The 72089-nt window shown below is 41.9% G+C and overlaps 1 pseudogene; it reads left to right on the forward strand.

Annotated features, from left to right (window-relative positions):
- Positions 1-16162: 16162 nt before the first annotated feature.
- Positions 16163-20107, forward strand: LOC132440340 (small ribosomal subunit protein uS10-like; annotated as a pseudogene).
- The last annotated feature ends 51982 nt before the right edge of the window (positions 20108-72089 follow it).

Below are 72089 nucleotides of genomic sequence, written 5' to 3' on the forward strand. Positions count from 1 at the left end.
TGCATCTAGGACAAGGGACCTAGGAGACCGCCCAGGGCCTATGTACATACATTACTGTACCAAATACGTTCAAAATCATCCCTCTATAGGAAGGCATAAGCTGACTTATCAAATGCCAAGTAGTCAGGTAACTTCCCAAAGGCAGGCCTTTTGCTGCACTAGTTCTCCCTGAGCACAGTTTCCACGAGAGGAGCCAGATGCCACGTGGGTCCCTGTGCTCCACTGCTCACAGCGTGCAGGGCCTTTGGACCTGCATTCAGAGACCCCCCAAAGCACCCTCTGCCAAGAACCTCTCTCCCGTTGCATCAGCGCATCCCATGCGGAGTGGCAGGGAAAGGTGGGCTAAGGAAGGAGTCTCTCTTTTGGAACCCTGTGTGTTCTGAGAATTAACACCAGCAGGAGGAACAGGTCCCTAGGCTGACATGGTTGTTATATAAACTTTCTCCTGGAGTTGGGCTAGAGATCAAATTGATGAGGGGGGCATGCAGGAATTTAGTGAGAAGAAAGAGTAAGGATACTATGAAGAAAGGTTTTAAAGAAAGAGTCTCGAAATACCAAAAAAGATGGTTACAAGTAGGTTGGGACCAGTCTGTGGGACTTGTGAACCTCCCCGAATCTCCTACCTTTTCCATGAAGCCTCTCAGAATTGGCCAGAGAAAAGAATTGTGCTTTCCTGTGCCTTGATGAGTCTAGACTTGGAATTACATTAGTTACTTTCCCCATAAACTCTAAAATATTGGGCATGTCTTATGTGCTGGGCTCTGTTCTAGGTTTTCAGGAATACCAGGGTGAATAAGAAGGACAAGGCTGCTCCTCTTTCTAATGCAAGCAGTTAGAAAATATCAGGTGTTATGAACATGCCTTCAGAGTGATGAGCTAGAGGGGACTGGCAGGCTACTTTTTTTTTTTTTTTTTTTGCGGTACGCGGGCCTCTCACTGCTGCGGCCTCTCCCGTTGCGGAGCACAAGCTCCGGATGCGCAGGCCCAGCGGCCATGGCTCACGGGCCCAGCCGCTCCGCGGCACGCGGGATCCCCCCGGACCGGGGCACGAACCCGCGTCCCCTGCATCGGCAGGCGGACTCCCAACCACTGCGCCACCAGGGAAGCCCAGGCAGGCTACTTTAGATGAAGATAGTCATACAAGGCCTCTCTGAAGTTTAAGCTGAGACCTGAATGAGAAGGAAGAAGTGAACTTTGGGGGCAGAGGGAACGGCAAAGGCAAGCTGTCCTAAGCTGAGAAACATAATGAACAATGTGGTCAGAGGGAAGTGAGCAAGGGGAAGAGGTGGGAAAGAGGTGTAGAAGAGGAGGTTGGAGAGAGAGGCTCCAGCTGGGGTGGGGAGCCTGGATTTTATAGTAAGGGTAATGGGGAGCTATTGAAGGTTCTAGGCAGAGGACATACATGATCCTATTTATGAGTCAAAAGCTCTCTTTGGCTATGATGTGGAGAAGAGATTATACACGGCAGAGAATGGAATCAGAGAAATCAGGAGGTAATTACAGAATAATTCAGGTGATAGGCTTGAACCAAGGTGGAGATAAAGGTGGAAGAGGAGAAATGATGCGATTCTGAATATGTTTTGGAGACAGAGTCAACCCAGCTTCCTGATAAGTTAGGTGCAGGAGATAAGAGAAAGGAATCAGGGATCATTTTGAGGTTTGGAACAGGGCAACTATGAACTCTTCCTTATTTCCTACTGCTAATACATACCTTAAGAAAAAACTTAACATTTTAAATTATAAAAGCAATATACATTTCTGTAGGATATACAAGAAATAAAATTAAGAAATAGAAAAATTCATCAGCCTATAATTCACAGGTAACTACTATTCATCTTTTGGTTCATTTACTTCTAATCTTTCCTCGTTTTTATAAGGAAAACACTTTCCAGGTAATAAAATTATACATATTAATTAGAAACAATACAGAAAAAAGTAAACAGAGAAATTAAAATCACCCAAGTATAACCAGAATTAATATTTTTATGAATGATATACGCATATGTATTCAACTAATTTTGAACATTCTCAACACATGGCTTGTATTTTGCTTTTTTTAAAAACATTTGCCATGGGGACTCCCCTGGCAGTCCAGTGGTTAAGACTTCGCCTTCCAATGCAGGGGGTGCGGGTTCAATCCCTGGTTGGAGAGCTAAGACCCCACATGCCTTGCGGCCAAAAAAACCCAAAACATAAAACAGAAGCAATATGGTAACAAATTCAATAAAGACTTCAAGAAAAATTTGCCATGAACTTTAACTCATTATCATCATAATTGTTTAAAAATATTATTTTATTGGTTTGTAGGCACTTATTCCTGATCTATATGAAACTGTCGCAACAGCTCTGCCTTACTAAAGGCCCCAGGTTGCTACATTTTGGAATTTTGCCTTCACATTAACCTCTGCCCCCCACTGCCCCAATCCCCCAAGTTAGAATCTTATAGTTGCCCAGAAGTCCCTAAGCTGAGGCAGGGTCTTCTCAATGACTTGTCTCAGCCCCCTCGCGCCACCACCTACCATCACTGCCACCAAGAAGCAGCGCCCTTGCTGGTGGCCTGCCTGGCATCATCTTTTGCAACATGAAAGGAAAACATACCTGAATGTATTTCAGGTGAATCACTGCCTGATGCCCCCCGCCCACCGCCGCCCCCCCTCTCCCCGGGGGTAACCTATTTTCCAGGAATGAATTCCAGGTGGCTAGTTTCGAGGCCCACCCTCCCCAAACTCCTGGGACCATCTGCTATGACACAGGCAGAGTCACCAGGTATAGCCACTTGGATCGTCACCCCTCCCTCCAAGAGGACATGTGTGTTTTCTCCCTGGTCTCAAGCCTGGCTCTGAGCTGCTTTCTGAACTGCTCTCACATCTACCCTGCTTCTAAGCCTGCCCTCCCTGTGTGAACTTCCCCACCTTCAATCAGGCAGGAGACGATAAGGCTGGTATCACTTGCTCATTTGGAGGAGGTAGATAAGAAAGCCCAGTGCCACCTGGAGAGAGGTACTCAGAGCCTTCTTCTTGACTGATTGATTGACTGATTGAAAGATACACCCTTTTCATTTACATCACTATAGTTAGTTTCTTACCATAGGCAGAGAGTGCCATAGTTATTATCCCAAAGAGAATTTGGTTTATTTTTAAACCATAGATGAATCTGAGTTTTCTAATCATCAGAGTCTGAGCAACTGCCACAAGTAAACATACTTCAACTGCATAGATCTGAACTAATGCAGAGTGGAAAGCTGAAGGATAGTAATGCTTTGTATTTGTAGCACAGGATGCATGTTTCCACGCTCTCCCCAATTATCACATTGGCTTGTTACGACAACTTGTTGAGACAGGCAGAGATGATATTTGTATTTCCACTTTATAGGCTTAGTTCATCAAACATTTATTGATTCCTTTTTATATACCTGGCCCTATGCTGGGTACCGGTGATACTGAGAGGAAGATAATACCGTTTCTATCCTTAAATTGCTCACAATCTGGCCGGAGACACAGATATAGCAAGTAACTAAAGTACGTGTGGTGAGCATTATGCATTTTGTAGAAACAAAATGTTATAGGGGCAAAGAGGAAAGAGTAAAGCAGGGAGTGGGGAGAAGCAAACATCACTGAGTGCCTATTAAGTGCCAGGTATTGGGCTAGGGCCTTGCTACTCAAAGTGTGGTCCACGGACCACCAGCAGCTACATCCCCTGGGTGCTTGTCCAAAATGCAGAATCTCAGGCCCTACTCCAGACCCACTGATTCAGAATCTGCATTTTAACAAGATGTTCAGGACATCTCTATGCCCGTTAAAGGTTGAAGAGCACTGGGCTAGGTGATTTACAGATTTTATTTAATTCGCAGCCCAGCGAGGTAGTTTTTATTAGCCCTGTATTACATAAGATGGGAGATGGAGTTACAGAATTCTGCCTAAGTCTCACAGCTATGTCATGGAGCTGGAACTTGAACTAGGCCTACCCTGTGATGTTTCTTACTCTCTAGGCGTTTCAGAAAGGCCTCACGGACAAGATGATGTTTGTGCTGGACCTGGAAGGACCTCACTGGGAGGAGGGAGGGCCTTCCAGTCAAAATGCCCCTTGAGTGAATGTTTGGTATGGCAATGGAATAGGGCCTGTCGTGGGGAGTGTGGGAACTAAGGTGAGCAAAGAAGATTGGAATCAAATTATCCGGGGCCTTGAATGCCACCCTAAGGAACTTGAATCTACCCCATGAGTAGGTTTTGCAACCTGCTGTGGAATTGTGATTGTGGAGAGACTGCTTGTGTCAGAAGCCCAGCCTCGCCACTCACTAGTTCTATAACTTCAGGCAGGGTCGCTGGTGGGGTTCTCTGAGATGTACTTGGGAGTGAAAAATGGCTATTAGAAATCAAGGCCTGGGAGGAAGAGGGAAGAAACAGGGTTGGGCAGAGGAGGAAATCGAAGAGTGGCCCAAAAAAGTCTCGGCCAACCTGACAGGGAGCTAAGGAAGATGGCCAATCCAAGTTGTCCTGTATCAGGCCGAAACGGCCAGGGCTTTATCCCTCACCTCGCCCAGGCACCAGATGCCCAGGCAGGGCATGACCTCAGGTGATGGGGATCTCAATGGCTGGGGCAGACCCTGAAGGAGGAAGCTGTCTGCTGACAGCTAGGCAGTATGTCCTCCTCCCTGGAGGGGCTCTGAGCAGGGCACCATCGGGGTCTGCCACAAACAGTATCCTTACTTCTGTGTCTCTGTCCTTTCACTGGCAAAATGGAAATATTAGTAGTCGATCCCCCACAGGGCGTATAATTCCAGGGATGCTAGTTATTATCTGCCTTGACAAGATATTCACTGTCTACTTTCTCCCTCGGAGCACTTGGAGTTTGAAAATCTCTCACTGTGGCCTGAGGAGTAAGAGGATCCTGCCCAATTCCCAGTTTGCCTGGATTTCTGCCCCTTTCTCACAATGTTCCAGGTCTCATCATTTGTCAGGATATCCTGGTTGAGGTAACCTGTGCTAGGCAAAAGGCAAGATTTGAGAAATTTAAAACGGGAATGCCAAGTCAGATCAGTGGTTTGAAAATATCATGTAAGTTGAATCATAAAGGATGGACTACAGGGTGCATTTTGGGGATATAGGCTAAGCTTCTGTACCATAGAGACTCAAAATAAGACCCAAACAGAAGAGTTTCCTTCTTTCTTATGTAACAGTCTAAAAATGAGTGGTCAAGGGCCACAAAAATGGCACTATTCCATGAGGCCACTTGGGGACTGAGATTCCTTTTAATCTTGTTTCTCTACTATCCCCCAAGACAGTGGTTCTTAAAGTGTAGTCCCTGGGCCAGCAGCGTCAGAATCACCTGGGAACTTCATTAGAAATGCATATGGTGGACTTACCTGGTGGCGCAGGGGTTAAGAATCCACCTGCCAATGCAGGGGACACGGGTTCGAGCCCTGGTTCGGGAATATCCCACATGCCTCAGGGCAACTAAGCCCGTGTGCCACAACTACTGAGCCTGCACTCTAGAGCCCACGAGCCACAACTACTGAGCCCGCATGCCACAACTACTGAAGCCCGCGCGCCTAGACCCCGTGCTCCGCAACAAGAGAAGCCACTGCAGTGAGAAGGCCGCGCACCGCAACAAAGAGTAGCCCCGGCTCACGGCAACTAGAGAAAGCCCGCGGGCAGCGACAAAGACCCAACACAGCCAAAAATAAATAAATAAATAAATTAGTTAATTACAAAAAAAAAGGAAATGCATATGGTGGGGCCCGGCAATCTGTGTTTTAGCAAGCCCTCCGGGTGATTCTGAGGCACACCCAAGTTTGAGAAACACTCACCTAAGATTTTTTTCCTCATCTATCAGGTCAAAACTGCGGATGAGCCTGCGGAAAGGTGGAAAAAAAGCAAAAAGAGGGCAAACTATTTCCTTTTCAAAGAAAGTGCCTGGAAGGTGAATGCATAACTTCCTCTGACATCCTATTGGCTGATACCTAGTCATGTGTCCATGTGGCCACCTAACTATGAGGGACCTTGGGAAATGTAGGCTCTAACTGGGCATCTGTGTCCAGCTAAAACTTGCAGTTCTGTACTAAAAGAAACATCAGGGAATGAATACTGGCAGAAAATTAGTAGCCTCCATCACTACTGCAACAGGACAGGCAAAAAGGTGAGGGGAACTACTATTAAAGTAGTGGTTATGTATTGGAGAGGAAGGGATGTATTTGGGAAGTAGGTTCTGTTTTGATCCTATGGTGAGGGAGAGGAAGGAGAAGTGACAACTCCTGTGTTTCTACGTGGGTAGATGGTGATGGTGTTGCCTGGGGTAGAGATTCTAGGGGAAGAGAAAAGAAAGGAGAATATGAAATTTGACATTAGACATAATGAATTTGGGCTGACCGAGGAATGTCCAGGTAGAAATATGCAGATCTGTAGGCAGTTGGAAACACTTGTTCAAGGACCCTGAGAAAGGTTGGTGCTAGAGGTAGAGACTGGCAAACGCCATGGTGATGGGAGCTTGGGCGTGAACTGGATTGCCCAGCGTGTGACACAGGAAGGGGCACTAAGGCGGAGGGACACTGATATTCAAGGTGAGTGCCGGAAGACAGGCTCATGAAGAGTGGTCACTGTGATACTGGGGCCAAGACAAGGGGATTAGAGAACTCCGTGGAGGAAGGAAGGCACCTTAAGGTCAGGGTGGTACCAGTGTCCAATGCTGCAGTGGTGACAAATGGGACAAAGCCTCAGAAGTGGTCTCTGGTGGCAGATCAGAAAAGCTGCGACTCAGACAGCTTAGGAGACATGCCGAAGGTTCCACAGCTAGTAGGCCGCAGAGCCAGCCAGCATGTCTTCTGGCTCTAGCCTTCCCCTTACAAGGTGTGGAGGCAGCCACTGCTGCTCTCCTCCTAACACTGTCTGTGCAGGAGGCCTTAGCGTTCTCCCGACACCGAGCTGGGGTTTAGAAGCTCACTTCTGGTTTGTGGCTCTCTAGCCGTCTGTAGGACTGGTTTCCAAAACTGTCATGGTTCTTTCTGCCTCCCGTTGGCTTGCACTGACCCACCCCGAGTCTAATTGTGACACCAGGCTGGGCTTTATGGGCTTCCCTTTCCTCCTAAGCATTCCACAGTCATGTCGCCGTTGTCCTTGTGTCATGCCTCACCCTGCATCCCAGCTTCAGAGCAATGTGAAACAGTTGTCACACCCTTATCTACCATGCTCTGTCAGCCCGGTGCGAAAGAGGAGCTTGATGGCTAAAAAGGAGGACTCAAGTTCAAATCCACTGCAAGCGGATCCTACCTTCCATGCATTTTCAAGTGCAAACGTCTTGACTTGCTGAAGATGCTGGACACCTCTGTCAAGGACCAACCCCAGCAATGTGACCTTATTCACTGCAGGTTGATCATGAACTTGGCACCGTGCAAGGTTGCTTATCTCCAAAGTGTTCAATGTTTTTATCCTATGTTCCTAAGTGTTTGATAATTGTGTATCAGGGTACTTTCAAGGCAGCTGATTTCTACGGCAGCTTTCAGCATCCTGCTTCTGGTGAATGTTACTGCCTGTTGGAAGGACTTTGCAGCTACAGGCAGACTCCCACCACCCACCGATGGGCTCGTTATCAATCCATAGTTGTGTGCTGACTGCAAAGTGGTCCCAGGTTTTTGCATATATTGTGAGATCACTATGGGAACACAGTCATTATGATACAGCAGTTTCTGTCTTGAGTACTTTAGATAGCTTTCTTTTATGGTTTTCTTTCCTATTGATATGAAAGAGATTCTTGATAACCAAAGATAAATATATCCACAGATTTCAGGTTCCTTGTTTCATATATGAGCATGACTTCGAAATTGAATAAGCCCAGATCTGTGATGCCACTGTGTATTCTCGTAGCAGGTGAGTCACACAGGACTCCATCAACTCTGACATGTTGGATGACCTTGAGAATTCAGTGATTTCCTATGACGTAGAACAAACCAGGTTAGTAGCTGCCAGCAGAAACCAGGCATAAATACTGCTAGTAAATACTACTACTGGTTCTAAAATATATACCTTATCAGTTCATACTTCACTTTTTTCTCTTACCACCAAAGTCCAAGCTATCATGACACAATCACTAACCTGGGCTGTTAACCAGTCTCCCTGCTTTCATTCTGACCCCCTCCATCCATTTTCCACAATGAAGCTGGAGTCATCTTGTATGTAAAATGTATCATGTCACTCGTCTGCTTAAAACTCATCTGTGTTCCATCTCATCTCAGAATAAAGTCCAAGATTAACACCACGGTCTACGAGGCCCTATGTGATCTGACTGCTGCCTGACTCTCCCATCTCATATCATACCACTCTTTTCCCCTTTGTAATAATCTGTCTACATTGTCTCTCCTCCACCTCGTAATGATCTATCCACACTGGCTTTCCTGTTTCTTGCCCATAGGACCACCATGTACAGCCGTGCAGGTTGTGCACTGAATAACTCTGGGAGGGGCATTCGGTAGGCTGCAGGGTGCATGATGGACCCGGAAATGCACAGCATGGTGGTCCAGCTCACACACACCAAGATTTCAGCATTTGCTGGTCATTTTGCCCGGTACATCCATCAGGTTCTTTGAACAGCTGGCCCCTTCTTGCCATCCATTCAACAAATATTCCACAAAGCACTATTCTCTACCAGGCAGAACTGGTTACATAATTTGCAGGGCCCAGTGCAAAATGAAAATCAGGGCCTCTTATTCCAAGATTATTCAGAATTTCAAGATGGTAACAGTAGAGCATTAAACCAAGCAGAGGCCCTTCTGAGTATGGGGCCCTCTGTGACCACACAGGTCTCGCCCCCATGAAGTTGGCACTGGCCTCGGTCTCAGTTTAAATGTCACTTTCCCGGGGGGTCCTTCCCAACCACCCAAGCCAAAGGAGCTTTCTGATACCGTGCAAAGGCGAGCAAAGGCCTCCCTTTCCTTTCCAGGTACAATCACAGCATTTTGAATTACTGATGAAACAAGAATCCCGGGTTCCACTCGCACTGTGTTTTTAGGTTGAACATCCAATCAACCTAAAAGGTTTTGTGTTTCACTTTAATGAAGTCTTGGACAGGTTCTCATTTTTCTATAAATTGGCCCTGAAGGAGCTGACGGGCCTCATAGGCCAAGGAGAACTTTGCTGTACAAAGATCAAAAAGGACCCATTATAACATTAAAAATTTGAAAAGGATACTATGATTGGATTTTTTTTCTAATAGAAAACAACAATGCACATTTTATGGAGCTAATGATTTCATGTGTAGTAATAAACTCAACGGTATTTTAAGGTTTAATAGAAATTGCACAGTTACTAATTGGCTAGCATATATTTCCCCCTGCCTTTGGAAATTAAAGTTTTTGCTTTTGATGAAAGAAAAATTATTTAAGTACAATTTCATCCTCGAAAAGGCAAAGTTTTGTTGTTTTGTAGCATTGTGATACTTCTTATATAACATATGGTTAGTTCAAAATATACATTGCTATCATTCATAAGACATTTATAAATAATGGATTATAAAGTTCCACATATGGTATCTGACTCAGAAAAAAAGGATGCATAGAACAGTTTCTTTATAAGATCTTCCCATCTTGTTATGGTTTCTCTCCTACTCCTGGGAATCTAATACTCTCGGCCTAATAACAGGAGAAGCAAAAAGTTCAAGGCTCTGTGACGGTGAGATAAGGCAAGAACATGTAACTTTCAGAGAGACTGCCATTGCTGCCACCATCCTCTGGCTAGGCAATGCCATCTGGGGGTTTCAGATATGGTTTTCTGTAGTGGATTACCCTTGGGTTACTGCCAGGAGCAAAGCAGTTGTAAAAATGCAACTTCCTAAAAGCACTCACAACCAAGGGAGAAAACAAGTTTCTGCCCCAGTTTTTGCTAATTTTGTAAGCAACCATGAAAAAAAAAAAAAAGAGAGAGAGAGAGAGAAAAAACCTAAGAACGATATGCGTTTACACTTGTGTAAGACAAAGAATGAAAGTAAAAGTAACCATGCATAAGGTACCTCACTCAAGAAGTCCAGTCCTAGACTGAATTATGAAGGAAAGAAACCCTGACTTCCTGCCTTCTTGCCCCATTTGCTCTCAGAAAAGTAGCTGATAAACTAATTTATACTAAGGTGTAAATGACTAATACATGTTAATGGATTATCTTTCGCAGGAGTATTTGCTTTAGAGCAGGGAAAAAAGAGTCTTTGCCCAAGAGCTGAAAGTTTTAGTGGTAGAATTTCAGCAGAGCCCAAAACTCATCCACAAATTGTTCCATCTTAAGAGAAGAGAGAGTTGTCTGTACTTACTAGTTCCTTTTTATCTTCTCTCATTTCTCTCTCTCTCTCTCTCAACTTTTTGTTTTTGTTTTGGAATAATTTCAGGTTTACAGAAAAGTGGCAAAGATAATACAGAGAGTTCCCATGTATCTCTCATCCAGTTACTCCCAATGTTAACATTTTATATTACTATGGTATGTTCGTCAAAATAAAGAAACTAACATTAGAACATTCTTATTCACTGCACTCCAGACTTTGTTAGGGTTTCATCAGTTTTTCCACTAACGTACTTTTTCTGTTTGCTCCAGTCCAGGACACCACACTGCATTTAGCCCATTCTTTTTTATTCCCAATCTAATCTTTTATCCCCAGAATTCCACATGTAAGTCTGATTACATTACTTCTTTATTCAAACACCCTGATGGCTTCCTTCTCACTCAAAGCAGAATCCAAAGCCATTACCAAGACTACAAGGCGCTACATGATCTGCTCCCTCCTCCAACTCTCTGTCTTAACTGCCCACCAGCTCTCTCCCATTTATCCCATTCCAGCCACCCTTGCCTCCTCTTCCTTCGACCTACCAAGCGTGTTTTGCCTCAGCGGCTTGTACTCGCTATGGCCTCTACTTGGAATGTTTTGCCCCTGGGTATCTGACTGGCTTGTCAGGAAGGGATGTAAGGTTGAATGAGCAGGGTGGGGTGACCAACTCCTCCAGGTTTGCCAGGGACTATCCTGATTTTAAAACTGAAAAGCCGGGCTTCCCCGGTGGTTCAGTGGTTAAGAATCCGCCTACCAATGCAGGGGACACTGGTTCGAGCCCTGGTCCGGTTAGATCCCACGTGCCGCGGAGCAACTAAGCCTGTGTGCCACAATTACTGAAGCCCGTGTCCCTAGAGCCCGTGCTCCGCAACGAGAGAAGCCACCGCAATGAGAAGCCTGCGCACCCCAATGATGAGTATACCCCGCTCTCGGCAACTAGAGAAAGCCCGCGTGCCGCAACGAAGACCCAATGCAGGGTAGGGTCAAAGCTATTTGTGAAGACAAATAGCTTTTTTTTGTAAGGTGTACAAAAAATTTTTTTAAAAACCCTGAAAAGCCATGTACCCTGGGAACCCTCTCGGTTCCTGGCAAACTAGGACAGCTGGTCACCTAGCAGGGGTAGGTTTGTGTAGGGGATTTGCTAACATTTAATATGGAGGCTAGAGAAGACGTCATGGACAAGGAGACATTTGGGCGAAGGCTTGATGGAGGCGAGGGACTGAGTTTGCCATTCCTTATTGTTGTATGGTTCCTGGGGGTCTGTCTACAGACCCCACTGAGCAGAGATAAAGAACACCCCAACGGTTGTCAAAAAATACATTAAAACTTTTTTTCTTAAATGATACAAATGAACTTATTTTATTACAAAATTTATTACTTATTTACAAAAATTTGTGGCTACCAAAGGAGAAGGTGAGAGGGGGGAGGGATAAATTAGGAGTTTGGGATTAACAGATATAAACACCACTATATACAAAATAGATAAACAACAAGAACCTACTGTATAGCATAGGGAACTATCTTCAATATCTTGTAATAACCTATAATAGAAAAGAATCTGAAAAAGAATATATATCACATGTATATCATATATATATATATAACTGAATCACTTTGCCATACACCAGAAACTAACACAATATTGTAAATCAACTATGCTTCCATTTAAAAACAAAAAGAAAAAAATGTTTTTCCTTCCATTTTTCTTGAGATATAATTGACAAATGGCACCGTATAGTGTAAGGTGTACAGCATATGATTTGACTTACATACATCATGAAATGATGGTACAAAATTCCAGGTGTAAGATAATTACTAGGGATGTAATGTACAACACGATTAATATAATGAACACCGCTGTATCTTATATATGAAATTCGTTAACAGAATAAATCCTAAGAGTTCTCATCACAAGGAAAAATATTCTTTTTCTTTTATTTTGTATCTATAGGAATGATGGATGTTCATTGAACTTATTGTGGTAATCATTTAAAATGTTGTTTTTAATAATCGCGCTCTCAGATTTTATAAGATCTTCAATGAGTAGCCGAGGAGGCTTTGGAGCCCAGCAAATATGGAGTCTCGGCTCTGCTATGTGACGTTGAACAAGTTATTTCATTTCTCACAGCCTGATTTTTCTCACTTGTGAAGTGAGGGTTATAAAAACCTGAAGGGTTATTGTAAAGATTAAAAGAGTTAATATGTATAAGGTGCTTTGAACCATTCTGGCAGATAAACACTCAATTACAATCCATTATTGTTGTTCTTTTCTCCCCATGTTTTCGGTGGGGCATCGATACTCAATGTAAGTGCTGTTGTGTGCAGGACACAGGGATATAATCAAGGGCGATGGAAAAGGAGTTTGGGAGAAAGAAGGCCGTAAAGAAGGGGATCACAAAAGATGAGTTAATTCAGGTACTTATTTTTAAATGATTTTTGAGATAATTGCAAAAATTTACATGCAGGTATAAGGAATAATTTAGAGACATCGGATATACCCTTCACTCAGCTTCCCTCAGCAGTAACATCTCACATTACTATAGCACAATATCACAACCAGGAAATGCACAGTAGGTACTTCTCATTCTGTTACTGAAACTAAGACCGTCATCTTCATGGAACTGAACAACCAGTGCTTCCTCCTTGAGGGTGGAGAGCCAGGGGCCGAGGAGTGTAGGCCCATGGTCCTTATCACGTCAATGATGGCCCACTGCAGTGGGCGCATCACCTTGCTCTCTGCTCCAATCCACTGTAGACCACGGCCTGTGCTTCTGATAGGATCACTTCTTAGCAGTGTTCTCTCTGGCCTTAAGCATAGTCAAACTTACGGCTTACTGACTGTTTATTATGGCCGCAGGCTCTGTGCTAAATATTTTTCATGCGTTACCTCCATCTTCACAACAGCCCTAGGTGATAATATTGTCCCCATTTCATAGATGATGAAACTGAGGTCTTGTATGGTTAAGCAGCTTGCCCAGGTCATGTATCTAGGAAGTAGGAGAGTTGGGATTAAGATGCAGACCACCTGATTCCAAAGCTATTCTCACCAACCCACACGCTCCTCACACTCATGGCAGAGTACAGAGGAAAGGGACAGGGTTGACGGGTGTTTTCTTGCCTTCCTCAGTGAATTCACGATTGAGTTGGGGTGGGGCAGAATATAAAAACATAAATGATAGTACAAGGCAGTATATGTAAAGCACTAATCCAGGGTGATCTAGGCACCCAGGGGCAGGGCAGCTGGGAAAGGTCTTCTGAAGGAAGCGAGGGGAAATGGGCTGGGCCTTGTGAAGAGGCCTTGTCCGGCAGAGCTCACACTGTTATGACAGTCATGTCTGGTTTCACCACACCTTCCCCTGTCTCCCTCCTGACCTTAACCAAAGGGATCTGTGGTAGACTTACTTCAGAATACATAATCATCCTAATAGCTGGCGTGTACAGTGTGCCCGCATTGGGCTAGTCACTGTTTTAAGTGCCTTATGTATCGTAACTCATTTAATCTTCACACGAACCTAGAGCATAGGTACTATTATTAGCCCCATTTTACAGATGAGGCTATTGAGGCACAGAGAGGTCAAGTAACTTGCCCAAGGTCACCCAGTTAGTAAGTGAAAGCCAGGATCTGAACCCAGGCGGTTTGGGTCTAGACTCCCCACTTTGGAGTCTACTCCCGCCCTCTACTTTGCAAGTCCTTTGTACACATCTCTATAAAATCTCACCCAGTCAAAACTCAAGTGAAATAGCACAACACCCATCACCCAAAGGGGAGCAAGCACTTTCTGAGCAACAAACTTCTGTGATTGGCCCTGGGCCCAGTGATTCACATTTCATTTTCACTACAGTCCTGCAAGGTTTGTATACGTGAGGAAATTAAGCTTCAGAGATATTAAGTAATGTGCTCAAAGGCTGAGATTCCCACCCGAAACCTATGTCCTCCTCTGTATGTAGCTCATGTTTCAAATCCCTCTTTCTCTGAGGCCTTCCTCTCCCCATCACCCAGCAGCCACGCATCAGGCCCTGCTCCGCGCTGGCCACACGCACTGTACCTATTTAGAAATTTGCACACATGGCCTTAATGGTTTTCTCAGCAATACTCCTCCCCAGGCAGGAGTGGCCCAAGTGTCAGGAGACATGGGGCCTGCTTTGTAGGGCTTATAACATCCTCAGATTCCAGATCTGGAAAGTACCCAGAGATAATCAGACCCACTACTCACCCCAGGGAGGGTCTCCTTCTACAGTGATCCCTGATCATTTATTCATTCAGCGATAAATTCATTCAGCCTACTACGTGCCAAGCGTGTCCTGAGTGATGGGGATATGGCAACAAACAGGACAGGCAAATCCCTCATCTCCAGGAAGTTCCATTCCGGTTGGGGGAGACTGCCAAGAAACATGATTAAAAAGTAGAATCTATAGGATGTTGCTATATGGTACGGAGAAAAAAATTTAAAATAAAAATTAAAGTATGGAAGGGGAAGGTAAAGAATGGGGTGAGTGTGTGTGTGTGTGTGTGTGTGTGTGTGTGTGTGTGTGTGTGTGTGACAGACAGACAGAGAGGCAGAGAGAAAGAAAGAGAAAGAGTGAGCTTGGGTTGGCCAGTGGTAACCTCTCTGAGGATTTCTCCCTCAAAGTCCGTCAGCCACTATTTGCTTGAATACGTCAGCTACAGAAAAGTCATTCCCTAAAAGGCACTCGTTCCGCTTTAAGCAAGCTCTGCTTGTTCTGCAGTTTATCATATCTTCTCCCAGTGACTTCTGTTCTTCATCCTGAGTTCTGCCTTCAGTAGCTGTACCCAGCAAGCCTAACACCCTCTCCCAGGGCAGACCACCCTCCACCTGTTGGAGGACATCAGTTTCCTTTCAGTAGTTCCCCATAACCCTAACGGCCTCAGTTCTTTCAGCTGGTTCCTGAATGACATGGTTTCAATACCTATCACCCTGGTGGCTGCCCTCCTTTGAATGCCCTTTATCTCAAGAACAGAACATTTCCCTCTATGGTGAGTTGATCAGTGCAGAATATTCTAGGCTACTGCTCCCTGGATATAGACCCAGTACTACACAAAAACAAAATGAAACATGTTTTTAAGCTTTATGCTAATCAGAGCTCAGTCTCCACTGGGGGAAGCCAGTCTAGACTCGTCAGAACCTGGAAGCTAGGAGGCCAGTAGAGGGGAAGCCTCATTCAGAGTTAACTCTTATTTTATACACAATTCAAAGAAACCTCATTGTCTGATGTTCTAGCCCATAAACACTTAGAAGGAATAACTTGAAGGAAAACATGCATTTTGAAAGGCAAGCTCATTGTAAGAGCCAGGAAGGGCATCTGATAACTTCACAGGTGAAGAGTAGACAAGACTATAAAAAGCTGTCCAAAAAGGTCAAGAAGAGGAACATGGAGGCATTTGCCCAACATTCTACAAAAGACTGTGGGAGGTTCATTGCACCATTCACAGCTTAGTGAACAAATGTCTCCACTCTTGGTGTTGATCCTGTGGCAGCATCAAACCAGTGAAGTTGTTCCTAAAGGCAGAGAGGGATGCGATGTCTTTAATACATTTTCTATATTTTTAAGGAATTAAAATTTTAAATTACTTTTATGGTAAAATTTTTCTGATTTGGAGAATCTCACTCACTAGCAGGTTCTGAAAAATAAGGATTTCTGTATTAATAGCCTCTTGAAATCCAAGTTCCCTCTGAGAGTGACTCCAGCAACTTCAGAGCTTATAAATACCCTACATGTACCCTTCAGTCCTTTAGCCTTCAATCTAGGAGTTGAAAGAAGGGATAGTTTTCTCAGTATCACTGAGCTCTAAAATAGGAACCTAAGAGAGAACAACTATAGTGGCCACGTTTGAGAGAAAGAGGCAGAGATGGCGAGGGTCTGGCTCTACTTCGGAGCAGCCCCAGTTTGGGCCGGTTATACAGGTACACAAAAAAGAAGTTTCTCAGTGCAAAATGGAACTGTCAAGATTGTTAAGTGACAGCTAATAATCAGGGTTCAAAAGTTGCATGGGGAAGGGGAGATGAAGGAGAGGGAGGAAAGAAAATATTCCCCAGCCAGTCCTGCTTTTGTTTATCTCCCTTTCAGCCCAAATGATGCTGCCTTTGCCTCCTGATGTATGTTAGGAGACACAGCTCTCAACTTACACATTGATTTTGGATCTCACCGAAACGCGGGCCCAGTTTCTGTGGTATAGGAGAATCATTACTTGAAAGGTTTCAGACTTTGCTGATCCCATGAAATGAGATGCTGAGTTTTAGTATCATTCTCATTATTGTATCGTTAATATCATTCTAGAGTCTCAAAAGCTGGAAAACCCAGACACCTGCTTATTGCAAGATGCCGGCTACTCTATAACCAATGTAAATTCCCTGTGTTTTCCCCTTAGTATTTATCATACCAACTTGACTTTCCAAGTACTTAATTTGTATTTGTAAGCTATTTTCTTTTTTTATTTCATGAATGGAGTTAACAACTGGACTGTAGTAGGAGAAAAGGACCTCTGTTTTGTTTAGAATTGGCAAGTAGGTGTCATTTTGCAAGTCAGTTCTGGTAGATTTGATGGAAAAGCCATGTTCTGAAGAATATTGAAACTGCTTCCAAGTTCAGGAGGGAAGCGTTCAGAGATCCATTAGCAATGTCTGCCCCAGCACAGGACTGGGAGTATAGCATGCCTGTCGAATATTTGTTATCGGTGGCTTAGTTCAACAAATACTGAACGTCAAGTAGTGTGCAAAGTGCAGGATTTTGTTTGGTTTATATTATTTTTGTTTTAAATAAGGAAGACATTGTTCCTTTATTTAATGTAATAAATGGTGGACACGTGACCAAACAACGGAACTCCAGTGTGCAATACGCAGTGATGAAAGCATATCGAGGTCCAAAGGGTCAGAGAGGAAGAAGTGGGATGACGTATCAGGGAAGTGGTCTAGAAGAAGGCCTGACATCAGCAATTTCAGAAGGCCGGACGGCCTCAGCTTTGGTCTGAATTCATCCCTTCTCACCTCAACCACTAACAAATGGCAGGGCACCAGTACATGACCAGTTTCTGGGCAGATTTCCCGTAGGCATTTTAATAAATAGCTCATATAGCTCTTCTCTCTGTCATCCACAGCCTCATCTCATTCTCAGGAAATCCTGGCTGGATGCCCCAAGTGTAGAGCGTACCGCCCTGTGGACATCTGAAGGGGCCGAGGCAGGACTGCATAGAGAGCACTCTAATGGGCTCAGGCTTTCAAAGCACACATGCTAACAATGACAGAAATGGCCCAGAACCAAGGACAATATTTTTTTAAATGCATAAGCTTTATGAGTCATGTCAGGAGGGTCAAAAATCCAGAATAATCCAAGGTTTATGAAAAATGCTAAACAAAAGGGCTATTTCTAAGTTTGTTTGGACCAAAGCCACCAAGTAAGACTAATTTTGGAGGAGAGGTGGATAATGCTAACATATACAAGAACATGATAAGAAAAAAATCATAATTACAAAATTATTTTCCATCATTTTCCTCTGTATCAGGTGTTTCGCACAGGTGGTGCGTCAAACTCACCTAGAGTGTTGGTAAAAATGTATATTCCCAGGCCCCATTTCAGACCTACTAAGCCGAAATCTCTGGAAGCAGGTTGGAGATGTGCATTTCTAACAGCTCTCCCTCCTCCAAGTGATTCACATGTACTCGAAAGGTTTAAAGCCACTACCCTTAAGGACAGAATGACAAGGGCTATAAGGCAGTGAAATCCAAGATAAATGAGAAGGTGGTGAGAGACCCGGCTGCTTCAAATGTGTTTAATTCTGCAACTCCTATGAAATACATCCAGGATAAAAAAAAATAACCCGCAGATGCGACTCTACAAACATCAACATCAGTCTTTAAGAAATCTTGGGAATGGCATGATCCCTAGAAGGTGGAGACAGGCAAACATTGGTTGCCATTACATGGTAAAAGGGGAAATTCAATAAAATACAGAACTGTCAGCTGTATAATGGATTCCCAGTGTTCCTAAACACTTAAAAGTAGAGTGTTGATCATTAACAGTCAGCCTGGAGTCATCACAAATAAATCCATACATGTCTTTTATTTTAAGCTGAAACAAACCCTTGTTGAAAATAGTCATTATAAATTATAAATAAAAACTGTGTACTAAACGGATCTCATTTTTTTGATAAGTCTGTTAGAACAGCAGAATGATGAAGTTAGTTTATGCTGAGTTTTTCTTATGCATTTGACAAAGTGTCTCGTGGTATGTATTGAACAAGATGGAGAAATCTGAGAAAATTGATAGGACTAACCATTAATATTTACTGAGAGCCTACTTTATGTCAGGAACTCTACGAAGTGTTTTGTGAGTACTAATTAACTTAAACATCTACCCATTCCTATAAAGTAAAAAGAGTTGTCCCATTTTACAGATGAGGAAACTAAGCAGAGATTCATCAGGTAACTTGCCCAGGGTCATATAGCAAGGATATGGTGGGGCTAGGGTTGAGAGGTCAACTCTGAGATCAAAGCTTGGGTGCCTACCAACTGCACTATATCTCAGATGCATGGAGTTGCAGCTGGGTAAAATGCTATGTCCAGAAAGTCAATCTGTGGTTCATGCCAACCTGAGGGAATCACTAATGGCTGCCATGGCTCTACAAAATTGTCCCAGGACTGTTCAATATTTTTATTAGTGACTTGGATAAAAATATAGAGGTTCGGCTTATCAAATTTACACATGGCGTAAAGCTAGAGGGAGGGACAGCTAAAAGTGTAAATAAGAGAATAATGATCCAGAATGATCTTGGCAGGTGAGAACAACAGACCAGAGCCAAAAAGACAAAATTTTTAAAGGACCACGGTAAAATCCTATACTCTGATTACAAAAGAAAGTATGATCTGGAACACCCAGCTTAAGTGCGTAAGACAAAACCTAGGAAATTAATTACATCTATTGATACAGTCAGTCTCCTATAGATTCATTCAAAGGGATAAATATGCAACGACAACAAAATGACCTCATGTACTTCTTTGTCTAACTGGCTCCCTGACCCACACCCCTCCCAAGCTGAAACTACCGTATTTCATCTAATTTGAGAGGCCATTGATTGCAAGATTCCCCAGTGGCTTCGTACCACTGAGAAAGGAGGAGGGAATGCTATCAATTAAACTAGGACACAATGCTTTCATATTACTTAGCATTTTATTTTATAATGGTTGAAGGAACTTTTTAAACTTTACTAGCTCTTTGAGGAAGATGCAGTGGCTGTGGCACCTCCTGACCTTCAGCTGTTAGCTCGTGTGCAGGAACAGTGAGTGAGGAAGTTTTTAAGGATACTGGAAAGACACGCTCGGAGCCAAAGAGAGGGATTCATAGAATCAGAGTCGCATTAACCAGCTGCAATGGAAACGAAACCCCTGCGGAAGGTGTGAGCATCTTTATTAGAGGCACAAAGGAAAAGAACGTCAAAGTGAAAGGCCTTGGTGTCCCACTAAGACCCTGAGAATTACTACAAGAAAAATTCCTTGTGCTGAAGGTCCTAGGACTTGGGATTGCTTTCAGAAGAGAGTCCAGGGAATTCCTGGGCGGTCCAGTTGTTAGGACTCTATGCTTTCACTGCTGAGGGCCCGGGTTCAATCCCTAGTAGGGGAACTAAGATCCCGCAAGCCACTCAGTCAAAAACAAGCAAACAAACAAAAGATGAGAGTCCAGAGTGATCACTGATTTGCACAGCTCTTCTGAGATTGTTCAACAGATTACTTCAATCAATACAGAGCCAGGAGTATAGGTTGAAGTCACCATTGCTGGTGTTGAAATTAGCTATTTTAATTAATTGCTAAAAGAAGTTTAATAGACATAGATTTTATCACATCAATTGTGCACAATATGAAAGGAACACATAAGAGAAATAAATAGGTTAAAGTATTCCCCAGACTTCTCATTCAGAGTCCAGTCTTCGAAATGCATTTCACTTCAGAGTTGGGTATATATGTCCTGTTTTTCCAAACATAATCATCCTCTGTACCAGCAGGGGTGTCAGTTATGCAGGATTTCTTTAAACAGTTCTTTGGGGCCTTCCCTGGTGGCACAGTGGTTAAGAATAGCCTGCCAATGCAGGGGACATGGGTTCGATTTCTGATCCAGGAAGATCCCACATCCCGTGGAGCAACTAAGTCCATGTGCCACAACTACTGAGCCCACATGCCACAACTACTGAAGCCTGTGCGCCTACAGCCTGTGCTCCACAACAAGAGAAGCCACAGCAATGAGAAGCCTGCGCACCGCAACGAAGACCCCCGCTCTCCGCGACTAGAGAAAGCCTGCGAACATAAACGAAGAGCCAACGCAGCCCAAAATAAATAAAATTTTTTTTAAAAAAAAGGTCTTTTGAGGATGTTGTTTTTCCAAGTCAATGACTCCAGCACCTACCCCCAAGTTTTAATACAGCTGCTTTCTTGATTCTTTTCAGAAGGTGTCAACAGAAGAGTCCAGAAAACAACCAAGATTATATTCCTTCCTGAAATGGTCCTTAAATGGTTTGTTGAATGAAAAGTTGATGAGTTGCTGTTGTCCATTTGTACCATTAGAAATATAAAGCAGGTTGGCACAAATGCAGGTGGCCACTGCTACATATTGTCTGTCGCCTGGCCAACAACAATTATAAGACACCACTGATGAGAAGAGGCATCCTAATCTCAGAGATGTTAAATGTGAAAAGATGTGTATCTAAGAATCAATCACATCCAATAATTATGTTCTACTTGCAGGCTGAACCCAATCCAAACTTTGGAATCTATACTGTTCCATGACAAAGGAGGTTCAAGAGACTCTTACATTCAAAGATTTAATAGTCACAGTTCTGTTTACTCTGTGTAATGTAATCGAATCATCCATAATTTTGCTGGGAGAAGTATTTGAATCCTCAGCTTCCAGTTTGGGGCAGGAGTCAGTTGCCCAGCTGGAGAACGACTTCGGCTAATTGACATCTAGTAGCCCCACCTCAATGCATCTTCCTGGTTCTTTAAGTCTCATGGAATGGTTAGTTGTCATCACATACTCATCAACTATTTTTCCTAAAATAGCAGTCATGAAGTTGGGGATTTTCAAACAACATAGAATGCTAATTTTATAAATATTATACAGAAGAGCATAAAAATTGAACTCAGGCTAACTTGAGTTCGATTATGACACTCACTAGATGTAAGATCTTGGCTGAGTTTGTGTTTCTAAGCTTCAATGTCCTTATTAGTAAAATAGAGGTTGCCATAATTCTGATTATTAAATAAGATAATGTATGTAAAATGCTGAATACCATGTCTGGCACACACAGTAAATGAACAATAAATGGTGCACCAGAACAAAGTGCAGATGGATCAAAAATTTAAATGTAGGGCTTCCCTGGTGGCGCAGTGGTTGAGAGTCCGCCTGCCGATGCAGGGGACATGGGTTCGTGCCCCAGTCCGGGAAGATCCCACATGCTGCGGAGCGGCTGGGGCCGTGAGCCATGGCCGCTGAGCCTGCGCGTCCGGAGCCTGTGCTCCGCAACGGGAGAGGCCACAACAGTGAGAGGCCCACGTACCGCCAAAAAAAAAAAAAAAAATTTAAATGTAAAAAGTGAAATAATAAAAATAGTTGAACATGACATGGGAGATTATTTTTATAATAACAGAACGGAGGGTCTTCCCTGGTGGCACGGTGGTTGAGACTCCGCCTGCCGATGCAGGGGACACGGGTTCGTGCCCCGGTCCTGGAGGATCCCACATGCCGCGGAGCAGCTAGGCCCGTGAGCCATGGCCGCTGAGCCTGCATGTCCGGAGCCTGTGCTCCACAACAGTGAGAGGACTGCATACCGCAAAAACAAAAAAAACCAAAACAACAAAAAAAATGTGCTGAGACTAGATATCAATTGCAGGAAGAAAACTGTAAAAAATACAAACACATGGAGGCTAAACAATACGCTACTAAATAATCAAGAGATTGCTGAGGAAATCAAAAAATACTGAGAAACAAATGACAATGAAAACACGATGACCCAAAACCTATGGGATGCAGCAAAACCAGTTCTAAGAGGGAAGCTTATAGTAATACAATCTTAGCTCAAGAAACAAGAAAAGGGCTTCCCTGGTGGCACAGTGGTTGGGAATCCGCCTGCCAATGCAGGGGACACAGGTTTGAGCCCTGCTCCAGGATGATCCCACATGGCATGGAGCAACTAAGCCCATGCACCACAACTACTGAGCCTGTGCTCTAGAGCCCATGAGCCAAACTAATGAAGCCTGTGTGCTTAGAGGCTGGGCTCTGCAACAAGAGAAGCCACTGCAATGAGAAGCCCGCGCACCGCAATGAAGAGTAGCCGCCGCTCACCGCAGCTAGAGAAACCCTGCACACAGCAACAAAGACCCAATGCGGCAAAAAAAAAAAAAAAATCAATTAATTAATTAATTAATTAAATTTAAAAAATCAAAAAGAAACAAAAAAAGTCTCAAATAAACAACCTAACCTTACACCTAAAGCAACTAGAGAAAGAAGAACAAAAAGAACCCAAAGTTAGCAGAAGGAAAGAAATCATAAAGACCAGATCAGAAATAAATGAAAAAGAAATGAAGGAAACAATAGCAAAGATCAATAAAACTAAAAGCTGGTTCTTTGAGAAGATAAACAAAATTGATAAACCATTAGCCAGACTCATCAAGAAAAAAAAGGGAGAAGACACAGATTAACAGAACTAGAAATGAAAAAGGAAGAGTAATAACTGACAATGCAGAAATAAAAAGGATCATGAGAGATTACTACAAGCAACTATATGCCAATAAAATGGACAACCTGGAAGAAATGGAAAAATTCTTAGAAAAGCACAACCTTCCGAGACTGAACCAGGAAGAAATAGAAAACATAAACAGACCAATCACAAGCACTGAAATTGAAACTGTGATTAAAAATCTTCCAACAAACAAACGCCCAGGACCAGATGGCTTTACAGGCAAATTCTATCAAACATTTAGAGAAGAGCTAACACCAATCCTTCTCAAACTCTTCAAAAATATAGCAGAGAGAGGAACACTCCAAAACTCATTCTACAAGACCATCATCACCCTGATACCAAAACCAGACAAAGATGTTACAAAAAAAGAAAACCACAGGCCAGTATCACTGATGAACATAGATGCAAAAATCCTCAACAAAATGCTAGCAAACAGAATCCAACAGCACATTAAAAGGATCATACACCATGATCAAGTGGGGTTTATCCCAAGAACACAAGGATTCTTCAATATATGTAAATCAATCAGTGTGATACACCATATTAATAAATTGAAGGATAAAAACCATATGATAATCTCAATAGGTGCAGAAAAAGCTTTTGACAAAATTCAACACCCATTTATGATAAAAACTTTCCAGAAAGTAGGCATAGAGGGAATGTACCTCAACATAATAAAGGCCATATATGATAAATACACAGCCAACATCGTTCTCAATGGTGAAAAACTGAAACCATTTCCTCTAAGATCAGGAACAAGACAAGGTTGCTCATTCTCATCACTATTATTTAACATAGTTTTGGAAGTTTTAGCCACAGCAATCAGAGAAGAAAAAGAAATAAAAGGAATCCAAATCGGAAAGCAAGAAGTAAAACTGTCACTGTTTGCAGGTGACATGATACTATACATCAAGAATCCTAAAGATGCTACCAGAAAACTACTAGAGCTAATCAATGAATTTGGTAGAGTGGCAGGACACAAAATTAATGCACAGAAATCTCTTGCATTCCCATACACTAATGATGAAAAATCTGAAAGAGAAATTAAGGAAACACTCCCACGTACCACTGCAACAAAAAGAATAAAATACTTAGGAATAAACCTACCTAAGGAGACAAAAGACCTGTATGCAGAAAATGATAAGACACTGATGAAAGAAGTTAAAGATGATACAAACAGATGGGAGATATACCATGTTCTTGGATTGGAAGAATAAACATTCTGAAAAAGACTCTACTACCCAAAGCAATCTACACATTCAATGCAATCCCTATCAAACTACCAATGGCATTTTTCACAGAACTAGAAAAAAAAAATTGTACAATTTGTATGGAAACACAAAAGACCCCGAATAGCCAAAGCAATCTTGAGAAAGAAAAATGGAGCTGGAGGAATCAGGCTCCCTGACTTCAGACTGTACTACACAGCTACAGTAATCAAGACAGTATGGTACTGGCACAAAAACAGAAATATAGATCAGTGGAACAGCATGGAAAGCCCAGAGATTAACCCATGCACCTTTGGTCACCTTATCTTTGATAAATGAGGCAAGAATATACAATGGAGAAGACAGTCTCTTCAATAATTGGTGCTGGGAAAACTGGACAGCTACATGTAAAAGAATGAAATTAGAACATTCCCTAACACCATACACAAAAATAAACTCAAAATGGATTAAAGACCTAAATGTAAGGCCAGACACTATAAAAAATATTGAGGAAAACATAGGCAGAACACTCTGACATAAATCACAGCAAGATCCTTTTGACCCACCTCCTAGAGAAATGGATGTAAAAACAAAAATAAACAGATGGGACCTAATGAAACTTAAAAGCTTTTGTACAGCAAAGGAAACCATAAGCAAAATGAAAAGAGCCCTCAGGATGGGAGAAAATATTTGCAAATGAGCAACTGACAAAGGATTAATATCCAAAATATACAAGGAGCTCATGCAGCTCAATATCAAAAAAACAAACAACCCAATCCAAAAATGGGCAGAAGACCTAAATAGACATTTCTCCAAAGAAGACATACAGATTGCCAACAAACACATGAAAGAATGCTCAGTGTCACTAATCATTAGAGAAATGCAAATCAAAACTACAATGAGGTAACACTTCACACTGGTCAGGATGGCCATCATGAAAAAATCTACAAACAATAAATGCTGGAGAGGGTGTGGAGAAAAGGGAACCCTCTTGCACTGTCGGTGGGAATGGAAATTGATACAGCCACTATGGAGAACAGTGTGGAGGTTCCTTAAACAACTAAAAATAGGACTACCATATGACCCAGCAATCCCACTACTGGGCATATACCCTGAGAAAACCATAATTCAAAAAGAGTCATGTACCACAATGTTCATTGCAGCACCATTTACAATAGCCAGGACAGGGAAGCAACCTAAGTGCCCATCGACAGATGAATGGATAAAGAAGATGTGGCACATATTTACAAGGGAATATTACTCAGCCATAAAAAGGAATGATATTGGGTCATTTGTAGAGGTGTGGATGGACCTAGAGACTGTCATACAGAATGAAGTAAGTCAGAAAGAGAAAAACAAATACCGTAGGCTAACATACATATATGGAATCTAAAAAGAACCTAGTGGCAGGACAGGAATAGAGATACAGACGTAGAGAATGGACTTGAGTACACGGGGAGGGGGAAGGGTAAGCTGAGACGGGAGGGAGAGAGTGGCACTGACATACTTACACTACCAAATGTATAATAGATAGCTAGTGGGAAGCAGCCACATAGCACAGGGAGATCAGCTCGGTGCTTTTGTCCACCTAGAGGGGTGGGATAGGGAGGGTGGAAGGGAGATGCAAGAGGGAGGGGATATGGGGATATATGTATATGTATAGCTGATTCACTTTGTTATACAGGAGCAACTAACACAACAATGTAAAGCAATTATACTGCAACAAAGATGTTTAAAAAAAAAGAATAAAATATGTGCTTACTTTTTCATATGTTAACTTGCTTACAGTAGATCATGTTGGTTTCTAGTTTCTAAGTGTGCAGGTCAGCCAAGCCTAGGAAGGTGAGCAAAGGACTTCCATTTCCAGGAATAAGGCAAGATGGGGATCAGACCAACCTCCTACTAGAAACCACAAAAAACACTGAATAAAAAAAATTTTTTTATAACTTCTTAAAAGCATCAAAGCTCTGGCAAGATATTAAGAAGTTAAAGCCCCAAATCAAAGGCATACAAGGTCTCTGAAAGTGAAGTGGCAGTCTGAAGCTGTTTTTGAACTAAGAACATTTGCCATTTGGGGCAAACTTGAACTTTGGTTCTGTGGGCTTCTCAGGACAAGGACAAAGCCAAAGCCCAGCGTCTGCTCGTGCCCTCACTAATAAGGGTAAACCCCCAGGGCAAGGGTGAAACAGAAGTATAGGATCCTCCTCCCTCAGGTCCTTATGATGAGCAGAGCAAGACAGGTAGTAAATGCAGGGAACTGCTCTGAGAAGTTATAACTGCAAGTTAGTACTTCCACAGCTTCCAAACCCATATCAATTTGATGATGACAAAAATAAATAAATGAACAAAAACAAAGAGAAAAAGAAACCATAATTCCGTAAAACCCTCTTACAATGTGACTTTACTTTAAAGTGTCCCTGTGTGCCTAGCAGATGCAAATGAAAGTTCTTTCTGGAGAAAATTAGTGTCAACCTAGTCTTCAAAGAACCCCTCCAAATAAAATTTCAAGGACAACAAACAGTGTACAGTCAAAAATAACTAAGCCTACAAGGACATAAGCCATCAGGAATGAGAACTAAAAGAAAGAGATCTTCAAAGACTTCAGATTTTGAAATCACTAGACAATCTATAAAAGCAACTATGCTTACTCAATTCAAAGAAAAAGTAGAAAACATATGTACAGAAAAGGAAATGATAAAAAGTGATTTAGCAGATTTAAAAAGAACCAAATAGAATGTCTCAAAATAAAAAATACAATAACCCAAATTAAAAACTCAACAGTCATGTTTAAGCAGCTTAGATATAACTGAAGATAAAATTAGAGAAGTGAAATATAGATCAGGAGAAATTATTCAGAGTACAGTGTAGAGAAACAATCATATGGCAAATGTAAAAGAGAGGTTAAGAGGCAAGAAAACAGAGTGAAAAGTGTAGCATTCATTTAATCAGACTTTCAGAAGGAGAAGAGAGAAGTGTTTGGATAAAGATAATATTTGAAGAGATAATGGCTAAGAATTTTTCTAAACTGATCAAAGATATCAATCCATAGATACAAGAATAATAAGTAGAAAAAATAAAAACAAATTTATACCCAGACTCATCATGGTGAAACTTTAACAAACCAAAGACAAATAAGATGCTAAAATTAACCAGAGGAAAGGATGATCTTCAAAGGAGTGGCAACTAAACAATAGCTGAATTCTCAATAGTAACAAAGGAAGTAACAAAGGAAGTCAAAAGCCAGTGGAATGAAACCATCAATGGTTTATATACTTATGTACTTATATAAACCTGTGGTTTATAAACTTAAATAATCGGCAACCTAGAATTCTACACCCAGAAAAAGTCTTTCAAGAATGAGGTCATAATAAAGTTATTTTTAGACAGATCAAAGCTGAGAGAGTTTGCCACCATCACACTCTGATTTAAGACCTTTCCTTTAGGTAAAATAAAAGTGATCTCACAAGGAAGACCTGAGATAGAAGACAAAAGAAAGCAAAGAAAATGATAAATATATGGATACATCTAAGTGAATATTAACTGTATAAAACAACAGTTATAAAGTTTTTAAGGGCAAAACTTACAACAATAATAACAAGATAGAGCTAAAATATTTGAGAACAAAACATGTCAGGAAGTGTAAATGGAATTAAAATATTTTAAGGTCTTTGAATTATGTGGGAGAAAGTAAAGGCATTGATTAATTTCAGACTTTAAGTTTAGGATGCATATTAAGTTCTAGAATAATCCCTAAAAAATAGAGAGTATATAATTTTCATACCAGTAGAAGAAAAAGAATGGGGTCATTAAAATATTTCTTTGAACAACCCCAGAAGGCAAGAAAGGAAAGAAAAGGCAATACAGAATACATGGGACAAATATAAATGAGATGGTAGTTTTAAACTCTAATATAAAAATAATTACATTAAATGTAAATGGATTATATGAGCAAAAGAATATATACCATATGATTCCATATAAATGAAGTTCAAGAATTGACATTACTAAAGGAAATTATTTAGAGGTTGTGATAAACTGGTAAATGTCCCCCAAAGATGTCCACATCCTAATCCCTGGAACCTGTAAATATGTTACCTTATAAGGTAAAAAGAACTTTGCAAATGTTATTAAGAATCTTGAGAAAGAATGCTCAACATCATTAATCATTAGAGAAATGCAAATCAAAACTACAATGAGATATCATCTCACACCAGTCAGAATGGCCATCATCAAAAAATCTAGAAACAATAAATGCTGGAGAGGGTGTGGAGAAAAGGGAACACTCTTGCACTGCTGGTGGGAATGTGAATTGGTTCAGCCACTATGGAGAACAGTATGGAGGTTCCTTAAAAAACTACAAATAGAACTACCATATGACCCAGCAATCCCACTACTGGGCATATACCCTGAGAAAACCAAAATTCAAAAAGAGTCATGTACCAAAATGTTCATTGCAGCTCTATTTACAATAGCCCGGAGATGGAAACAACCTAAGTGCCCATCATCGGATGAATGGATAAAGAAGATGTGGCACATATATACAATGGAATATTACTCAGCCATAAAAAGAAACGAAATTGAGCTATTTGTAATGAGGTAGATAGACCTAGAGTCTGTCATACAGAGTGAAGTAAGTCGGAAAGAAAAAGACAAATACCGTATGCTAACACATATATATGGAATTAAAAAATAAAATGTCATGAAGAACCTGGGGTAAAGCAGGAATAAAGACGCAGACCTCCTAGAGAACGGACTTGAGGTTATGGGGAGGGGGAAGGGTGAGCTGTGACAGGGCGAGAGAGAGTCATGGGCATATACACACTAACAAACGTAGTAAGGTAGATAGCTAGTGGGAAGCAGCCGCATGGCACAGGGATATTGGCTCGGTGCTTTGTGACAGCCTGGAGGGGTGGGATAGGGAGGGTGGGAGGGAGGGAGACGCAAGAGGGAAGACATATGGGAACATATGTTTATGTATGACTGATTCACTTTGTTATAAAGCAGAAACTAACACACCATTGTAAAGCAATTATACCCCAATAAAGATGTTTAAAAAAAAAAAAAAAGAATCTTGAGATAGGGAGATTATTCTGGATTATCCAGTTGAGCCCAATGCAAACACAAGGCTACCTTTTGAGAGGGAGGTAGGAGAGTCAGAGTCACAGAGACAAGAGAACAAAAGCAAAGGGAAGAGAGGACAGAAGATGCCATGCTGCTGGCTTTGAAGATGCAGGAAAGGGGCAGCCTCTAGAACTGAACAAGGCAAGATAACAGATTCCATCCCAGCCTCTAGAAGGAACACAGCCCTGCACAGCCATTTTAGACTTCTGATCTCTAGAACGGTAAGATAATTTTAAGCCACGAAGTTTGTGGTATTTTGTTATAGCAGCAATGGGAAACTCGAAATATGTATTTATATGTCTCTATCTATATCTATCTATGTGGCAAAGCAACAAATAAAAGCAAGGAAATGATTATCGCAGAAGTCAGGATGGTGATTTCTCCAGTGCTCAGGGAGAGAGAGAAGGCAGGCAGGGTTCTGAGGCCCTGACAATTCTATTTCTTGACATATGTGGAGATTAAACGTGTAATAATTACTCTTAAACCATGCACATATTGTATGTACTTTTCTGTAATAGCAAATATTTTATAATAATAAAAACTATAAAATGTAAAAATAAAGATCAGGAATCCTGGAATTTAAGTGGGATTCAGAGAATATTTAATTAATGAGTAATGAGTTTCTAATAATTGAGAAACAGATTATCCAATCTGTAGAATCTCCCTGCTCTTATAGTGTTCCTGCTGACATTTGACCTCTCCTCTGCTCACCAATACCCTCGCATAGTTGAGCAAGGAAAGAATCTGGAGGAACAAAAGCCATCTGTGGACTCTATCATTTATTAATATGTGGACTTAGGCAAGTTACTTAACCTCTCTGTTTCTTAATCTATAAAAATGGCAGTAGTAGTAGTATCTTCCTCTATAAAGTTGTCATAGGAAATAAATGAGATAAAGCACTTAGCACGATACCTATCTAAAAATTCCACCTCTTTTTTATTTCATTTATCCACCCCCAACCCCGCAAATAATGTTTATGGAGCACTTGTCTTGTCCCAAGCCCCTTGCTAGGTCCTAGGGAGGCAAAGCCAAATAATCCATGGCCCCATCTTCAAAGAGTTCTTAGTTTAGTAGAGGAAACAGGTGAAAAATATGTAATTGTAATGCAAAGGGTTAGCAGTACAGTGAGAGTATAAACAACGTGCTGAGGTGTTGCATGAGGGGTCACTAAGTGGGCATGTGGTAGAGTAAGGAAGGGGACTAAGCAGAGAAGCCTGCCCACAGGTGACCCTTAAATGAGGTCTTGAAGGATGAGTAGGAATTCACCAGCTGGAGATAAAGGAGGGATACTTCTGTAAAGGGATGAGTATAGGCAAGCCTGGAAGGAGATAATGGACAGGCGAAATGGCAAGTTGTGGGGTATTGAGGAGGGAGATGAAGTTGGGAGTAATCAGCTGTGGTCATACATCGAAAGGTCACATTTCTCATGTAAAAGGGTTTAGCCCTTCTTCTCTAAGCAGTGGATAGCTATGGTGAGGAGGGGTGAGGATGATCTGAGCCACATTTTAGAAATATCACTCTGTGTCTGTGCAGGTGGGTGGGAAAGATTCTGAAGACTACTACCTACCTAGTTCAGCTGAGAGGGCTTGAACTAAGGCAGTGTTCTTGGAATGGACAGAGATTCAAGAGACATTTAGGAGGCAGAACTAAGTGGACTTGGTAACCTGTTGATTCAGAGTGTTGATTCAGAGCTAGTTATCAGATTTCTAGCTTGTGCTAATTATGATGGTGGATAATAATACCATTAATCAAGTTTGAGGAGACCAATAGAGCAGGTAGCGGGGTGAAGATAATAGGTACTTTATTTTATATTTTTTTAATTGAAGTATAGTTGATTTACAATGTTGTGTTAATTTCCACTTTATTTTAGATTTACTGAGTTTGAGAAGCCTGTGGGACATTTAGGTAGAGATTTCTAGAAGGGAGTTAGAAATTTGGCTCTGAAACGGAGGAGAGAAATGAAATGTGGCCATGGAGATATGGAAGCCATAAACCTTTATAAAATGGAGGTTGAAGCCAGAGGAGTGTGTGGGATGGTCCAGTGATCAATATGTTTGTTGAATCTACTTGAAAAGAATGAGTAGTGTGCTCACCTAAACGCTTTTTCCCTAGCATATATTTTGGGTCTCAATTAAGAATGTTTTCATAAAATATCTTTCTTTACCCAAGATCATATTGATCTCTCCTTAGAGTGACTACTTATGACTTGAGTTCATGTTACAGCTTTAATTTAGAATGTTGGAGTTTACCAAAGTCATTTAAGAATGATAGTCGTGGGGCTTCCCTGGTGGCGCAGTGGTTGAGAGTCCGCCTGCCGATGTAGGGGACGCGGGTTCATGCCCCGGTCCGGGAAGATCCCACATGCTGCGGAGCGGCTGGGCCCGTGAGCCATGGCCGCTGAGCCTGCGCGTCTGGAGCCTGTGCTCCGCAACGGGAGAGGCCACAGCGGAGAGAGGCCCGTGTACTGCAAAAAAAAAAAAAAAAAAAAAAAAAAGAATGATAGACGTGGAAAATTCTATTAGAGTATCCTGATGGGCAAATCTTGTACCTGAATACTAATTATGTAAAAAGTTTGCACAAAATATTTAATGTAATAGGAAGAGCTCTGAGGAAGTGTCAAGATACGTATGCTTCTCAGAAAATCAGTAAGCGACTTATTTTAAAAATTAAGCATTAATAAAAAATTCCTTAAGTTTAAAAACTTTTTATTTATTTATTTTTTTTTGCGGTACGCGGGCCTCTCACTGTTGTGGCCTCTCCCGTTGCGGAGCACAGGCTCCAGACACGCAGGCTCAGTGGCCGTGGCTCACGGGCCCAGCCGCTCCCCGGCATGTGGGATCCTCCCGGACCGGGGCACGAACCCGTGTCCCCTGCATCGGCAGGCGGACTCTCAACCACTGCGCCACCAGGGAAGCCCTTAAAACTTTTTAATCTAATATTGTGATTTTCAGTAACATACCTCAGAAGTTTCAGACCTTTTGAAGCCAGAACCACAGAATTATTAGCCCTGGAAGAGATCTTAGAGGTCATTTAATTGAATCCTTTATGTTTTCAAATAGAGGCTAAACAGAGAGTGCTATGCTGTGGTCACTCCACACCATGGTCACTGGGCCTGGGATGAGTGATTCAGTCCCTAGATCATTCTTTCCTCTTTACACCATCCTTCCTTTCAATGGAATCCAATTTGCTAAAGTTTCAGGATAGAAATGAACTAAACTTCAGCTGTCTAAATGAGAGGTTTTCATTTATTTATGAATTTAATGCATATCTGTGACACTTGGAGCTAGACAGAACAAAAGGCCAAGTGTGATTAAGATTCTTCCTTTCCCTCATTCTGTCTCAGGCTTCTTGGCAAAATGAATTATCAGAGTCCCACAAGGACAGACCCAGAGGATAGGACAATGACAAGAGTCTGATCTTGAGTAGGGCTGCCAGATTTAGCAAGTAAAAATAAGAGGCTGCCCAGTTACATTTGAATTTCAGACAAATAATGAGGACTTTTTTTAGTGTACGTATGTCCCAAGTATTGCATGGGACATACTTATGCTAAAAAATGTATTCATTGTCTATCTGCAATTGAAATATAACTGGGAGTTGTGTATTTTATCTGGAAACCCAAATCTTGAAGTCAAGGCCAAAGACGTCCAAGCACTTAGACATGAGGGAGGCAATTAGCCCCACTAGAGGTAGCTGATGTTTCACAAAATTGCAAACTCCGAAACGAGGACCTGCTACTCTTTGCGCAACAGTGAAGGAGCTGTCATGCTATGGCACTACCATCCCCTCCAAATTGTAGTTTACCGTGAAACTGATCTTTCAGGAGATTGACAAGGATGGTGGTGGAGGCGGTGGGACTTATGGACCTGGAGGATCCATCTCTGTATGTTCTAAAGCAGCTGTATCTTCTGTGTCTTTAACAGTGCAGGCTGATTTTGCCAGAACAGAACCAGAATTCATTATATAATCAGTGATTACAAAACCAAAGCTAAAGTGTGGAACAATGAAATTTCCATTACAGAAAACCATAAAAAAGAAGTATTCTGCAAGACAGTGTCTCACCCTGACGTCCAAGGCCAGGACCCTGCACATAATCCTCATTTAACAAAAGGCTGAGCATGAAGTCTCACCAGGCAGCAGGAGCCTTGTCACAAAACCGGGGCTAAGTGAAACGGGCAATGAAACGCCAATCATGCGTCAGCATCTTGGCAGAGTTTGGCCACATGCTCAGAAGCAGCAAGATATCATGATAACACTAACTCTAAGAGCGACTTTCAAGCTCAGCTACAGTGGTCACAGAAATGCCAAACCTAGGCTGAGGGCCTAGGTATGAAATTTTCACCACAGGTGGCTCAGGGGTCCTCTGTTGGAAGTGGTAGGAGCAATGGCAGCTCCAGTGGGAAGAGGGTTATGAGTGATTGCCCAAACCTGGGGAGGAACACAGTTTAATTAATCAACAGTGTTAGGGTATATGCAAGCATATCTGTAAAGCTGTACCTAGAGACATGGCCAATATTCCTCACAGCACCATTGGGAATCATGTAGTTGATTTCAGTTTTGATCTGTTATGCTAAACAGAAATGCTCTTACAGGACATGTGAGCCTAATGTTTTTTAAAAATTCATCATTCAGTCTTAACATTGTATTAGAATAAAAAATGAATGTTGAAAACCATGTCATAGTGGGGTTAAGAATGTGGTTAATTATAAAAAACAAATGTGGCTGCCATGGTCAAAAATCACATGGAACAATTACATAATAGTTCTATTTTCTAAAACTTTAGTGAAGGAGGAAGCTAATGGTACCTGTGTCCACTATGGGCTGGGGCTTTATAAGAGCTTTTAATCATCTCATCTAATTCTTTGAATTTTCTTAGTATTTTTGATCGTGGTAAGATATACATAAACATAAAATTTACCACCTTAACCATTTCCCAGTGTGCAGTTCAGTGGCATTAAGTACATTCATACTGTTGTGCAACTATCACTGCCATTCAGCTCCAGAAATTTTTCATCTTCTCAAGAGAAACTCTGTACCCATTAAACAACAGCTCCTCATTCGCCCACTGCCCCCTTCCTGGTAACCACTAATCTACTTCCTGTTGCTGTGAGTTTGCTTATTTCAGGCACCTCATATAAGTGGAATCATATTTGTCCTTCTGTATCTGGCTTATTTCACTTAGCGTACTGTTTTCAGGGTCCACCCTTGTTGTAGCATATATTATCTCATCTAATTCTTATAACCTGGAAAGTAGGATTTATTATTACCCTAACGAAATGACCCTGCCCCAGGCATGCATACTCTGTCTCTGGAATTAAGGTTGAAAGGTCTATTCTGTTGGGATTGCCCTATTGACACCATAAAGTATGCCCACACCCTGGGGGTCAAGGGCCCAAGCCCTTAGAACCGTCCTGGAGGAGGGAGTGGTGGTGCAGTAGGAGGTGTCTCTAAGTTCCTTCAACCTCCAAGGAGGGAAGAAATGGGCTTGGGTGAGGAATAGAGCTGCCTGGTGATTTCCCAGGGACAGAGCCAACTTGCTGAAGGTAGCATTTAGAGGCCCTGAGCCCTAAAATGATTCTAGTGCCTCATCTTCCCTCCCAATATGTAATTCACAATAGAACTAATACTAAACCATTTAGCAATGTGAGGAAGTCTTAACAACAGTCCCGTTACTTTATGCTTTAAAAAATAAATGTTTATTTTGATATAATTTTATACTTACAGAAAAGTTGCACAAACAGTACAGAGTTCCCCTCTATGCTTCACTCAGCTTTTCCTAATGTTAACATTTAGCAGAGGGCGGAGTCAAGATGGCCTACTAGGAGGACGCGGAATTTGAGTCTCCTCAAAAGTAGTGCACCTATCAGGCACCAGTGGGGGACCACGGACACCTAAGGGGACGGGACGAACTGCCGGCAAACTGGCTTGTGAGATCTTGGTGCCCAGGCCAGAGGTCGGGCCCAAGCTCCTGTGATGGGAGCTCCGAGTCCAAACTGCTGGACTAACAGAGAACCTAGGACCCCAGGGAATATTAATCGGAGTGAGGCCTCCCAGAGGTCCTCACCTTGGCACCAAGACCCGGCTCTATCCAATGGCCTGCAAACTCCAGTGCTGGACAACTCAGGCCAAACAACCAGTAAGGCAGGAATACAATATCACCCATCAAAAAGAGAAAAAAAAAAAAATGAAACAACAAAAAAATATGTTACAGATGAAGGAGCAAGGTAAAAACCTACAAGGCCAAATAAATGAAGATGAAATAGGCAACCTACCTGTAAAATGATCCAGAGTAATGATAGTAAAGATGACCCCAAATCTCAGAAACAGAATGGAGAAAATACAAGAAACATTTAACAAGGATCTAGAGGAACTAAAGAGCAAACAAACAGTGAAGAACAACACAATTACTGATATTAAAAATACTTCAGAAGGAAACAATAGCAGAATAACTGAGGCAGAAGAACGGATAAGTGAGCTGGAAGACAGAATGGTGGAAATAACCACCAAAGAGCAGAATAAAGGAAAAAAAACAAAGAAAAGCATTGAGGACAGTAACAGAGACCTCTGGGACAACATTAAATGCACCAACATTCGAATTATAGGGGTCCCAGAAGAAGAAGAGAAAAAGAAAGGGGCTGAGAAAATATTTGAAGAGATTATAGTCAGAGACATCCCTACACATGGAAAAGGAAATAGTCAATCAAGTCCAGAAAGCACAGAGAGTACCATACAGGATAACCCAAAAGAGAAACACGCCAAGACACATATTAATCAAACTATCAAAAATTAAATACAAAGAAAAAATATTAAAAGCAGCAAGGGAAAAGCAACAAATAACATACAAGGGAATCCCCATAAGGGTAACAGCTGGTTTTTCAGCAGAAACTCCTCAAGCCAGAAGGGAGTGGCAGGACATATTTAAAGTGATGAAAGGGAAAAATCTACAACCAAGATTACTCTACCCAGCAAGGATCTCATTCAGATTTGATGGAAAAATTAAAACCTTTACAGATAAGCAAAAGTTAAGAGAATTCAGCACCACCAAACCAGCTTTACAACAAATGCTGAAGGAATTTGTCTAGGCAGGAAACACAAGAGAAGGAAAATACCCACAAAAACGAAAACAAAACAATTAAGAAAATGGTAATAGGAACATACATATCAATAATTACCTTAAATGTAAATGGATTAAATGTTCCAACCAAAAGACACAGACTGGCTGAATGGATACAAAAATAAAACCTGTACATATGCTGTCTACAAGAGACCCACTTTAGACCTAGGGATACATACAGACTGAAAGTGAGGGGATGGAAAAAGATATTCCATACAAATGGAAATCAAAAGAAAGGTGGAGTAGCAATTCTCATATCAGACAAAATAGACTTTAAAACAAAGACTATTACAAGAGAAAAAGAAGGACACTACATAATGATAAAGGGATCAATCCAAGAAGAAGATGTAACAATTGTAAATATTTATGCACCCAGCATAGGAGCACCTCAATACATAAGGCAAATGCTAACAGCCATAAAAGGGGAAATCGACAGTAACACAATCATAATAGGGGACTTTAACAGCCCACTTTCACCAATGGACAGATCATCCAAAATGAAAATAAATAAGGAAACACAAGCTTTAAATGATACATTAAACAAGATGGACTTAATTGATATTTATAGGACATTCCATCCAAAAACAACAGAATACACTTTCTTCTCAAGTGTTCATGGAACATTCTCCAGGATAGAACATATCTTGGGTCACAAATCAAGCCTTGGTAAATTTAAGAAAATTGAAATCGTATCAAATATCTTTTCCGACCACAATGTTATGAGACTAGATATCAATTACAGGAAAAGATCTGTAAAAATTATAAACACATGGAGGCTAAATAATACAATACTTAATAACCAAGAGATCATGGAGGAAATCAAAAAATACCTAGAAACAAATGACAATGAACACACAACGACCCAAAACCTATGGGATGCAGCAAAAGCAGTTAAGAGGGAAGTTGATAGCAATACAATCCTACCTTAAGAAACAAGAAACATCTCAAAAAAACAACCTAACCCTACACTTAAAGCAATTAGAGAAAGAAGAACAAAAAAAGAGAAACAAACCCAAAGTTAGCAGAAGGAAAGAAATCATAAAGATCAGATCAGAAATAATTGAAAAAGAAATGAAGAAAACAGTAGCAAAGGTCAATAAAACTAAAAGCTGGTTCTTTGAGAGGATAAAAAAAATTGATAAACCATTAGACAGACTCATCCAGAAAAAAAGGGAGAGGATTCAAATCAACAGAATTAGAAATGAAAAAGGAGTAGTAACAACTGACATTGCAGAAATACAAAGGATCATGTGAGATTACTACAAGCAACTCTATGCCAATAAAATGGACAACCTGGAAGAAATGGACAAATTCTTACAAAAGCACAACCTTCCAAGACTGAACCAGTAAGAAAGAGAAAATATAAACAGACCAACCACAAGTACTGAAATTGAAACTGTGATTTAAAATCTTCCAACAAACAAAAGCCCAGGACCAGATGGCTTCACAGGCCAATGCTACCAAACATTTAGAGAAGAGCTAACACCAATCCTTCTCAAACTCTTCCAAAATATAGCAGAGAGAGGAACACTCCAAAACTCATTCTATGAGGCCACTGTCACCCTGATACCAACACCAGACAAAGATTTCACAGAAAAAGAAAACTACAGACCAATATCTCTGATGAACAGAGATGCAAAAAATCCTCAACAAAATACTAGCAAACAGAATCCAACAACATATTAAAAGGATCATACACCATGATCAAGTGGGGTTTATCCCAAGAACGCAAGGATTCTTCAATATATGTAAATCAATCAGTGTGATAAACCATATTAACAAATTAAAGGATAAAAACCATATGATAATCTCAATAGATGCAGAAAAAGCTTTTGACAAAATTCAACACACATTTATGATAAAAACTCTCCAGAAAGTAGGCATAGAGGGAACATACCTCAATATAATAAAGGCCATATATGACAAACGCACAGCCCACATTGTTCTCAATGGTGAAAAACTGAAACCATTTCTTCTAAGATCAGGAACAAGACGAGGTTGCCCACTCTCACCACTATTATTCAACATAGTTTTGGAAGTTTTAGCCACAGCAATCAAAGAAGAAAAAGAAATTCAAATCAGAAAAGAAGAGGTAAAGCTGTCACTGTTTGCAGATGACATGATACTATACATAGAGAATCCTAAAGATGCTACCAGAAAACTACTAGAGTTAATCAATGAATTTGGTAGAGTAGCAGGATACAAAATTAATGTACAGAAATCTCTTTCATTCCTATACACTAATGATGAAAAATCTGAAAGAAAAATTAAGGAAACACTCCCATATACCATTGCAACAAAAACAATAAAATACCTAGGAATAAACCTACCTAAGGAGACAAAAGACCTGTATGCAGAAAACTATAAGATGATGATGAAACAAATTAAAGACAACACAAACAGATGGAGAGATGTACCATGTTCTTCATTTGGAAGAATCAACATTGTGAAAATGACTCTACTACCCAAAGCAATCTACAAATTCAATGCAATCCTTATCAATGTACCAATGGCATATTTCAAAGAACTAGAACCAAAAAATTTTACAATTTGTATGGAAACACAAAAGACCCCGAATAGCCAAAGCAATCTTGAGAAAGAAAAACGGAGGTGGAGGAATCAGGCTCCCTGACTTCAGACTATACTACAAAGCAATAGTAATCAAGACAGTATGGTTCTGGCACAAAAACAGAAATACAGATCAATGGAATAGCATAGAAAGCCCAGAGACAAACCCATGCACCTTTGGTCACCTTATCTTTGATAAAGGAGGCAAGAATATACAGTGGATTAAAGAGAGCCTCTTCAATACATGGTGCTGGGAAAATTGGACAGCTACATGTAAAAGAATGAAATTAGAACACTTCCCAACACCATACACAAAAATAAACTCAAAATGGATTAAAGACCTAAATATAAGGCCAGACACTATAAAAAAAATTGAGGAAAACATAGGCAGAACACTCTATGACTTAAATCACAGCAAGATCCTTTTTGACCCAACTCCTAGAGAAATGGATGTAAAAAGAAAAATAAACAAATGTGACCTAATGAAACTTAAAAGCTTTTTCACAGCAAAGGAAACCATAAGCAAGACTAAAAGACAGCCCTCAGAAAGAGAGAAAATATTTGCAAATGAAGCAACTGACAAAGGATTAATCTCCAAAATTTACAAGCAGCTCATGCAGCTCAATATCAAAAAAACAAACAACCCAATCCAAAAATGGGCAGAAGACCTAAATAGACATTTCTCCAAAGAAGATATACAGATTGCCAACAAACACATGAAAGAATGCTCAACATAACTAATCATTAGAGGAATGAAAATCAAAACTACAATGAGGTATCACCTCACATCAGTCAGAATGGCCATCATGAAAAAATCTACAAACAATAAATGCTGGAGAGGGTGTGGAGAAAAGGGAACCCTCTTGCACTGTTGGTGGGAATAAAATTGATACAGCCACTATGGAGAACAGTATGGAGGTTCCTTAAACAACTAAAAATAGAACTACCATATGACCCAGCAATCCCTCTATTGGGCATATACCCTCAGAAATCCATAATTCAAAAAGAGTCATATACCACAATGTTCATTGCAGCACCATTTACAATTGCCAGGACATGGAAGCAACCTAAGTGTCCATCGACAGATGAACGGATAAAGATGTGGCACATATATAGAATGGAATATTACTCAGCCATAAGAAGGAATGAAATTGGGTCATTTGTACAGGCATGGATGGACCTAGAGTCACTCATACAGAGTGAAGTAAATCAGAAAGAGAAAAACTAATATCGTATATTAACGTATATATGTGGAACCTAGAAAAATGGTACAGATGAACTGGTTTGCAGGGCAGAAATAGAGACACAGATGTAGAGAACAACCGTATGGACACCAAGGGAGGAAATTGGTGGTGGGGTAGTGATGGTGGGATGAATTGGAAGATTGGGATTGACTTGTATACACTGATGTGTATAAAATAGATAACTAATAAGAACCTGCTCTATAAAAAATAAATAAAATAAAATTCAAAAGAAAAAAAAAACATTTAGTAGAACCACAGTACAAGGATCAAAATTCAGAAGTCAGGACTTCTCTGGTGGCACAGTGGATAGGACTCTGAGCTCCCAATGCAGGGGGTCCGGGTTCGATCCCTGGTCAGGGAACTAGATCCCACATGCATGCCACAACTAAAAGTTTGCATGTCACAACTAAGGAGCCAGCAAGCCGCAACTAAGGAGCCTGCCTGCCTCAATTAAGACCCTGGTGTAACCAAATAAATAAATATATTTTTAAAAATTTCAGAAGTCAACACAAGTGCAGTACTATTAACTAAACTACTGCCTTTGTTCAGATTCCACCAGTTTTTCTACTCATGTCCTTTTTCTGTTCCCATCTCCAATCCAGGATCCCACACTATATTTAGTTGTCACATCTAGTTGGCTCTTCCATGGCAGTTCTTCTGTCTTTCCTTGTCTATCATGACTTTGACACTTTGGAAGAGTACTGGTCAATTATTTTGTAGAATTGTCTTTAACTTGTGATTGTTCAGTGTTTTCTCATGATTAAGTTGAAATCATGCATTTTTGGTAAGAATACAGTTCTCAGTGCAAGATCTTCAGAGGGTACACATGTAGATATGTCTTAATACTGGCTATCTTAGCCTCAATTGCTTGGTTAGGGTGGTGTCTGCTGCTGCATTTCTCCACCGTAAGGTTACTATTTCTCTCTCTCTCTCTCTCTTTTTTTTTTTTTTTTTTTGGCCACACCACGCGGCATGCAGGATCTTAGTTCCGCAACCAGGGATCAAACCTGCGCCCCCTGCACTGGAAGCGCAGAGCCTTAACCACTGGACCACCAGGGTCCACTGTTTTCTCTTTGTAAATAACAGGTATGATGGGAGACACACTTTGAGACTATGCAAATATCCTGTTTCTCCTCAAACTTTTGCCTGCTAATTCTAGCATCCATCAGTGGACCTTGCATGTAGCAGTTATTACTGTGGTGTTGTAATTGTGATTTTCTATTTTCTTCACTCTTTCTACATTTATTAAATGGAATTCTTTTGTGAGGAAGAGCTGTCCTTTCTCCTACATTTATTTATTTGTTTAGTTATTTATTTATACCAGGATGGACTCATGGATATTTATTTTATACTTTGATGCTTTAAGAAATTAATCAAATGTCAAATTATTTCTAAAAATTCCCTCTTCTCACTCCCATGTTCATTTTCCATCCCTTCCTCTTGTGCCCCAGACTTGTTGGTACCCTAACTCCTGGCTGTTGAGATGTTGCTCTGAAAAGATGAGAGTGAGTTCGTGGACAGCGGCCATTCAAAGGATGGTCCGGGAAGCCTCTTCATTCTGGGCTTGGGGACAGGTACTGTGAAGGTGTGTTCTCAATGCTGCTGTGACTCACTGGAATGAGGAGCTGAACCCCTGAGGTCCAGGGTGGGGAAGGTGGGCATCCTCACCTCCAGCCATGATGGGCAGGAAAGAGGAAAGGAGTGCTTAGGAAAGTCAATATGTCGATAATGTCTTATACCTGCTATTTCTCAAGTCGTATGGCTCGGGTCTGAAGAAAATATGATTACGTGGGTCAAAGTCTCTAACCGTAGAAAACCAGGCATTGGCTGGGGATAATCTCAAGGCCACCTCTGTAATGAATATCTGTTTACTTTTTGTGTTAGTTCTGATTTGGGTATGCGAGGACAAGGTGATTATTTGGGTTAAAGGTCTCCTTCGTGAAAGGGTTCACTTTGAATGGCAGAAAATACCCCCCTCTTCTTCCAAGTACACTTGATAATTATTCCTTTTTTTAAGGGGTCATAGTGGGACTTGGTAATACAGCCAAAATTGGATTCAGGAGGTGAATGAGCCTTATTGACCATCCATGTGTGCACAGATCACCTTGCAGTTTCCAACCTGACCTTGTGTATGGCTGTCCTACCGAGTCAGAGGTCCTCAAAGGAGCAGGGGAGATTGTCTTGTTAGGAAGAAGAACCCAGGCTCGCCTCTCACCACTGCAGGATTAGAACTCTTCATAGACAGGCTGCCCCCTCTGCGTGGTCTCTTAGCCTCACTTCTGCAGGAAATATAAGGCTTTTCCCCCAGGGGTGTAATTTAGGGCAAGGCAGACCTGTACTCTGTAGTAACCTTGGTTTTCTTGTCACCCAGTATAATGGTTTGTGCGTATGTCTGTCTGCCTGTCCCTTGCTGAGCCTCTTCTATGTACCAGGCCCCATGCAGAATGCTTTTCCGTCATAACGAAACTTCCAGAAGTACTGTTATGCCACTTTACATGTGAAGAAACTGAGACCCAGCGGTTCCCATCATTAGGGAGGGTGGGACTAGGACTGAGGTCTCTCTAGCTTCAAGGTCGAGCCTGCTTCCATCAGGCCACACCACCTTTAGGAGGGAGTATGTCCAGTTTCAGCCCTTCTTTCATACCCTGCCCTTGTGATCGTCAAATGTTGTGCGTTCGGAACCTTTTTCTTGGCTTTAGGCTTTGGGGTTCATCTCCACAGCGCCAGGAACATGTGCATAGCCTTCCGGGGAGGTTCTTTTTCCAAAAAGTGCAGGGCCTTCAGTGATAGGGCTGGTGGAAGGGGAGTCGGTGCCTCCGAGTTTGATGTTTCCCCTCGGTGAATTCCACAGTGACAGGGACAGGAGCAGATCACTCTTCATTCGAATATTTTGTAATAAAAAATTCTAGTCTGTACTTGAGTATTTACAGAGTGCCAGACATTGTTACAAGCACCTCATACACATTATTTCCCTTAGTATTGCCAATATCCCCACGGAACAGGTCCCCAATCCCTTATTCAGATTCCACACAGATCCCCTGGTATGCTTCAGAATTCAGAATCTTTCATATTTGTGAGAGACAAATCTCACAAATGTGCATATACTGGACTGTTCATAGCACCTCCGTGACACCCATCCATCCTCGCACACATTGATGTTTCTGCAGCAAACGTATGGATAATCATGCTTAATGGGATAAATAAAAACTATATAAAGTCTCACATTAGTTCAGTTCAGGTTTTGCCATCAAATGAATTTCCTGCAAACTTAAAAAAATCTGTTTTTCAGAGCGCTTCGGATTTCAGAATTGCTCAAAAGGGATATGGATCTGGAATATTATTATTCCCATTATACAGGTGAGAAAACTGAGGTTTAGATCTATGAAGAGCCTATCCAAGGTCATACCATAAGTGACAGGGCCAGCATTTGAACTGTCTGTGCTCAGCCCATTGCACATTTTAACCTCTGCTTGACTCCAAACCTTCACGTGGCAGGAAATAAAGTACTCAGACCTGCCCTACTTGGCTTCCACTTGAGAAACTAGTTATGGCTGACGTTCAAATTCATTTTCACTGGGAATGATAAGTAGATTTTCTTATAAATTGATAGGCTAGAGAGCATCTGGGAACACCTTCTCAAAGAGATTAGTGAAACAAAACTCCAGGCATGTCTGGGGAGGGGAGGAGAAGGGTGTGTGACTTTCCCATTCTCCCTAAGGAAATACCTTGTCCTTTCTGTTTTTTCCAATTTCGTGTGCTTTCTTCTTTAGTTCCCCTTCTGCTCTGATTAATGGACTACTGACCTCGGCTTTCCGTTCACATGGGCTCCAGGAGTTGTTGACATTTCCCATTGCTGCCTCCCCACTGCTGCTGGGGAGCCTCTTCCTCTTTCCTTAAGTCAGGTATCTCTTTACCACGTCATTGGCCCCATCGGTCAATCCCCTTGTCTGCTGACGCGAACCCGGTCGCACAACCAACCATTAACTAAATAGCAGAGAAATAGGATGATTTCATATAAACATCCTCAGAGTCATTCTAGAACTTAAGGGTTTGACATTCTTACTGTTTCAGGGGATGGAGAGGACAGAAGTGAGATGTATGTGTGTGTCTATGTGCCTGCGTACATGTGTGTGCGTGTGTGTGTTATTGCTGCTTTGCCAAAGCTCCTGCCTCCTCCAAGTCACCAAGAATGTGAGTACCCAGCCAGCTACTTAGCAAGACACCAGCTTCCAGGGAGCAGAGGAGAAAAGCAGAGAGACACTGACTTTTGGGCACTTGAATCTCTGCATTTCAGCTGGACTTGACCTCATTAAGTTATCGTCATGGGCCATCCCCTCTGGATAATGAGGAGAGATTGTGGTGAATTTACACACAGTTGGTTAACTTCATCTTTATATTTTTTCGAGTAAATATATTGTCCTTTGGAGATGTTTGAAGCATGTCCAGACTTTGGTGGGGCACAGCAATTGCTAATATTTATTCAGGTTATTTGGTGGAGTCTGACATGGGCAAAGGAAAACTAAATAGAAAACGGATCTGCCCCTTTTAAAATTTTATTTTTCCACACTGATCCCTCTTCTTGTGAAATCCTGTTTACCCCTGATGATCTTATGAAAGATACTCTTTTGTTCTTCAACTTAGAAAACAAGCCACGGAAAGTAACGGGAATGTTACTGATTTTTATTAAGGGCTGATGAACACTTGGGTCAAATCTCTTAATTACAGAGATCAAAGGAGAATTATACATTTTCACTCAAGTTCTTTTTTTCTTCAAAAGAATAGACCTCAGTGAAAACAAGTATTTCCTAACCCAATAAAGGACTCTTTGACAATCTATTTTACGAGCTAATTTACTTCTGTGTTGAAATTATGCAAGGTGTGGTGAGACTTGCCCTCTCTGTGTTTTTTTACAACTCAAGCCAGTGAACTAAATACCAGCAAAGATTTTCACGGGCACAGTTTCTTCTGACAATGAAGCAGCCCCTCATTGCTTTGTTTACCTTCTGTGGTCACTACATATTCCCAGACTCACAGTTCCCATCAAAGCCTCTCTTCTCTCACCTTTGATTCCAGCTCATGTTTTCTGCCCTCGACGTTGCAGACTTTTGGTGACACGTGGTTTTATATTCAGCTTCTTTACTTTCTTATTCTATACACTGTCCCTCTGTGACTATTCAATGCTATGACTTGCTTGCTCACCTAGAAGCTGGAGACCCTGATGTGTATCCATCCCTGTTAAGCTCTAGAGCTCAGAACTCAATGTCATTCTCTTGGATTCTCTGTTGGGATATTCTACAAGCACCTCAAACTCAACATGCCCCAAAGTGTACTTGTCATTCACAGCTGCCCTTCTTCCCTCCATTACCACCACCCCCCACCCCCCCACTCCTCAAACATGTTCTTTCTCTTAGTCTCCAAGCTCAATGGATGGTCTCATCATTTATCCATCTCCTAAGCCGGAGTCATTCTCAGGTCATCCTCCATGACTCTGTCATCCTTCAAATCCGATCAACTCTTCTTCCCAACCACGTTCTTCAGTCACTCTACTTTCCAACCAGCTTTGGGGGCCATTCCCCTTCTCCATCCCACTGCCATTGTCTTGGTGTAGACCCTCCTCTTTCCTAACCTGCACTCCAAGACCACTAGACACTAATTCCTACAGCCCTGGGTTAGCTTCACTCCCATCCATCCTAACCCTCACCTCAAACCAGCCTTCACACTGTGCTCTCTACTGGAGCTAACTTTCTCAAACACAAATCTGATTTTGTTTTCACTTCCTCAAAGCTCTTCAAGTGTTCCTTTTCATTTTCAAAATAAAGTCCTACCTCCTTAGCACCATATTCCAAGCCTCCCATGTTCTGGCCTCATTGTCTGCCTCTTCTCTTGCTATGTCTTGCCTTGCACGTTTAGATAATTGGATACTTTTCATGGATCCTTGAACATAGCAAGTGGCTTTAAAACTTTGGGTCTCTGTACATGAAATTCCCTCTATCAAGAATTCTCTTTCCCCTCCTCCACCTAGAAGACACCTACAAGGTCATTCAACAAACATCAGCGAGGGTCTACTCTGTACCTGAAGACTGTGCCGGGCAGTGAAGACAGAAAGAAGGCATGGTTCTTTTTCTAACCATCCAGTTGAAATATCACTTCTTGAAACTTCCTTTAAACATCCCCTCAGCAGCCACACCACCCCTGCATAGTAGACCAATTCTGCCTTTTGCTTTGTGTATCATTTTTCATTGCATGTACATGATATCATTTTTGTTTGTCTGGCTGGGCTCAGAACCAATGCCCATAACATCAGGGAGAGGAAGTGAGTCGTTTAAAGAATACGCGGGCACTGACATCTGTGTGGTAGGCAGTATTCTAAAATGGTCTCCCAAGATTCCTGACCCTTGGCAAATTCTATGATGCTGATGAATCTTAGATAAGGTCCTGGAAACAAAATCTTAATGTTGCAAAAATATTAGTATTCTTAGAGAGTACTCCAAAGGAGGTGTTTGTTAATAAGATATTCTCTCCTCACCACTCTCCTGAGCCAGTAACTATCTCTTACCACAATCAAGTATTAATATCCAGATGTTTGTGTTGAGGGTTCATAGTATTAGTGCAGTGTTTTGCCAGCTGTTAATGCAAAAAATTTTTTGATCGAAAGATAAAGACAAATTTGGAATTCTTACTTTAGTTATTCAATCAAACATCTTCAAATTCCTAGTAATAGGAGGGATATTATGACCTAAGAGTAAAAATAAAGGGAGTACTTATATATAACAGGTGATGAGATTTTGTTTTATTTATGTATCGCTCTGAAATGATATGGAAGACTCAGTCACTGATGGAGGTAAAATCCTCCTGTAACTGTTGCTGCCATAGTTTGTACTCACACAACATATTTAATTATAAGTATGATCGTAAATATTGACTTGTCATTGGTACATTTGGCAACTGTCTTTAGACTAAGATCCCAGAGGGATCCTTGCTTATTATCCAGGGATCTAATAGAATGTTAATTCTCCGAGCTATGTTTCAACATCAAGAGATGTCTCTGGCTAATCTTGCCTCTTAACGAGAGGAAATAGGAGAGGGACTTCCCTGGTGGCGCAGTGATTAAGAATCCGACCACCAATGCAGGTGACATGGGTTCAATCCTTGGTTCGGGAAGATCCCACATGCCTCAGAGCAACTAAACCTGTATGCCACAACTACTGAAGCCCACGCACTCTAGGGGCCGTGCTCTACAACAAGAGGAGCCACTGCAATGAGAAGCCTGTGCACCACAATGAAGAGTATCCCCAACTTGCTGCAACTAGAGAAAGCCCGCACTTAGCAACAAAGACCCAACGCAGCCAAAAAATAAACAAATAAATAAATAAAAATAAAATGGCAACAGATACATTTTAAAAAAAGGAAATTGAAGAAACGTTTCTATCAGGAGCAAGCCTTGGGTGGAGGGAGATGAGGAATCCCATATGATACGCAGCGCTAGCTCTATCCTGAGCCATAAGTCTTATGTTAAACTTTTTTCTTCCAGTTTTATTGAGATATAATTGACAAACAGCACTGTATAACTTTAAGGTGTATAGCATAATGATTTGACTTCCATACATCATGAAATGATTACTACAATAAGTTTAGTGAACATTCATCATCTCATATAGATACAAAATTAAGGAAATAAAAAAGTATAGTTTTGGGACTTCCCTGGTGGCACAGTAGTTAAGAATCCACCTGCCAATGCAGGGGACGTGGGTTCGATCCCTGGTCTGGGAAGATCCCACATGCCGTGGAGCAACTAAGCCCGTGCACCACAACTACTGAGCCTGCACTCTAGAGTCCATGAGCCCCAACTACTGAGCCCACGTACCACAATTACTGAAGCCTGTGTACCTAGAGCCCATGCTCTGCAACAAGAGAAGCCACAGCAATGAGAAGCCTCCGCACCACAATGAAGAGTAGCTCCCACTAGCCACAACTAGAGAAAGCCCACATGCAGCAGCTAAGACCCAACGCAGCCAAAAAATAAAGAAATTTATAAAAAAAGAAAAAGTTTTCCTTGTGATGAAGACTCAGGATTTACTCTTAACGATTTTTAGATAAAATGTACAGTAGTGTTAATTATATTTATCATGTTATACAATATATCATTGGTATTTATTTATCTTATAATGGGAAGTTTGTACCTTTGGACTGCCTTCATCCAGTTCCCCCTATCCAAACCTCCTGCCTCTGATAAGCACAAATATGATCCTTTTTCTATGAGTCTGTTTGTTTCTTTGTTTTTGAAGTATAATTGACTTACAACACTATGTTACTTCCTGGTACACAACATAGTGATTTGATATTTCTATGCATTTCAAAATTATCACCATGATAAATCTAGTTACAATATGTCACCAAAAAAAGATATTACATAATTATTGACTATATTCCCCACACTGTACATTTCATACCTGTGACTCATTTATTTTGCAACTGGAAGTTTGTAGCTCTTAATTCCCCTCACCTATTTCTTCCCTCCCCCTTCTCTCCTCCCCTCTGGCAACCACCTGTTTGTTCTCTGTATCTATAACTCTGTTTACGTTTTGTTTTGTTTGTTCATTTGTTCTGTTTTTTAGATTCCACATATAAGTGAAATCATATAGGATTTCTCTGTCTGATTTATTTTACTTAGAATAATTCCCTCTAGGTCTATCCATGTTGTTGCAAGTGACAAGACTTAGTTCTCTTTTATGGCTGAGTAATATTCCATTTTATGTATATATCATATCTTCTTTATTCATTCATCTCTGGATGGGCACTTAGATTGCTTCCACATCTTGGCCATCATAAATAATGCTGCTATGAACCTAAGGGTGTATGTATCTTTTCTAAATAGAGATTTAATTTTCTTCAGATAAATACCCAGGAGTGGAACTTCTGGATTATACGGTACTTCTATTTTCAAGTTTTTGAGGAATCGCCATACTCTTTTCCATAATGGCTGCACCAATTTATATTCCCACCTATAGCATACAAGCGTTCTGTTTTCTCCACATCCTCGCCAACACATGTTATTTTTTGTCTTTTTGATAATATCTACTTTGACATATTTGAAGTGATGTCTCATTGTGGTTATTTGTTTATTTGGTTGTGCTGGGTCTTAGTTGCAGCAGGTGGACTCCTTAGCTGCGGCTTGTGGGCTCCTTAGTAGTGGCTTGCTGGTTCCTTAGTTGTGGCACATGGGCTCCTTAGTCGTGGTAGGCAAACTCTTCGTTGTGGCATGCATGTGAATCTAGTTCCCTGGCCAGGGATCGAACCCGGGCCCCCTGCATTGGGAGTGCGGAGTCTTAACCACTGCACCACCAGGGTAGTTCTTCATTGTGGTTTTGATTTGCGTTTCCCTGATAATTAGTAATGAGTAATGTTGAGCATCTTTTAATGTGCCTGTTGGCCATCCATACGTCTTCCTTGGAAAAATGTCTATCCAGATCTTCTGCTCATTTTTAATCAGGTTTTTTTTTTTTGATGTTGAGTTGTATGAGTTATTTGTATATTTTGAAAATTAACCCCTTGTCAGATATATAATTTGCAAGTATCTTACCCCATTTAGTAGGTGATGTTTTTGTTTTGTTGAGAGTTTCCTCCACCATGTGAAAGTTTTTAGTTTGTTGTAGTCCTATTTGTGGATTTTTGCTTTTATTTCTCTTGCCTGAGGAGAAATATCCAAAAAATATTACCACGATTGATGTCAAAGAGTATACTGCCTACATTTTCTTCTAGAAGTTTTATGGTTTCAAATCTTACATTTAAGTCTTTAATTCATTTTGAATTTATTTTTGTACAAGAGAATAGTCTAGTTTGATTCTTTTGCATGTAGCTGTCCAGTTTTCCCAATACCATTTATTGAAAAGGCTGTCTTTTTCCCATTGTATATTCTTGCCTCCTTTGTGGTATATTAATTGCCCATATAAATGTGCGTTTATTTCTGGTCTCTATTCCATTCCATCGATCTATGTGTCCGCTTTTGTGCCAGTACCATACTGTTTTTATTACTGTAGTTTTTATTATAGTTTGAAATCAGGGCATGTTACCACCAGTTTAGTTCTTTCTCAAGGTTGTTTTGGTTATTTGGAGTCTTTTGTATTTCCATAAGTTATTAGAATTATTAGTTCTGTGAAAAATATCATTGGTATTTTGATGGGATTGCATTGAATCTTTAGATTACTTTGGGTAGCATGGTTATTTTAATAATATTAATTCTTCCAATCCATGAACATGATATATCTTTTCATCTGTTTGTGTCATCTTCAATTTCTTTTAACGGTGTCTTACAGTTTTTCGAAAACAGGTCTTTTACCTTCTTCATTAGATTTATTCCTAGATAGTTTATTCTTTTTGGTGCAATTGTAAACGGGATTGTTTTCTTAATTTCTTCTTCTGGTAGTTTGTTGTTAGTGTATAGAAATGCAACAGATTTCTGTATATGAATTTTGTCTCCTGCAACTCTCAAATTCATTGATGAGTTTTAGTAGTTTGTTGGTGACATCTTTAGGATTTTCTATGAATAGCATCATGTCATCTGCAAACAGTGAGAGTTTTACTTCTTCCTTTCCAATTTGGATTCCTTTTTTTCGTTTTCTTCTCCAACTACTGTGCTAGGACTTCCAAATTTATGTTGAATAAAAGTGGCAACATCCTTGTCTTTTTCCTGATCTTAGAGGAAATGCTTTCAGCTTTTCACCATTGAGTATGATGCTACCTTTGGCATGTCATTTATGGCCTTTATAATGTGGAGAGTTTTCATCATAAATGGATGTTGAATTTTGTCAAAAGTTTTTTCTGCATCTATTGAGAGGATCATATGATTTTTATTTTCCAGTTTGTTAATGTAGTGTATCACATTGATTGATTTGTGGGTATTGAAACATCCTTGCATCCCTGGGATAAATCCCACTTTATCATGGTGTATGATCCTTCATGTATTGTTAAATTCTCTTTGTAATATTTTGTTGAGGATTTTTGCATCTATGTTCATCAGTGATATTGGTCTGTAATTTTCTTTTTTTGTGTTATATTTGTCTGGTTTTGGTGTCAGGGTGATGCTGGCCTTGTAGAATGAGTTTGGAAGCATCCCTTCCTCTGCAATTTTTTGGAATAATTTGAGAAGGATAAGTGTCAATTCTTCTCTAAATGTTTGGTGGAATTTACCTGCGAAGCCATCTGATACTGGACTTTTGTTTGTTGGGAGTTGTTCTTTTTTATAACTGATTCAATTTCATTACTAGTAATTGCTCTGTTCATATTTGCTATTTCTTCCTGGTTCAGTCTTGGGAGAGTGTACATTTCTAGGAATTTGTCCATTTCTTCTAGGTTGTCCATTTTATTGGCAGACAATTGTTCACAGGGATCTCATAACATCCTTTGAATTTCTGTGGTGTTGGTTGTGACGTTTTCTTTTCCATTTCTGATTTTATTTTATTGGGTCCTCTTTTTTTCTTGATGAGTCTGGTAAAGATTTGTCCATTTTGTTTATCTATTCAAAGAACCAGCTCTTAGTTTCATTGGTCTTTTCTATTTTTTTCTATCACATTTATTTATGCTCTGATCTTTACAACTTCTTTCCTTCTACTAATTTTGGATTTTATTTGTTTTTCTCTTTCTGTTTCCTTTAGGTGTAAGGTTAGGTTTTTTATTTGAGATTTTTCTTGTTTCCTGAGGTAGGCTTGTATCACTATAAACTTCATTCTTAGAAATGCTTTTGCTGTGTCCCCTAGATTTAGGATCAGTATGTTTTCATTTTCATTTGTCTCCAGGTATTTTTTGTTTCCTCTTTGATTTCTTCAGTGACCCATCGGTTATTTCGTAGCATATTGTTTAGCCTCCACGTGTTTGTGTTTTCTGCAGTTTTTTCCCCCTGTGGTTGAATCCTAGCCTCATAGTGTTATGGTCAGAAAAGTTGCTTTATATGATTTCAGTTTCTTAAATTTACTGAGAATTATTCTGTGGCCTAGCATGTGATCTATCCTAAAGAATGTTCCATGTGCACTTGAGAACAGTGTGTACTCTGCTGCTTTTGGTTGGAATGTTTTATACTTATAAAGCTATTCTGGCTTTCATTTCCATTTGCATGGAATACCTTTGTCCATCCCCTCACTTTCAGTCCATGTGTCTTTAGATCTAAAGTGGGTCTCTTTTAGGTAGCTTATATATGGGTCTTGTTTTTGTATCTATTCAGCCATTCTAGGTCTTTTGATTGGAGTATTTAGGCCACTTAACTTTAAAGTAACTATTGATGGGAATGTACTTATTACTATTTTGTTAATTGTTTTGGGGTTGTTTTTGTAGTTCTTCCTTGTTCCTTTCTTCTTTTGTTCTCTTCCCTTGTGATTTGATGACAATCTTAACTGTTATGTTTGGATTCTTCAAACTTTTTTCTGTGTGTATCTCTTACAGATTTTTGGTTTGTGGTTAGTATGAGGTTTATATATAGCAATTTATATGTGTGTGTGTGTATGTAATATATATATATATAATTGTAAATTGCTGATCTCAATTTTGAATGCATTTTAACAACCTTGAAGTTTTACTCTTCCCCTCCCCTTTTACTGTTTTTAACATCATATTTTACATCTCTTTATTTCGTTCCTGTCTTAACTACTTATTGTGGAGATAGATGATTTTACTACTTTAGTCTTTCAACCTTCCTACTAGTTTATATATGGTTGATTTACTTTCTTTACTGTATATTTGCCTTTACCAATGAGATTTTTCCTTTCATAATTTTTATATTTCTAATTTCTTTTCTGCTTGGAGAAGTCCCTTTAACATTTCTTGTAAAGCTGGTTTGGTGGTACTGAACTCTTTTAGCTTTTGCTTGTCTGTAAAACTCTCTCTCTCCATCAAATGTGAATGAAAACCTTGCTGGGTAGAGTATTCTTTTGTTGTAGGCTTTTCCCTTTTATCACTTTAAACATATTGTGCCACTCCCTTGTGGCCGGCAGAGTTTCTGCTGAAAAACATCTGATAGCCTTATGGGCATTCCCTTGTACATGACTTGTGGCTTTTTCTCTTGCTGCTTTTAAGATGCTCTCTTTATCTTTAATTTTTGTCATTTTAATTACAATGTGTCTTGGTGTGGCCCTCTTTGGGTTGATTCCCTTTGGGACTCTCTATGTTTCCTGGACCTGGATGTCTGTTTCCTTTCCCAGGTTAAGAAAGTTTTCAGCTATTATATCTTCTAATATGTTCTCTGCCCCCTTGTCTCTCTCTTCTCCTTCTGAGACCTCTATAATGGGAATGTTGATGTACACTTGATGTTGTCCCTGAGGTCTCTTAAACTGTCCTCATTTCTTTTTATTTCTTTTTTATTTTTTCTATTCAGCTTCAGTGATTTCCATTCCTGTTTTCCAGTTCACTGATCCATTCCTTTGTATCATCTATTGTTGTTGTTTTTCTAGTGTATTTTTATTGTTTGTTTTTGTTTTTTTTGCAGTACGTGGGCCTCTCACTGCTGTGGCCTCTCCCATTGCGGAGCAGAGGCTCTGGACGTGCAGGCTCAGTGGCCATGGCTCACGGGCCCAGCCGCTCCGCGGCATGTGGGATCCTCCTGGATCGGGGCACAAACTCCTGTCCCCTGCGTCGGCAGGCGGACTCCCAACCACTGCGCCACGAGGGAAGCCCTCTAGTGTATTTTTAGTTCAGTTATTGTATTCTTCATTTGTTTGTTGTTTGTTCCTTATATTTTCTAACTCTTTTTGGTAAAAACTACTAACCTCTTAATCTGTTCATCTATTCTTCTCCCAAGTCCTTTGAGCATCTTTATGATCATTACCTTGAACTCTTTATCAGGTAGATTGCTTATCTCCACTTCACTTAGGTCTTCTTCTGGGGTCTTATCTTGTTCCTTTGTTTTGCAACATATTCCTCTGTAACCTCATTTTGCCTGATTTGCTGTTTTTATTTCTACGTATTTGGAAGGTTAGTTACATTTCTTGACCTTGGAGAAGAGGCCTTTTGTAGGAGAAGTCCTATGCATCCCAGCAGTGCATTCCTGTCTGGTCATCAGAGTTATATGTTCTAGGGGTGCCCCCTATGTGGACTATATGGGTCCTTCTGTTGTAGGGGGTTGACTACTGTGGCTGGTCTGGTAGACATGGCTGGCCCCCAGTCTGGTTGGTTGCCAGACCCTGCTGTGTGTGGAGGCTGCCAGCCACAGGTGGGTGGGGCTGGGTCACGAAGTGGCTGGCTACAAAGTGCTGGGGGGGTCCTGGGGCTAGTGCTGGCATATTGGTGGGTGGAGCTATGTTCTGGGGTGGATGGTTGCGGGGCCAGGGGTCCCAGATCTAGTGTTGGCCTGCTGTTAGGTGGGGCCAGTTCCTGACATGGCTGGCTGAAGTGTCCAGTGTGTCCCAAAGCTACTGTCATCCTACTCCTGAGTGGGCTGGATCGTGCAGCAGCTGGCTGAGGGGTCCAAAGTGTCTTGGAGCTGGTGTTGGCCTGCTGGTGGGTGGGATGGATCAGGGCCCAGGGGATCTCAGAGCTGGTTCCCACCCACTGATAGATGAGGCTGTGTCCTGGGATCTCTGGGGCCAGGGCCTGGGGTTTGAGAGCAGGTGTTGGTCTGCTGGTGGGTGAGGCCAGGTCCTGGGCTTTCTGGTGGCTGGCACTGTGTCCCAGGGCAGCTGGGGACTCAGCAGGTCTTAAGGCAGCTGGCCTGCTGGTGAGTGGGGCTCTGTCCGCACCTGGCTAGCTGCTTGGCCTGAAATGTTCAAGTACTGTGCTGACAAGCTGGTGGATGGGGCCATGTCCTAGAGTTAATAAGCTAGATGGAGGATTCCAAAATGGTGCTTGCTAGTACCAGAGTCCTCCTGGTAGAATAAGTTCCCCAAATGGCTACTGCCAGTCTCTATGTCCCTAGGGTGAGCTCCAGTTGCCTCCTGTTTCTCTGGAAGGATCTCCAAGATCAGAAGGTGGGTCTGATCCAGGCTCCTTTCAAATTATGGCTTTTTCTCTGGGTCTCAGCCTGTGTGAGATTTTGCGTGCACCTTTTAAGAGTGGAGTTTCTATTGTCCATAGTCCTCTGGCTCTCCTGAAAGTAAGCCCCACTGGTGTTCAAAGCCAAACATTCTGGGTGTTTGTCTTCCTGGTATAGGACCACCAGGCTGGGGAGCCTGCTTTGGGGCTTGGACCACTGGATCCTTAGGAGAACCTGTGCAATTATAATTATCCTCCCATTTGTGGGTTACCTACTTGTCTCCATCCCTACTATTCATCTTGTTGTGGTTCCTTCTTTGTACCTTTAGTTGTAGGAAATCTATTCTGCTAGTTCTCAGGTCTTTGTTGTCAATCATTTTTCTGTAAATAGTTGTAATGTTGGTGTGTCTGTGGGAGGAGGTGAGCTGAGGGTCTTCCTACTCTACCATCTTGGCCACTCCCTCTATGTTAAACTTTTCAGTTCAGAGCAGAAGACTGTGTTCCCCATGAAGTCTCAGATAACCATACTATTTGAGCAACAGTTTGTGAAGAATGAGGTCCAGGAAGAGTGACTAGTTAACTTGTGTGTGTATGTGTTTTGTTTCTGTGATTCTGGGTGGGTAGGAATGTAGGTTAAGGGGTTAAACAACTCCTACTCACCCACACCTGCTCCCAGCAGACTGTTGGCTGTCCTAGGGTAGAGCAGGGGCAACAGAGGGTTTGGGGATGATTATTAGTGTCCTGAGGGAGGAAAAAGCCCCATGTCACTTAAAATGGCTTAACCTTACCTTCCAAGAGAGGAGAGGAACTGGTGGGCCTAGGCAGGGAATAGAGAGAGAGGTGTCAGTGATCATCAAGGGAGGGAAAGGAGGGGATACATGTTCCAGGTTCCTAAAGATTTATGGACCTCAGATAGGCTGTGAACCCCACTCCTTCATGGGGGTGACCACAGCCAGTACAGCCCAGGAAGCTGTACTGGCTCCTTCATTGCCTACTGTTCCAAACACTGGGGTCAGAAACAAGACTCAGACAAAACACCAGGTCCTCGGATATCCTTGCTTCATGAAAAGTGCTCCTTTCTCCCTCACGAAGAGGTGCAGGGTAGAGTAGAAAAGCCCCTGTCCTGGGCTCTGGGAACTGAGTCACTTGTAGAGTGCTTTGAGGTTACAAAGAACCTTCCTCTGCCCGGTATCACTGAGTTAGCACCACAGCCCCTGAGACAGAATTGTTATTCTTACCGTGATTATTGTGCAGTAGAGGAGGAAACAGAGCCTCGTGAAGTTAAGGGGCTTTCCCAGGATGACACAGCCAGCAACTGGTAAAGATGACTCCTAGCGCAGGTCTCTGTAGCTTGACCTTCTTTTAATCCTGTGCTCCGTCCATCTGATGCTCTAGGGTAAGAGAAGCCAGAGTAGGAGTCATGTCCATTCCCAGGCAGGGACTGCAAGACCCTCCTTGACACCACACTTTCCTGGGCCACATGACAAGTCCGTTCAGGCAGCGGCACTTGGGCTTGTCCTCTGCCTGATTCTCTAGTTTAGAGGGTTCTGTGGGGTCATGGACTATAGTCTAGGGGAAGCTTTAAACACCCTCAGCTGTGCACGGTGAGAGACGGCATCTGGCGGAGGTGGATGTAGTAGGATGCATAGTGGATGTGAGGCACTTAGTGGGAGCATCAGCAGGGGTGCCTTCCTGCCCAGGTGGGTGTGTGGAGGAAGCCCCTCCCCTGCTCCTCTCAGGAGGCAGGAAAGCCCAGGTCAAGAGCCTGAACTGTACAGCCTGACAGGCCTGGGCCAAGCCCCACCTCTACAATTATTAGTTATATGACCTTGAGCAAGTTATTTATTTTTTCTGTCTCTGGTTCCTCAACAGTAAAAATGGGGAAAATAACTGCACCTCCCTTGTGTTGTTAAGAGGATTACATGAGATAAAGAATGCAAAGCACTTAGCACAGTGCCAGACCCACTGAAAGAATGCTTTAATGACATACAGCACACACGATGGAATGCTCACTCATTCATTCATTCGGCAAGAACTTATTAAATGCCCATTCTATGTATAGCAAGCAGAATGCCAAAACCCAGTCCCTGGGGCTTTACCAAACTGGTCTCTTTAGAATCTAATCACACAAAAGATCCTTTATTCATAAGTATTACAGTATGAGCTGGTTTTATAAACATGGAAAATGGTTTTTGATGCTTAAGTTATTTCTGCCCTTTATTCCTCCTTTATTTCCAACATGAGAACATAGATGGAAGCAGATGGGATTCGGAGTGAGGGAGACCATGTACTCGTCACGAATACCTGAGCAATCGCCTCCCTCCTCTAACTCTCACCTTCTCATCTGCAAAATGGAGAGAATCATACCTTCCCCATAGGATTGTCGAAAGGAGAAAATGAAACAATGGATCAGGTAAAGCACCTGATTTAGGGCAGGTGCTCAATACGTATTAGTTGTCTTTCTACTTTTCAAAACATAAAGATGGAACTTCTGGTCTGGTACGTAAGAAGCTTGAAAGTCACCACTCCATCCTAGCAACAAGTAAAAAGCTGAACACACTGAAAAATGAGCAGCTCCTCTTAGATCCATAACAGAAGTGAGGTCACAGGGCAAGTCACTGGCCCCCAAATTGGAGAGCATGACAGGCAAATCCAGAGAATCAACACTTACCAAGGCAAAAGCCTCCACGGGAACCAGGGAGTCAGGGAAACCTGAACTGCAATTGATGAACTGCTGGAGGCTCAGTGTGGACAGATTAAAAATTCCAGGCCGCGGCTTCCCTGCTGGCGCAGTGGTTGAGAGTCCGCCTGCCGATGCAGGGCACACGGGTTCGTGCCCCGGTCCGGGAGGATCCCACATGCCGCGGAGCGGCTGCGCCCGTGAGCCATGGCCGCTGAGCCTGCGCGCCCGGAGCCTGTGCTCCGCAACGGGAGAGGCCACAACAATGAGAGGCCCGTGTACCGCAAAAAAAAAAAAAAAAAAAAAAACCTCCAGGGTGGTCCAGTCATCAGGGCACCCCAACCCTTTTGTGAGTTTTGCTTCCTGGAGCTCCACCAGATCCTCACCGTGAATACTGGAGAAAAATTCTCCCATGCTTCTGGCCGGGGAAGTGGAAAAGAAGCCATTTTGAAATATTTAAGAGCATTCTGTTCTTAACAAGGTCGACTCTCAAGAGAAACTATTTAGCCAGATCCTCACCTGCTGGGGTTTTAGCAGACCCTAACTGCTTTCAGCTGTCTGTAGCCTTCCACATAGGTGAAGGGAAATACCAAACTCCACCCCCTCCAGCCACCCTGTCCCACCTAAAATGAGGGGACTGCTGAGAAGCGCTTGTGGAGTTCACAGTTCAGAGGCACAGGCTCACTAAAAGATCCAGCCCTAATCCTAGGACTATAGAATGCTTCCCCTAACCCGGCAACTCACCCCTGCACCAAAGGCCTATTTACAGCAGTGCCTTTTAGCCAGTACATCATGTCTGGCTCTCAAGAAAAAATTAAAAGGCGTAGTAAAAGACAAAAACACAGTTTGAAGAATCAGAGCAAGCATCAGAACCAGACTCAGTTATGGCAGAGATGTTGGAATTATCAGACTGGGAATTTAAAACAACTATGATTAATGTGTTATGGGCTCTAATGGACAAAGTGGTCAGCATGCAAGAATAGATGGGCAATGTAAGCAGAGAGATGGAATTCTAAGGAAGAATAAGAAGGGAATGCTAGCAATCTAAAACACTGTAACAGGAAACAAAACAAAACAAAAGCACAAGAGAAATGAAGAATGCCTTTGATGGGCTTATTAATAGACATGGCTGAGGAAAGAATATTTCAGCTTGAGGATACCGCAATAGAAATCTCCAAAACTGAAAAGCAAACAGAAAAAAAGACACAAACGCACACACACAAAAAACAGAACAGAATATCTGAGAACTATGAAACAACTACAAAAAAATAACATATGTGTAATGGGAATACCAGAAGGGGAAGAAAGAGAGGAAGGGACAGAAGAAATATTTGAAACAATAGTGACTGAGAATTTCTCCCAAATTAATGTTAGACACCAACCACAGATCCAAGAAGCTCAGAGAATACCAAGCTGAATAAATAGCAAAAAAAAAAGCTACACCCAAGCATATAATTTTCTAACTAGAGAAAATCAAAGATAAAAAAATCCTGAAAAAAGTGGGAGGGAAAAATTCTTAACCTATAGTAGAGCAAATATAAGAATTATATCTGACTTCTCCTCAGAGACCATGCAAACAAGAAGAGAATGGAGTGGAATATTTAAAGTGTTGAGAGAAAACAAAAAAAGACTCCACCAACCTACAATTCTGTACCCTGTGAAATTAACCCTCAATAATGAAGGAGAAATTGTTTCTCAGATAAACAAAAATTGATTGAGGGAATTGTTGCCAGTGGATCTGCCTTGCAAGAAATGTTAAGTTCTTTAGAGAGAAGGAAAATGATGTAGGTTAGAAACTTAGATCTACATAAAGGAAGAGCATAGGAGAAGGAATAAGTGAAGGTCAAACAAAAACTTTTTTTTATTCTTAATTGATACAATAGATAATAGTTTGTTCATAATCATATTAGCCACAATGTATGTGAATGTGGGTGAATGGATCAATAAACTCTGGTACATTCAGACAGGGGAATACTATTCAGTGCTAAAAAGAAATGAGCTATCAAGACAAGAAAAGACATGGAGGACTCATAGATGTGTATTACTAAGTGAAAGAAACCAATGTGAAAAGTTACATACTGTATGATTCCAATTATATGACACTCTGGAAAAAGCAAAATTATGGCGACAGTAAAAGGTCAGTGGTTGCCAAGGGCTTGGGGTAGAGGGATGGATGAATGGAAAAAGCACATAGGACTTGTAGGACAGTGAAACTACTCTGTATGATATTATAATGGTGGATACATGTCTTTATATATTCGTCCAAACCATAGATTGTACAACACCAAGAATGAACCCCAATGGAAGCTATGGACTTTGGGTGATTATGATGTGTCAATGTAGGTTCATCAATTGTAACAAATGTACTGTTACCCAAAAAACTGGGTTTGCCTATTGGTGGGTGTTGGTCCAAAAGATGCAGTCGAGCCAAAGATTGGGAGAAGGATTTATCACTTGCAGCAAGTAGGGAGAACACCGGGGATCTTTCCCAAAGCAGTGTCTCCATGAACAGCAAAACTGGGGACGTTTTAAGCTGAGCGTACATGTATGTTCATGAACGGGCTTGAGCAAATGAGAATTCAGCATAGAATTGGGGCAAAGGGCAACAGAGTCCAAGCTTTAGTTGAAGTCAAAGGGCCAGAAAAAATCAACATCATCAGGCCTTAGGTGCCAGTCTATCTGGAGGCTGAGGCTTCAGGCTAATCTTTACCATTGAAAGAGAACTGCGGGGGGCTTCCCTGGTGGCGCAGTGGTTGAGAGGCCGAGGCAGGGGACACGGGTTCATGGCCCGGTTCGGGAAGATCCCACATGCCGCGGAGCGGCTGGGCCCGTGAGCCATGGCTGCTGAGCCTGCGCGTCTGGACCCTGTGCTCCGCAATGGGAGAGGCCACAACAGTGAGAGGCCCGCGTACCGGAAAAAAAAAAAAAAGAGAGAACTGGGAATCCTTCCAACTGATGTATTATCTTTACTATCGTTACTTCTCTTGACGATGATGGTCATTTGTTCCTGCATTCTTTTGTTCCCTTAAGACCATTAATTACTGAGACCTGTTCAGGGACATGCACTGAGACTGGCTTACATCACAAAATGGCTTAGGCCAAAATGGCTTCTCTTAAGTCCAGAAAGCCATGCCTGGTTCTCTTTCTCTGGGAACCCCCTACCCTATCTGCTCACAGTACCACTCTGGTGGAGGATGCTGGTAATGGGGGAGGTTATGTGTCTACGGGACCAGGATGTGTATGGGAAATTTCTATACCTTCTGCTCCGTTTTGCTGTACCCTAAAACTGCTGTAAAAAATAAGGTATATTAAAAAAAATGGGAAAAGAATAAAAAATAAAACATTTTGATGAGATTAAGATGTGTTAGCCCATGGCTGTTCTTCAGTCCACTAAAGAGGGCTCCGGCCAGTTCTGCCCAGTTCCCCATCTTCCCTGAGGCCTTGCCAAAGGCAGTGGGGCTTTTATGATGGAGATTTCAGAGAGGAAGTGGAAAGAAGGGTGATAAGAGGTCGAGAGCCCAGAAGGCTGTTAGAGCTGCTGGGGTGTTTTGGGAGGAGAACTACGGGCCACTCAGGAGCAGCGGTGCTGGTGGGGACAGTGGCCACCTGTCCCCTTTCATGGCATCTGAGAAATCTGGGTACAAATGAACTTATTTAGAAAACAGAAACAGACTCACAGACATAGAAAACAAACTTATTGTTACCAAATGGGAAAGGGGGTGGGGGAGGGATAAATTAGGGGGTTGGTGTTAGCAGATATACACTACTATATACCAAATAGATAAACAAGGACCTACTGTATAGCACAGGGAACTATATTCAATATCTTGTAATACCCTATAATGGAAAAGAATCTGAAAAAGAATATATATAACTGAATCACCGCGCTGTACACCTGAAACTAACACAACATTGTAAATCTACTACACTTCAACTAAAAAAGAAAGAAAGAAAAGGATCTGAGGAATTTTGAAATTACCTACTTTTTCACGGTCTATTTTTTCACTTTTGTTTCTGGCTATTATCTGATCCCAGAATCAGTTCAGAGCAGAGCATCCTGGGTCACGGGTGCATATACACTTATATCTCCCTTCCCCTGGGTCTGGTGGGAAATACTAAGGTTTCTACCTTTCCTTCGTACCATCCCTGTTACTAGATATGAGTAAAGAACATATTGAACAACCATTTGGAAATTCAGGCTTCAAGTTCTCTGGGTTCTCCTTACACAAGTAGCTTCCAGACCTGTTGATTAACCTGTGACACATCCTTTACTTTTTTCTCTCCCTCTTCATCTCCACTACCAAATCCTGACAGCGGCCTCCCAATGCATCTTCTAGCCTCCACTCTGTTGCCAGCCCATCCTGCACACAGCTCCTGGACTAGTCTTCCTAGAGCACAGTTGGTAAACTTTCCCTAAAAAGCCAGATGATTATAACTATTTTAGGCTTTGAGGGTCACTGGGCCTCTGTTACGACGGCTCAGTTCTGCTGTGGCAGAGCGAATGCAGCCATATTCTGGGATAACTTGTGACGCAGCAATAGTGACCAGAAGATTTTTTATTCAGGTTCTCGAGAAAGAAGACTTCGGCTGGTTGATTTTGTTCTTCAGGTTACCAGCCAGCCTGTCGCCTGCATTTGGGTTAGGTGCCCTCACCTGTGGCTGGGGACCCTGGTCATGAGAAACAGACATGGGGGCTTAAAAGAGGCTCTGGATAAACACGTGTGGCCTGTGCCCCTTAACTGGCTCCAACCCACCTTCCAAGCTTTTCCCATTGATGCTCTTAGCCAAGCACAGCTTTTCCTGCTTCCTTCACTCTGTGAAGATCTCCTCCTTTGCGTTCTGCCCTAAATTTCTTGCTCCGACCCCTACCTCCACCCACTTCCAGATGCTGCCCAGCTCTCAAGGCCCAGCTGAAATGACTCTTTTCCCCAGCTGGAAGCCACTGTGTTTGCTCTTCTGAGCACCCATATCACACTTTATTTCTATCTCTTTTCAGACACTTTCTGTTTCTTACACATTCGTCACTCCTAGTATAAGTTGTCTGAAAGCAGGACCCAGGTCTGATTCATATGTGTATCCTACAGTTTGCGCCGAAAATCTGACTTAAAAAATCATAGATCCTCAGGAACGGGTGCTCAGAGAATGAGTGGATGAACCAATGTAGCTGTGATGCAGGCCCATTTTGTCACCTGAGAAGCATGGGTAGGAGACCATTTAGCAGGAATCATGGAATATAATAATACAACAGTTGTTGAATATTTACTGTGTTCCAAGCATTGCACTAAGATGGTGTACATGGATTTTTCTCCTTTAGTTCTCACGACAACTTGGTAAGGTCTGGTTGAAGCCCTGTACGTGCCCAGCCTCAAGACCCAAGAAAGAGCCCGGAGTCAGCGACAGAGACATCAGTGGTTTAATGGATAGGGGTTCTTACATGTCTGAAGCAAGGTCCAGGAGCGACATCTCACCGCCTGCAGCAGAAGGCAGGCAGACCACGGAAGTAGTCTTTGCTCCCCGGGGAGAGGCAGAGGTTACCAGTTATAGGGGGAATTGACGTCAGTTGGGTCCTGGGTTACCAGGGAAACCAGCAGAGGGGCAAGCCCCTCACAGCCCGTTTGAGAAGCTACCATAGTAGAGAAGTTCTGGTGGTCCAATGGTTAAGAATCGCTTTCCAATACAGGGGACGCAGGTTCAATCCCTGGTTGGGGAACTAAGACCCCACATGCCGCGGGGCAGCTAAGCCCGCACGCTCTGGAGCCTGCGCGCCACAACTAGAGAGGAGCCCGCGCACCGCAGTGAAGATCTCGCCGTGCCGCAACTAACACCCAACGCAGCCAAATAAATAAATAAATATTTAAAAATAAATAAATGAAGATTAGAACAATCACTATAGCTGGGGCTGGAGGCTCTATGATTAAGAGGGCAGGTCAGTCCAGTCAGTTATGTGAGTAGCTGTAGGGGATGTACAGAGAGCAAGAGAGCAGCCATCTTGGGTGGCCTGATCAGACAGGTCGATACAATGATTAAACTCACTTACAGATGGGTTTAATAAGGCCCTGAATGGTTAAGACCTTGCTCAAGGACATCCAGCTAGTGGCAGAGCTGGGATGCAAACCCAGGCAGCCTGACTCTAAGACCCAAGCTCCAAACTACCTCACAATGCTGTCTGGGAAGTTCACTTGGGATTTACCAGGGATGTAGGGATACATCATCATGCTGTCATTCCTACACGACGTTGACTCTTCAGTGCAGTGTCCCCTGTTATTCCGGGCAGGCATGGAATGACTTGGGAAATCTAGCTTTGGGCCTTCAAGGGCATTGGAGTCCAGGATAATTCCCGGTCATGTAGCACCAACATTCATTTCCCAAGGCGTTAGAGGCTCTTGGCAGGCAAAGTAGGTGCAGTGAGGCCCAAATGAAAGAAGAGAGGCAGAAGGCCAGGCAGGAAATGAATCTATGCTCTGCGGAATCTCTCCCCATGGCCTTCCTTTTGCTGACTGCTCATGGACTTAACATCCTTTACCAGGCTGCTTCACAGTATGTTTCTGAAAAGTTTAAATGCTTTTTTTTCATTCCATCATTGCGTATCAGTTGAACCACTACTGTGTACCAGGCAGTTAAACCAATAAATTTAATCACCTAGGTCAACAAAAATAATGAGGAAATAAGAGGTTTGAGGGAGTGAGAGGGAGAAAGCGAGTTCTGATACGTTTCTTACACTCATGCCAATAATTAAATCTTTTCTTAAGAAGTTCCTTCCTTCGTTCTGCATTGCAGGTGGAAGTAGAATAGAAACCTCACCATCTTACTTGGCTAAAGCTGAACGTTTGGCTACCCCATACACCCATGTGTCCCATATATGTCTACCAAAGTGTCCTGTGATAACTGACAAAGGTCACACACCCCATTTCAGTGTTTATTCCTGAACCTGCCCCTCTGCCACGCCCCAGCCATCTCTTATTTGTTAGTAGGATATTCACATTACCGAAAGCCTGGCCCCGCCAACACTTTTGCCCCTGCCCCTTCCCAAATTAGTGTGATTTCCTGACCCATCCTTTCAGAAGATGCCACAGTCCCCGTGCCCAATGCCTCCCATCTTAGTCTAGTAGAGCTAAAGGCTCAGGAACCCCCTCGTTTGCCCTTCTGCTGGCCACCACTATGTTTATAACAGAGACACGCGTCATCCTAGAACTCACTTAGTGGGGGTCACCTAGGCTAAATGTTTACACTTATTTATGTATTTTTATAGTTCTGTTCCGATTTGGCAAGGAGATGCCTGCCTGTGCACACACACACGTGTACACATGCCTGCACACCATCTCAGTATAAATTAGATTTTGGACAAGTCTCCTAGAGCAGCCAGAAACACCCTAACCTACAACTGGGCAGTCACGTTGAGAAGCAGGGCTCCAGGATGAAAAACAACTTTCGTTGAAAGCCCGTGAACAGCGGCTATTTGGTCCTTGGGAGGACCGAGTCTCAGCTTTCCTACATGCATGTCCTACCAAAGAATTCTGCCAAGCTTTCCCTGGATCATTATATGGCCCATTTATTGTTGTAAACAGGTATATGACACTGTGATCCTATTCCAGACTCTATTTATAGCAACCTCATACTGAATAGCTAAAGGATAGTTATACTATCTTGCCCTTTCGAAGAACCTTTCAGCAAAAGATTTCAGAGAATTTTATCAAACAATACCACTTCCTCTTGCTCCCATTTGACAGGTAGAGAAGCTGAGGCATGGTGAAGCCAGAAGCACGTGGTCAAAAGGTGAGTCAGAGATGGAGCAGGCTACACCTGGTTACACCTTCTTGTTCACATATGCTTACCCCCTACCGTCACAGACTTCCTGGAAGGGGGTAGATTCTTTACGACTTATCTGGTGAGTAAGCATTGCTATGAGCTTTCAAAAGTTTCCCCAGGTCGGAGGAGGTTGTGTCTCTGAGAAGGAAGTAAGAAGAAAAGGGCCCCCTTGGTCAACACCGGTGTCCCTGGGCAGGTTTATTTGCAGTCCTCAGAATCCAGCCTCCTCCTATTGTGATCTGTTGCAATACCTTTCAGCAGTTCCTTGGCAAATTACTGCTTAGAAGTCCTGCAGTGTCACATCGCTTTCCCCACCCAAATCCTACCCCAGTTTGTAACAGCAAAACTATCTGGGATGGCGGGGTCGTCTGTTTCACCCGCTGTTATATTATCCCATTTCCACGAAGATAAGCTTTGCTAAATTTTTTGCCCCTACACTTTACACACTGCCACCAGCTCCTTGTCTGGTCTCTTTCCCAGGGATGCTGTTCACTCTGTCCTAGCCTGAAGGGAGAATCTGGAGCAATGACATTTCTCCCTCTATCACGAATGAGACTTATGCTGGTCAAGATCTCACAGAACTTAGGATTTATAGAGTTAGGGGAAAAGAAGAAATGCTCCCGAGGATAAGAAAACAGAGGGACCTCTGATTCCACAGAAACAACCATTACACTAAATTCCAAAACAACCTCATCTGTTGCCAACTGGCAATCATTCCTTTCCATTTTCATAGTAAGAAACTGCATGAATATATTTTTAAAAGGTAGGTGTGAGTGAAAGCAGGTTTGGTTTCCATTTTTTTCCTTTGGTTGGTAATAAGCTATGAATGCTTTCTTTAAGAATATTTGTAAACGTGCCCAGAGGTTAGTGAAAACTAAGAACATTTGATACAGCAAATAATACCAGCTTTGTGTTCTCGTGGAAGTTCCCCAAGTTTGGATCCTAAGCTAGAATCATTTGCTCCAATATCTTAAAAGACTACCTAAAATAAAAGGTAGAGAAACTTGGTATAACCTGGGAAAGTAATGTTTACAAACAAATCAAAGAACTTCTCAATGTTCTGTAGATAAGCGGAACTTTAGGGGGGAAAAATCACATTCAGAAAAAAAATCTCTGAGCAGCTATAAGAGTTGTGACAAACCCCAAGCACTTAAGCATCCCTAGCTAAGAGGGAGCACCCCCCCCCCGCCGCCATCATTCTTCAGGGCTTATTGGCTCTTAGTTTGCACACATTCCTACAAGACATGGTGTCTGATGTTCATGGACAATTTGAAAAAGGGTGATTGATGCAAGCAGCGCTCACATAACAGAAGTGACAGCTAGGAGTGACAGCTAGAGAAGAGAAAAAAAACTATTACATGAAAGCATAATTTAAGAATTAGTAGCCATATTACTCATCCATAAAAAGAAACGAAACTGAGTTATTTGTAGTGAGGTGGATGGACCTAGAGTCTGCCATACAAAGTGAAGTAAGTCAGAAAGAGAAAAACAAATACCGTACGCTAACACATATATATATATAGAATCTTAAAAAAAAAATGGTTCTGAAGAACCTAGGGGCAGGACAGGAATAGAGATGCAGACATAGAGAATGGACTTGAGGACACGGGGAGGGGGAAGGGTAAGCTGGGACGAAGTGAGAGAATGGCATGGACATATATACGCTACCAAATGTAAAATAGGTAGCTAGTGGGAAGCAGCCGCATAGCACAGGGAGATCAGCTCGGTGCTTTGTGACCACCTAGAGGGGTGGGATAGGGAGGGTGGGAGGGAGACGCAAGAGGGAGGGGATATGGGGATAGATGTATATGTATAGCTGATTCACTGTGTTATACAGCAGCAACTAACATAACAATGTAAAGCAATTATACTCCAATAAAGATGTTAAAAAAAGAATTACTAGCCATAAGCATCAGCATGATTCATTAAGAAAAAGTTAGATCATGTTCAGCATCCTCCGTACCTAACCCCTTTCAGGTTTTCTGTCAAAAGATGGTTACAAGGGGGAGCTGCAAGCATGTGAAACATTCCCTTAGGTGGACCGTGACCTCATTCAACAAGGAAGGCTTCCCCGGGCTTACTTAACATCCTTCCGGACTCCTGCTGATGAAGGGCGAGACGATGGCTTCCTGCCTGACTCACTGGCTCTTTACAGGCAGCCGCTGGCTTCTCAGGCCGCTTCCCCTCCAGTAAAAAGGGGCAAGAAGCTCACGAGTACTTGGTAGGGAGCCCGGGAGACCTTTGATGGCAGGCTCTAAAGCAAGGCCCGCTTCCCAAGAGGGCAATTACGCTTTAGGCTAATTGGTGCAGAGACGCTGTAAAAGCATCTTTTTGGAACACAAACAAAATAGCACGAGGGTGTTGGTGTTTGGCAGCAACGCTACAACGCTTAGAGACACAGGGGAAGCCCACGTGAAGTCTGGAGATGGGCCAGCCCTCCGCACCAGTCCCGGGCCAGGTAGGACCACGGAGGGGGCGGCCTCCGGTTGACCCCTTGCTAGCTTCTTTGTCCGTCGTCAACCTTCCCACCCCCCGCTAACCCCCCAGCACAGCCCAAGCAGCCTGCCAGACACCCTGAGGGGCAAGTGTCTTAGAGGCAGTGAAGCGATCCGAGAAAGAGCCGGGTGACGGCCAATTTCCTCTGCGCCCCGTCCCTGCCGCCCATCCCCCGCCCACCCTTCCTTCTCCTTCCGAGGCCGTGGCATCTTCTGGGGCCTCGTGTGCGACACTGGAGATGCCCGCGTGAGGGTGGGAGGGGCCATTTTAAAATACGAGGAAGGTTTTTCTCCCCAGTTTCCTGGCTCCAGTCTGTGAAGCTACCTGCCACGTGTGGCCACTGTGCACTTGAAGTGTGGCTAGTGCAAACGGGTGTGCCGTGAGTGTAAAATATACACGGAAATTCAAAGAGTGCAAAAAAAGGGAAATTATCTCATTAATAACTCTTTTTAATGCTGATGGCATATTGACATGATAATGATTTGTATATAGCGTTAAGTAAAATATAGTAAAATTAATTTCACCTGTTCTTTTTATATTTTTTAATGAGGCTACTAGAAAATTGAAAATTATCCGTGTATGTGGCTTGCCTCTGTGGCTCAGATGAACTTTGTACTGGCTGGGGCTGCTCAGCCTGGCCATCCTTGGGAAGGCAGGGGCTCAGAGGGAAAGGGGTCTTTTATAGCCTTCCAGCTTCAATAATCTGGGCCGATCGGGGAAAGGCAGCACTCTCGCAAAGACAGATCCTGGAGAATCTTTGGCAATGACATAGGGCAAGGCTCCCCAACCCCCCTCCCAGCCTTCTCAGATCTGGTGAGGACTCCTCAGCTTGGAGGGAAGGAGGTGAGAAGGTTGGCGGGGAAGTGAGGAGAGCTTAGGTTCTGGTGTGTCCCAGAGAAAGGGGAAAGAGACCAGCCCACGGCAAATATATGTTTGTTGAACATCTGGTCTGTGTGCCTAAGATACTGTTCTAAGGTGCTGGGTTCCTACAGTGAAAAGCAGCCGGAGTCCCTGTCTCCACAGTGTGTGAGACAGAGACTCAATGGGAACAAATAACTAAGAAAACGACAGGTATTGCTAAGTGCTACAAAGACTCTCTGATGGGTTTGCGGGCCTGGAGAGCACGGTACTAACTGGGTCCTAGTCTCCTGCCCTTTCTGTTAAGTGAACTTTATAAGAATGCCTGGTCTTAGTCATTTTAGCTCTTTACAATCCTTTTTAAAAATAGTGTTTTTGGTTTTCTTTGTTTTTTTTAAAGCAGTTTTAGGTTCACAGCAAAAATGAAAGGAAGGTACAGACATTTCCCATATACTCCCTCCCCCGCCCCCATGCACAGCCTCCCCCATTACCGACATCCCCCACTGGAGTGGCACATTTGTTACAACTGATGAACCTACAGTGACACGTCATAATCACCCAAAGTCCGTAGTTTACCTTAGGGTTCATTCTTTTTCTTTTTTTTTAATTTTTATTGGAGTATAGTTGATTTGCAATGCTGTGTTAGTTTCAGATGTACAGCAAAGTGAATCAGTTATACATATATATATATATCCACTTTTTTTTAGATTGCTTTCCCATATAGACCATTACAGAGTATTGAGTAGAGTTCCCTGTGCTATACAGTAGGTCCTTATTACTTATCTATTTTGTATATAGTAGTGTGTATATGTCAATCCCAGTCTCTCAATTTATCCCTCCTCCCCTTACCCCCTGGTAACCATAAGTTTGTTTTCTACATCTGTGACTCCACTTCTGTTTAGTAAATAAGTTCATTTGTACCCTTTTTTTAGATTCCACATGTAAGCGATATCATATATTTGTCTTTCTCTGTCTGACTTACTTCACTCAGTATGACAATCTCTAGGTCCATCCATGTTGCTGCAGATGGAGGGTTCATTCTTGGTGTTGAGCATTCTATGAGCTTGGACAAATGTATCAAGACACGTATCCACCACTACATAGAATAATCTTACTGTCTGAAAAAATCCTCTGCTTTTAATTTTAATGAAATCCAGCTTATCAATTATTTATTTCATGAATTGTGCCTTTGGTGCTGTATCTGAAAAAGACATCACCATACCCCAAATCATCTAGGTTTTCTCTTATGTTACCTTCTAGGAGTTTTACAGTTTTACCCTTTACAATGAGGTCTATGATCCAATTTTGTGAACGGTGTAAGGTCTGTGTCTAGATTCACTTTTTTGCATGTGGATGTCCAATTGTTCCGCACCATTTGTTGAAAAAAACATTTATTTTTTTTAAAGTTCATTTGTTTCATTGATTTGTAAATTTATTTCATTTATTTATATTTTTCAGCTTGTGCCTCTGAATGTAATTTCTCCTTGGAGGTTTTTGCCACTGTGCCCAACCCAGGGAGTCTACTCTCCGAGCTTTAACCAACATTTAGGTTTTCTTGCTATAATTAAAGTGAAAAATGTGTTGTTTAATCTGCCTCGCAGAGAAGCAGGAGGCCTGCTGGAATTCTTAAAATGTTTTGTAATAATCTATTTAGCTTGATATTAGAATTTTCCCTTGTGTTTATAATTTAAATTTTTCCCCCTGAACTTTATTTCAGTATGTCTGATTGTATCTGCTATACGATGCTACTTAATTTCTCAGTCTTTCTTTGTGTTTTGAACTAATACATGTTTAACTACTGTACAGTTATTATCCATCCCTCCAACTGATAGTAAACTGCCCTGTGTCCCCAGACCTCCTACATCAGAGCTGGCAGGGGCATCTGTGGGCTAAGCTTTGGTCTCTCTCATGTGCGAGTAACAGGCCTTTAGGGCTTCCTCAGTGGGAAGTGGGGCCTGTCCCCCACCAGGATGCACACAACTGGCATATCCCTAAAAATAGGAAGAGGTTAAAATGCTTGGCCCCAGTCCCTCAGCTGCCAAAGCTTGACTGTCCCCTATAGTTAAGCAAACCCTAAAGAGATATATAACTTAGTACCTTTATGACAGGAGAGTGAGGGACAGATGTGTGATCTGTGGCCTTTTCCATCTCTAGCTTCTACCTCTGCAGAAGTAGAAAATGTACCATCTGGAGTGTGTAACTAATTGGGTTTTTGTTTGTTTGCTTGTTTTTATTTTTAAATTAATTTTTATTGGAGTAGAGTTGATTTGCCACGTTGTGTTAGTTTCTGCTGTACAGCAAAGTGAATCAGTTATAAATATACATACATCCACTCTTTTTTAGATTGTTTTTCCATATATGTCATTACAGAGTATTGAGTAGAGTTCCCTGTGTTACACAGCAGGTCCTTATTGGTTATCTATTTTATATATAGTAGTGTGTATATGTCAATCCCAATCTCCCAGTTTATCCCTCCCCTCCCCTTTCCCCCTTGGTCACCTTAAGTTTGTTTGTTCTGTATCTGTGACTCTATTTCTGTTTTGTAAATAGGTTCATTTGTACCATTTCTTTAGATTCCACATATAAGTGATATCATATGATATTTGCCTTTCTCTGTCTGACTGACTTCACTCAGTATGACAATCTCTAGGTCCATCCATGTCACTGCAAATGGCATTGTTTCGTTCTTTTTTATGGCTGAGTAATATTCCATTGTATATATGTACCACCTCTTCTTTATCCATTCCTCAGTCAATGGGCATGTAGGTTGCTTCCATGTCCTGGATATTGTGCTGCGATGAACATTGGGGTACATGTATCTTTTCAAATTATGGGTTCTTTTTCCAGATGTGTGTCCAGGAGTGGCATTGCTGGCTCATATGGCAGCTCTATTTTTACTTTCTTAAGGCACCTCTATACTGTTGTCCATAGTGGCCGTACCAATTTACATTCCCACCAACAGTATAGGAGGGTTCCCTTTTCTCCACACCCTCTCCAGCATTTATTGTTT

This window comes from Delphinus delphis, chromosome 17 (assembly GCF_949987515.2).
Source record: "Delphinus delphis chromosome 17, mDelDel1.2, whole genome shotgun sequence".
Taxonomy (NCBI): Eukaryota; Metazoa; Chordata; class Mammalia; order Artiodactyla; family Delphinidae; genus Delphinus; species Delphinus delphis.